At 36.9% G+C, this 72,089-nt stretch overlaps 1 non-coding gene and 1 pseudogene across 1 annotated transcript; both read left to right on the top strand.

The window, feature by feature from the left end:
• Window positions 1–29,954: 29,954 nt before the first annotated feature.
• LOC124898509 lies at window positions 29,955–30,625 on the top strand (annotated as a pseudogene).
• A 6,679-nt stretch (window positions 30,626–37,304) lies between these two features.
• LOC124899004 lies at window positions 37,305–37,411 on the top strand. The gene has a single exon (XR_007056143.1). It is a non-coding gene; the product is annotated as a small nucleolar RNA R71 (small nucleolar RNA).
• The last annotated feature ends 34,678 nt before the right edge of the window (window positions 37,412–72,089 follow it).

The raw sequence follows: 72,089 nt of genomic DNA, 5'->3' as shown, positions 1-72,089 counted from the left end.
GATTGATAAGGCCAAGAATAAAAAGAAGGAAAGAGAGAGCAAGAGAGAAAGAATAAGTAGTTTTAACTTTACTCAGCATAAGTCAGAGGGTGGGAATCATTCTTAGTTCCGCCTGAAATCTTCAGTCCCAACTCCGTCCTCAGCCAGTGCTCTTATGCCAAAATTTAGAGATGGAAACAGGGATAGGGTATTAGGCCCTAAACCTTAGGAAATGCTAGCTGTGCTCGAACCAATCTCCTTTGTCAGAAGTATGGCAGTAACCACCAGGGTATCTATAGAGCAGGCAGCGATGTGTTTTTTGGGTATGGAAAACCAGGCCACATAGTCACAGATTGTCCCTAGTAAGGTTCTCAAGGTTGGTATAACCAGCCCCCAGCTTAGTCTGGTCACCCAAATCAGCAGCGTACCACTTCCAGTGCCACCAGTGGGCAACGGCTAAATAGACTCTATGCTCTTTAGTCCCAACAGGATCAGGAGAGTTCTCCTGATGTGGTCACTGGTATGGTACAAGTTTATTATTTGGATGTTTATGTTTTTCTAGATCCAAGAGCTTCCTTGTCTTTTGTTACTCCTTATATAGCTATCAATTTTGGAGTCAGTCTTGAAATCTTAGTAGATCCTTTCTCAGTCTCTACCCCAGTGGGTAAATCTATTATAGCCAGGTGGGTATATAGGAACTACCCAATTATGATATCTTAGAAAGTCACTTCAACATGTTTAGTTGAATTAGAGATGATTGATTTTGATGTCATTCTTGACATGGATTGGCTTCATTCATGTTATGCCTCAGTTGACTGCACAAATAGAATTGTCCAGTTTTAGTTTTCGAATGAACCCTTCCTAGAGTGGAGGGGTAGTACTTTAGCACTTATGGGTCAGCTTATTTTCTACCTTCGAGAAAGAAAGATAATATCTAACGGATGTGTTTACCATCTCGTTTGAGTCTAGGACTCTAGTTTAGAAACCCCTACTCTTGAATCAGTGCCAGTAGCATGTGAATTCCTAGATGTGTTTCCCTAAGATCTTCCTGGGATTTCTCCTAAAAGGGAAATTCTTAGCCCATATCTATCCCTCCATAAAGAATGTCACCTACAGAACTTAGAGAATTAAAAGAAAAATTAAAGGATCTCCTTGATAAAGGATGCACTAGACCCAGTGTATCCCCTTAGGGCATACTAATTTTATTCATGTGTAAGAATGACGGTTCCCTCAGAATGTGTATTGACTAATATTAGTTAAATAAAGTCACAGTCAAGAACAAGTATCCACTTTATAAAATTGATGACTTGTTTGACCAACTTTAGGGTGCTAGTTACTTCTCTAAGATAAACCTCAGATCAGTCTATCACCAGCTCAGAGTCAGGGTGTGTGACATCCTAAAAATATCTTTTAGAATTTGGTATGGTCACTTTAAAATCTTAGTCATGTCCTTTGGTCTTACTAATGCCCCAGAATCATGTGTTCAAGCAATACTTGGACATGTTCGTCATAGTCTTCATAGATGACATTCTTGTCTACTCCCACAGAGAACACAACCATGTACACTATCTCAGAATAGTATTATAGACTCTTATAAATCATCAGTTATTTACTAAATTCAATAACTGCAAATTTTGGCTAAGGTAAGTAGCTTTCCTCAGCCATATAGTTTTTGGTGATGAAATTAGGGTTGATCCCCAAAAGACTAAAAGCAGTAAGAAACTGGCCCAGACCTATCTCTCATTTAGATATCAGGAGTTTTTTGGGCTTGGCCGGCTATTACTGAAGGTTTGTTGAGGTATTTTCATCTATTGCATCCCCTTTGTCAAGACTGACTTAAAAGAAAGTTAAATTCCACTGGTCAGTTTCTTACTAAAAGAGTTTTCAAGAGTTGAAGACTCAACTCACTGCAGCTCTAATTTTGACCCCACCAGATAATTCAGACGGCTTTGTTGTATATTGTGATGCCTCCAGAGTTGGCTTGGGGTATGTTCGGATATAGAGAGGTAAGGTCATAACCTATGCCTCTATATAGCTTAAACCCCATGAGAAGAATTACCCTACTCTTGATCTTGGGTTAGCAACAATAGTGTTGGCCTTAAAGATTTGGAGGCACTATTTATATGGTGTGCATGTAGATGTCTTCACTGACCAGAAGAGCCTATAGTATGTATTCTCTCAGAAAGACCTAAACCTCTATTAGAGAAGGTGGTTGGAGTTGTTGAAAGGCTATGACATAAGTGTTTTGTATCATAAAAATAAGGCCAATGTAATGGCCGACACTCTATGGGTAGTATTGCTCATGTCGAGGACAGTAAGAAAATGTTATCTTAGGAAGTTCATCAGTTAGCTCGACTAGGTGTCCTCTTAGTCAAATCAGCCAAAGCTAGTGTGTAGGTGCAGAGTAGCTCAGAAACATCCCTAGTTTCCGAAATAAAGGAAAATAAGGATAAGGATCCCAGTCTAGTCAAGTTGAAAGAATCAGTTAGAGATCAGAAGGTAAAAGTTTTCTCCCAAGGGGGAGATGGTGTTTTGGTTTTGTCAAGTTCAACTATATGTGTCAGGAGTAGATGACTTGAGGCAGCGAATCTTTGCAGAAGCGCATGGTGTGCACTACTCTATTCATCCAGTGGCCACTAAGATGTATCGTGATTTGTTTGATATGTATTGGTGGAGTAGGATGAAGAGAGATATTATAGAGTTTGTGGCTAAGTGCTCAACATGCCACCAGATTAAGATTGAGAATAAAAAACCTAGTGGGTCTATGCAGCAGCTCAGCATTCCCACCTGGAAATAGGAAGAAGTTAACATGGACTTTATGATTGGTTTGCCTCACACTCGTCATTAGCATGATTCAATTTTGGTTATTATAGATAGGATGACCAAATCAGCTTATTTCCTACTGGTCCATATCTCTTACTCAGTTGAGGATTCTGACAAAATCTATATCAAAGAGTTGGTCAGATAGCATAGTGTTCCATTAGCCATCATCTCATTTAGAGGTACCTAGTTCACCTTTTATTTCTGGAATGCATTCCAAAAGGTCGTGGTACCCAAATTCACCTCAGTACAACCTTTGACCCTCAGACAGATGCACAAGTAGAATGGACCATTCAGACTTTAAATGATATGCTGTGAGCGTGTGCAATAGACTTTAAAGGTAGTTGGGATGACCGCTTTCCTTTGATTGAGTCCGTACGCTACAACATCTATTATTCCAGTATTCAGATGACTCCGTTTGAGGCACTTTATGGGAGGAGGTGTAGATCTCTAATTAGTTTGTTTAAAGTGGGAAAGGCCGCAGTGGTAGGGCTTGACTTGGTATTTGATACCTTAGAGAAAGTCCAATTGATCAGGGAAAGACTTAAGACAGCTTAAAGCTGACAAAAATTGTATATAGTTGTGTGTAAAAAGAATCTCGAGTTTGATATTGTGACTATGTGTACTTGAAAATATATCCTATTAAAGGAGTAAAATGGTCTGGAAAAAAGGGAAAACTCAGTCCCCGATATGTCGGTCCTTACCAAATTCTCATTCGTTTTTGAAAGGTAGCTTACGAGCTTGTGCTGCCCTCAGATCTATCTTCAATACATCTGGTATTTCATGTCTCCTTGCTAAAAAAATGCAAAGGTGACCCATAGCCGTAGTCCCTATAGAGGGAATAGATGTTCAGAACAGCCTCTCTTATAAGGAGATTTTAGTTTAAATCCTTGATTATCAGATTTGCAGATTAAGGAACAAAGAAGTCCCTCTAGTCAAAGTTCTTTGGCAGAATCAGTCCATTGAGGGTGCTACTTAGGAAGCAGAAGCAGATATGCCGACCAAGTATCCTCACCTCTTCTTCGCAAGCTAAATTTTAGGTTAAGGTAATAGTTATCCTTAAGCTTAATCACTTTTATGCTCATATTTTCCATTATGAACTTGGTATCAGTTACCATTTCATATTCAGTCATATGTTCATGAGTCATTTCAGTCATGTATTCATGGATCAGATATGCATGTTCTGTATGAAATTTAGTATGTCAGTAATGTCAATCAAATAATCATGTTTTAGATGTTCATGTTCACTAAGTAAGTTTAGTCTAACAGTATTCTCTGCTTAGTCAATCTCATTTAAGGACGAATGTTCCCAAGGGAAAGATAATGTAAGACTCTAGAAAATACTTAGCTTAATTTACTTCTTTAAGCATGTTAAGGGGTCCCCGACTTAGAAAGTCTAGCTAAGTATTCATACTTAGTGTTGTTTTAGCCTTCAAAAGTTGGCAATCATATTTCACAATCTTTACGTCCACTAAATGTAGATATTTGAGTTAATTCATGATCATGAATGTCAATAGATGTTCCTAGAAAAGTTTCAAATTTATTGGATTTCGTTTACAGCACCTTTGGAATCAAAAACTAGTAAATTAATGAAATCTTGACACGTCGCATCGATTATCGCATTGATAAATGTTTTCCTCGGCTCCCAGTGTCCAATTCCAATGAATCGATGTGGACTCGACGTGGTGCATTGGCTATCGCATTGATGCCAATGAGGGAGCCCTTTGGCCTACGCGTCGATGGTTCAGTTTATAGTCTTTTAAACAATTGATCCTTGGGTTTAATTAAGTTTTTTTCTCAAGCCCTTCAGCCCCATAACATCAAATTTAGCCCTTTTTTAGCAAGTTATATTCATTCTTTCACAAATTACTCAAGAACAAAAACCCTAGGTGAATTGAATTCAAATTCAAGGCTCAAGATTTCAGCGTTAATTTTCTTGAATTCACCAACTAAGGTATGTGAAGTATTCATCCAAGGGTTCCTTCCACCCTTGGAGTCCAAGAAACTCTTTTAAAGCTCATGTAGAGTGATTTCATGATTTCCATAATTTTAATTAAAGTATATTCATGATTTATTACTAGATTCAAGTTGAGTTAAGTGATATGTGTGCTTTATCACGTGACTTCATGTTGAAACTTTTGGAATTGTGTAATTGGAATTGAATCATTATGCCTACATATTATTTTAGTATTATGTCCATATATTGTGCCCCACAAGTGCTTGATGAATTGTCCATGTGAGTTGAATAGTGAAATTATATCATGTTAGCATGTATGTAAGTGTTTTATTGAATGCCTAAATGAATGAATGATGACTAAGTAGTTAGTGACCATGTCTCAAGATTATGCCATGTCTTTTAAGTTTATGCTATCGAGTCTTGGGGGTATTTAATACCCGGCAATTTAGCTGCTTGTCTAGAGCCATGGTCAATCATAGAGTAGAATTACAGAACTTAGGATAACTCAGTGAACTCATATTCAATCCAGCTCAATTTAGTAAATTCATTTCAGTTCAGTTATGCAGTACGATCAGTAACAGTTTTGTCTTGCCTAGTACCATTTAGAATTCAGTCCAGTGTCTATTCAGTTGGGAGTAGGATTCAACACCGAGTGAACCCAAGAATGGGGACTCACCTTTTAGTAGAGGGTGAAATCCTTAGATGTGGTCCTTGCATTCCATAACAACATAGCCAGCATAGGTTGAGACATTGACCTGCCATTTAAGGGTTTATGAGGTGATCTACCCGCCAATTAAGGGTACCACCATTCTCGTTGAGAGCACCTTCCAGATGAGGGTGACTCAGCACTTGTTTTTACGTATGGCACGGTATTGATACCCTTCCAACTGGGGTTACAAGTTGGACCCCAAATTAGTTAGAAAAAGGGCATGTCGATTAGATGATTACTTCCTACAGGCTCAATTTCAGATTCAGTCATAGTATGGAACTCAGTTTAGTTTCGTGGATTTAGGATTGATAGACATAGTCACTCAGCTCAGTATGGGATTCGGTGTAGTTCTATAGAAGCAAAACTTTTAGATACAGTCCTTCAGTTACTTGTAATTCAGTATCAGTATACTAAGATATTCGTTAATCAGTATTCAGATTCTGTATTTAGTGTTATTACGATCTCATAATAGTTTTAATATTCATTTATGTACTCTCATTAAATCATACTCATGATATTCAGTTAGTATTGTTCATGTCTATGAACCCATGCATATCAGCCTACCTCACTAAGAATACCAGTACATTTAAAGTATTGACACATACCTTTCTTTTGTGCTATGATATCTTATATCATAGGTTTAGACGTACGAGCTCCCAATCACCTTTAGCAGTTCACATTCTCAGCATATAGAGTTAGTGTTTAGTCCTTATAGTTTGAGGATGTGATTATTTATTTTAGTATTTCAGTTCATTTTTAGTAGTCGAACTTAGTTGAGGACTTGTCCCATCAACTCCACAGTTTAGATAGTTTAGAGTCTTTTCTAACAAGAGTATTTTCAAATGGTTGTTCAATTTTTAGTATTGATGTTCAGTTTTTGGTATTGTGATACCATATCCAGTATTATTTACAGTATTGAACCTTATATCCAGTTTTTCACCTACTTTCCACATATTTACCATATTATTATTCAGTTATTATAGAAGGTACCAGTAATGGGTTAGCTTATGGTCCTTGAGGATTATGAGCACCGTGTAGCATCCGGGGTACAGACTCGGGGTTTTACATATTGAGATGAAATAAGATGACTTGGTAAACTTATCAACTTTGAACTAAGTTGAGTCATGCTACTTCAAGGTCTTAGGAAGACCTACAACGAAGTCCATATCTATCATATCCCATTTTCACTTGCAAATAGTCATCTTTCGAAGTAAATCGACAGTCCTTTGAAATTTGTATTTCACCTATTGACATTTCTGGAACTTAGACACATACTCAACTATATCCCTCATCATCCTGGGTCATCAATGAAGCTATCTCAAATCATGGCACATCTTTATTGCACCCGAATGAATAGAGTATTGAGAACCTTGAACTTATGCAAGCAAATTTGGAATCAAATAATCAATCCAAGGCATGCACATGAGTCGCCTCACCATTAAAACCCTATACATATCTAGTGTGACATTAGAAGCTTCACCATACATTTCTTTTTTCTGAATTTTATCCAACTTCTTATCTTGAAATTGTCGAGTCTTGATATGATCAAGAAATGTTGATCTTACTTCAACATTAGCCAACTCTCCTCCCATTTTAGAAACACCAAACTACATATACTTGGATACTATAGCCTGAATATATCTAGCAAGGGTCACCTTAAAACCCTCAAGAAAGATAGACTGCCCATTCTTATTACTTTTTGGCTTAATATTTCTGCCAACATATTGGACTTTCCTGGATGAAGTTGGATGGTCACATCATAATCTTTCAAAAATTTCATCCACCCTCTCTACCGTAAGTTCAGATCCCATTAGTTGAAAATATTTGCAAACTATGGCACTATGTGAACACTTCACACTTTACACCATAGAGGAAGTGTCTCTAAATTTTAAGTGCAAAGATCACTACTGCTAACTCAAAGTCATGGGTTAGATAATTCTTCTCATGATGATTCAATTTTCGTGACCATAGACAATCACATTCCTGTCCTGCATTAACATAACACCTAAACCATAGCATGAAGCATTACAAAATATACTAAATTCCTTACCTTCAACTGACAAGGAATTAATGAGAGTTGTAGTCAAAAGTGTCTTGAGATTTTTGAAGATCTTCTCAAACTTAAATGACCTTAAAATCTCATTTTGGGTCAACCTTGATAAGTAAGTAGAAATAGAGGTAAAACTCTTGACAAACATGCGAGAGTAACTAACAAGGCCCACAAAACTTCTAACTTCAGTAATAGATCTAGCCCAAACTCAACTCTTAACAACCTTAATCTTCCGGGGATACAATATTACCCCAATTTTTGAAACTACATGCTCCTTAAGAGCTACAAATGACAACTAAAATTCACATTTAGAGAACTTAGGATACAACTACTTCTCTTTTAAGATCCCTAAAACAATACGAAGATAACCTGCATGATCCTCCATAATCTTAATGTAAACCAGAATATCATCAATAAAGACAATCAAAAAAGAATCCAAGAAAGACTAAACGACACCATTCATCAAGCTCATGAAAGTTTCCAGCACATTAGTCAACTCAAATGACATCAGTAAGAACTCATAATGCCCATACGAAGTCCTCAAAATTATCTTGGGTATATCCTCAAATTGAATTTTTAACTAGTGATACCGTGACCTTAAGACCATCTTGGAGAAAATAGAAGCACCCTATAACTTATCAAAAAGATCATATATCTGGGGAAAAGGGTATTTAATCATTATGGTAACTTTATTCAACTATCATTAGTCAATACACATTATATTCTCATGCTACCATCTTTTTTCTTGATGAGTAACATAAGAAACCCCAATGAGAAGAACTAAGATGAATAAATCCCTTATAAAGTAACTCCTACAAATGAGTCTTGAGTTTTCTCAACTTAATTGAAACCATTCAATAGGGTGGAATAGAAATAGAGAGAGTGCCTAGCTCTAAATCAATAGAAAAATTAATGTCCCAGTTTGGAGACATATATGCAGATTTGTGGGAAACAATGCCTGAAATTTCAACACTATGGGATAATGTCACCTAAATTACACCTTCTAAAAGTATAAATGGTCACTTTTCAAATATAGAACCCAACAAAGTTTGGGTCAATCCAATAGAGAATAGAGAAGAAGTACAATAGTAAGGTAAGAACAATTGTAATAGTAAAAATTCTTGGACAAGTAGGGTTGTTATCAATATTAGATGATCACAAGTATTATGTTCCCATGACTTTTTAACTCCGTAGACTTATTGTTCTCGTCAAACTATCTTTGTACCTTGCATGCAAACTCTTACAAGTAATTATAACCTAACTGTATCTCGACCTTGGTTTGAGTAAATTTCACTCATCTCCTCTCAGTCTCAGAGTGTCACATTACTAACCTTTGTTCTATACCTTAGATTAACTATCTTTTCTAAGTCTCAAGTTAATTATATGATAGTTGGTAGCTTCAATTACTACTATGTTTCTTTTTCCTAGTCTCTACCTCTTTCTCAATTAAGTATCAAATATAATCAAGTTCCTAATATTTGCAACGATCAAGAAAGCAATCAGTACGAAATAAATCTTAATACATGTTCATAATATTTGCAACCGCCAAGAAAGAAATCTCAATACATCCAAGAACACTAATTTAGAAAGACTTTGCACTTCCTTTTCTTTGTTAATCCATCAGGGTTCCCTCAACTTGAGTTATGAGGTTTAGCTGCTCATGATTGTATGAACACACATAGAATTCATAGATGAAAGTAGACGAATGACCTCACGAATAATAAGAATGAATACCAAAATCTCAAATCAATATCAAACCTTAAAAATCAAGAATAATGATTCCAATATCAATAATGTATCTCAGAACTCAAAACAATGTAAAAAGTATATAAAGTATGTATACTAATAAGGAAATATCCAATGGGTATTTATAGATATATCAAAAAACCTATCCTAAACAAAGTAGGAAATAAGAGTCGGCACCACCCTATGACCCTACTTATAGGTCGTAGGTAGTACCTACGAGGCATAAGTAGGCTCATAGGAATCACAAGAATCTTTAGGATTTAGAACACCTACCTATGAGAGTAACCTGTGAGCTAGAGGTAGTACCTATTTCTCGTAGGTGAGGTCCGTAGGAATAAGAAGACAAAATCAACTTTTCAGAATCAACCTTCGTGTCCAACCTATGGGTCTGTAGGTACTAGCTATGCCCTGTAGGTAGGGCTCATAGGTATCCTTCCTGCTACTCTTCATAACTTTTTTTCTCCTTCTATGCTCTAAACATTGTTTTCATACAAAACCAACACAAAAGCACATCACATCTAACAAAAATACCTAAGTATTTACATGATTTCCTTTTTTTTAAGTATCAAAAGTTCCATGATTCCATGGAACATCAACACCCTCAACTTAGAACATTTTTATGTCCTTAGGTAACTAATATATAAAGAAAAACACGATGCTTAATTAATAGAAACCTATGGCACCTATGGCAGTCAACTCAATTGAGCTCAAATTTCTTACCCACTCTTATTTATAACTTTCAAAACCACTGAGTCGATCCATGTAGCACAACAGTATGACAAAAAGAAATCAAGTGATGGAATTACATTAGCAACAAATAACCAATCATGTATGAAATTAACACTATTCAAACTGACAAGCCATTAGCAATACAACCCATGTACCCTAACAATAAGAAAGACCCAATTCTCATAGTATAATAATGCATGAAAATGCATGGACTATATCAAGAAACTTACACTCTTAAAAGATGTTCCAACAATGTGCATAAAATACCAAAGGCTTGCCCTTATTTTCTATACCTTTATTTTTGGATAGTTGGACTGGGATCACTATAGGACTTTTCTAGGCTTGTAATGTAGGCTTAGGGGCAGGTATGGCACATATGGGAAATAGTGAATCACCCTCCTTGACACTATACTTACATTTTGGCTCCACTACCTAACCATGCTTCCTTTATTTCTCCTTTTTTCTCCTTTATTGCTTATTCAGATTGGGCATAGTTTCCTTCTTTCTTTTCATTTATTCACTTCTATTATTTTTTTTGTCTTTTCTTAGACTTTCTACCACACCCAACACTATATTCTTTTATTTATTCACACCCTTCTTCATATCCATTTTCAATGATGTACCCTTATGATATCCACTTTTAACTTTAGCAATTTTCTTTAGTTGAGGTGCACAATGTCCAAGGAAGGACCAGGGCTAAAATAGGTTCATTGTCATTAAACAAGAAGGTGAAAAGGTTAAGGAAGAAAATAGGTCAACTTAGGCTCAAATTAGGGATCAATGGACACTTATTCACATTCGGCTGTCTTTTAGTCTAAGAATGGACTTATTAAAACACAACCTATGGTCATGTCTAAACCAACTATCCTACAACCTAGGCAAGACTAACCGAGAAAGTTTTGAATTAAATGCACAAAGTGAACTAGGTAAATTCCTCACTGACACATGGTTAGGGTTATATTATAAACTACTACCTATTCAATTCATGCAATGATAAGCTATGGTTATTTTTTCCCATTAATGTCATAACAAGGTTAGAAAATTGCCACACATATATTTACACTCACAATTTGTAAAATTTTTCATAGGGGTATCATATTGTTCAAATATTTAAAACACAAAACAATACATGTCAAATGCATAGAGGTTCCTTATTTTTCCTATACTAAATAAAGGAATCGCCAGAGGGATGACTAGAATATGGCTGTTATCTAAAGAGAAAACCTTAGATCTCAATGTACCCACCTCTTTAGGAATGCTCGATAAGTCAGGAACTTAAGCCCCGCAAAGTAATGCTCCTATTTGGGCCTCTATCAATACACCTGTGTAGATCTCTCATGAACCATTCTATGGTGGGAATTATTTTAGCCTTAACTCTTACTTTATAAGCCTCGAAAGTTGTCCAGACCCATGGCCAGATCAGACAAGATAATATGGCCAACTGGGTTTTGATCTGTGAAAAGCAATTAGCCAACTCCAACTGTTGATCCAACAATTGGAGTAAGAACTCGCGACACACACTTACAAAACCTGAATCTATCAGGTGAAGGGGAAACGTTGAAGTAGAAGCTAGAGCTGAAGTGCCCATAGTCCCATCCCTGCCTGTAGTAGTTGTAGGCTCTACTCGTTGACTGTCTGTACTAATATCACCAATTGTTTTCATCCTATCAACATGATCGACCATAACAAAAGGCTCCTCAAAGATAGCCTCATTTTAAAAAGTAGAAGATTATGCTAGATGTAGCACAATAGGGTTGACATTATCCTTCATAAAACCATCCTCAACCATGCAGGTAACCTGTACTCTATGATGAACCTACAAAATATCTGGTACCTCTATATCATCACATAATCTATGTATCAATCACGAGAAGGGGATAGCAGTGAACTCACATAATACCTCTCATGAATCTCAGACCGGATCCACTCACGAAATCAATATCATAGACATTTATGAGGTTGGCAATCAGTACAACTCAATCCCATATGAGCCATTGTTCTTAGATGTTAAACTCAAATGGTTCCTCCTAATAGTCCACTAAAAATTTCCTATAATACACAACAAAGCCTTATTATACTCTACTTCCCCTTAACCCAAGGGGCATCGGTACTCAACTCAACAATCTACACAGCTACCTATCTAGCCAAGTCTTTCCTCTACTCTCTCTGCTCGGAGTCTCTCATGATATGCCTACTCCTTACAAGCCTCCACCTATTGTATGAATTTTTGGTGTGGACTGCCCCACAAACTCCATCCCAAACAAGAACTAATGAATAGTCTCTTTAAATACATCAACCCAAACCCCTCTGACTAGTGTATGAGTCAGTGGGGGTTGGTCCAACCCTTTCTCCTCATTAGGGTGGTCAAATATATAGAGACAAGATATGAATAATAAAACTGTTGAACAATCTATGAAAGCAAGATTTTATAGGCTAATCTGTCCAACCAAGTTTATATTTGTCAAAAATAGCTTGTAGGTTTGGAGCACCAGCCAAATCGATAAGCTTAATCCAGGTCTTCTCAATAATACTGTATGATGGTCTACCCTGCTCTATAATACTACTATCCTATACTCTGCATGATCTCCAAACACCATCTCAGAATGGCTTGAGCAAGTGGTACTGCAAAGACCTAAGTGTACTCCGGAGTGGCAGAAGATAAAGTTGCACTATCCTGAGTACCGTATGTTGAACTAGAAATATCTTGAGTACCCTGAACAATATTATCATCCTCCTCAGATTGGGATGCATATATCTCTCTTAAGAACCTATATGAGATGCAGACTTAAACCCCTCCTCAGAATAGCGGATGGTTGGTTCCTCCTCACCTGAGCTAGAATCATACTAATTCTTTCCCTCATAAGACTAGGGAATGATCTAATAGTGTGGTAGTGAAGTTATGGAAGACTATATCAGAGGTCCGGTCCTAATAACATGAGGTGGGAAAGCCTGGGGTCGAACTAAGGAACTAATGCTAGTGTGGTCTAAGATCCCGGTTGAATAACATCCCTCGTTGCTTCCTGTCTCTTTGTCTGCCCCCTAGTTTGACGTAGAGCCAAAGGAGAACTGTAAATGGGATATTATTCCATGGATTCACTCTGTTTGGGAGACCCATCTCTCAACTTGGACTGCATTCCCTTTTCAGTTTAGCCTTGGGTGCTATAGAACCTATACACAGAGTTGTTATTGTATTAAAATCACAATACTAGAATAGGTTACAAGAAAAAAGTTAAATTTCCTCCTTATGGTCAACCTAAGACCCCTAACTACAAGCCATAGATAGTACCTATAGGGCCATAGATTGTAACGACCCTAGACTACCCCTTAGTCATAACACGACACTTAGAACCGCAAGTGATCCAAAGCTAACCTATGTACTGGCATGATACTTGAGACAACTTATTTAATATATATACGAATGCTAAATAAAAGAGTGGAAGCATAATCAAAATGAGATAAGCTATTTTAATATATAAAAGATCAAAGTTTTAAAAAATGAAATCTTAAAGAGATGAACTTAAATTACAAATACCATTTCTGACTGACCATCTATAAAGCCTCTACTACACTATCTATAAGATTTCGGGACATTACCCCCAACTATGACACGACCTAAACTAGGGCCTTGTTGTAATGGGCAATCCCAAGGCCAACCAGTATCGAGTACTACCCCCATTTTCCAACCAAACCACTAAATGCATACCTTGAGTCAGCTAAAGTCCACACATATAAGAAAATATCATATCCAACCATGTGGTGACTTTGGGATAAGTTTATATCAGAGACCAACCCTACTATGTCCAACCACCTAATAACCTACCGAACCAATGCGGAAATTATAAAAAAATACCAAAATAATAAGCCAATGTATGTATGTACATATAACAAAACAATCCATACCATACCCAAGTCCATAATTGTCCATACAAAGCCTCTAGACCAACCAAAGAGTACCTAGTTGACATGCCCCCAACCATAGCCAAAAACCAAAGTCTATGAATGAAGATAAATATGCAAAGTAAACCATGACATGAAATGAATGCCTTTTAAAATATGGAGGCTCACCACTTCAATCCAATATTGACTATCCCCGAATCCGATCACTAAGTAGTAAAAGTAAAAAGGTCGATTCCTGTATAACATAGGTATATAGCCGCCAGTAGATGGGTTAGTGGGTGAACACTAGCATGCACTCAAGATGACGATATCATAATGCCATTTGTAAAACAAAGTAAAACCATACACAATGCATACAACCATACATATATACATAAACATGCTTGAAAAGGGAACCAGGTTTAGTGTGCCTTTAAAACCTTTACCTAGGTTGTGTATCTCTTCCATCCTAAACCACCCACGGTCTATATGGGTTTAACTCCCCCTACTAAAAGGGCCCCTTTGCGTGTAGCCGCATGAGTAGGGAAGAAACCCTTGGGGTGACTAGTACATCCCCCAAATATAGTGTTACATCATGCACATGGTCACCAAAACCAACCTCATATGGTCCTCCTGGGACCTCCACATTCCATGGCTTTGCTATATATCTCACCTTTATTGCTGAATTAAAACCAATTTCCCAATAACCAAACCATTTTCCATTAATTAACCATAGCCATTAATATTGATATTGTCATATCAACCCAGACTTGCAAGTATCCTTCATAGCCATTCATATCTAGGTTTAAGGGGACTTTTAAGTGCCCTTTAGTTTACCATATTAAATCACTTAAGGGAGTTCTATGTTCCCCAAAAGCATAACCATGTAGCCTATTACCTTTCCAAACTATTTAAACTAATTCTATTAATGCATTCACTTGAGGGATTTCCATGTATCCCGCAAGGTTTTCAAAATAGACCTACTATGGCCAACAAAACATTTACCCTTTAAACCATTCCAAACCATTTTTACCATTCCAAGCATTTAAAGCATTCATATAATTTAAACTATGTAAAACCAACTAAAACCATTTAGAGTTCCATTACCAAACCAAACCATGCAAGATTCCCAATGAATGTTCAAGAACAGAGTAAAAACATTCTTTGAGGAATTTCATCAAACATGTTGAGGGCATACCTTTCCCAAGAAAACAACCAATGTGTAAACCACCATAATTTAAGTTACTCAAGACCCATTTGTTAAACCATAACCGACTAATAACCATATATGAAAACCATTTCAAAATACTGTAAAACATAGTTTAAAGCAATACCAAACCACATGCATTAAGACCCTCAACACAAATTTTGAAAACTACCATTCAAGATTCATTAGTCAATGTTTAAAAAAAAATACACATGCCTTTAGTTTGAAATAACAATGAAGGAAAGAGTACATGACTTACACAAGAAGATTCATAAAAAAAAATCTCGACCTTTAAGCCATTTGAAGAACACATAAAGAAACCCTAGTGTGCAATCTTCAAAAGAGTGTTTGAGATAGTGTTTGAAGTGTTTTAATACTCTAACAAGTTTTATGGAAGGCCACCAAAGGTTATATAACATGAGGACATAAAGTTTTAGGAGTAAGAAATGTCTAAACTACCCTTTTCTTAAAAATTAAAAAAAGTCACGTTTAGGGATATGACTCTCCCTTAATACCCGTACCCTAGGGTACAAGTAGTACCCTAACTCATACCCAAACCTTGCCAAGACCTTACCTACTGGCTTCTATATGAATCCACCTCTCTAAATTATACCTAAGTGCATGAGTGATACCCTCAATCGTATCCAACAGTCGTACGTAGGGCAGAATGTACAAGACTAAGACAGTCATACACCGTATGACTTATCCTACACCACCCGTATGCTCTTATATGACTCGTACATAGTGAGTCATATCATTGGAGGTAGACAAGAAAATTATGCTGCCTAGGGTATGATTGAACCATTAAGCCACCCCACAAGTCGTATTCAAGGGTACGAGTGGTGCCCTTGAGTCGTAACAGGTCAAAAGGTCCAAAACATGAGAAATTTTACAAGGGTCAAAATCCTCGGCTGTTACAGTCTCCCCTACTAGGATTATTCATCCTCAAATGATGAGGAAGGGTAAAGTAAGCACAAGATAACCTATTAAACTTTACCTCAACCAAGATAGGAACTACAACTAACTTAAGTCCTCAAAATAAGAGAACTCATCACTTGTTGGCTAAATGTTGTAAACTATCTGACTCTAGTGTGTGGGATACATCTGGTACCTATATTATAAAGGAATGTAGCCATAGATACATATATGTGGTCAGTACATTAGAATGTACTGAGAATATATGACATGCACTAAATCATATAATTACTTGGTTTATGCTTTAAAACTGAGGACATAATCTATTTGCTAAAATTAAATCATGGCTATATGTAAAAGCTGGAAAACATAGTGAAATTTCTAATTCATATACTAAAAATATTTTGTAAGCTGGGAAGCGGTAGAAACATAAATATCATATGTAAATCTCTAGTTAAAGATAAATATGATGTAAAAACCATATTGCAGATCATGTATGAATACTAAGTGTGAACGCATGAACATGTAAAATGAATACAAGACCAAGTAAATCATGTACAGAAATAATCTGTAAAACTAAATAATTAAATGACTGATAAAATGAATATGTGGTCATGTAAACCTAGGCTGATGTGGTCTTAATACTGAACTGATACCATGGGAGATAACTACAATCGACATACACCATTATAAGCAAAATCGGGGTCCAACTAGTAACCCCAGTTGGATGGATGTTAATGATTTTCCACAGGTACTAACACTGACGGCGTAGATCCACAAAGATGATATCCCAAAAGAACTGGGTTTCAAGCCTAATTCATGGGTGACCCTTGAGAGGTTGTCCAGCCTAAACTGTCAGGTGACCCCTTACTATGCTGGCTCTATAGTTCTAGAATATAGGGATTGCTACTAATGACTCTCCCTAACTGACAGGAGAGCTGACATCCCTATATTTACCCGTTGTTAAGTTCTACTCCCAACTGAACTGACACAAAAACATAAACTAGGCATTCACTTATAACTGATATGCTCAACTATGGTATTTTAAAAGAAACAATGCATACATACTCTAAGATATCATGAACATATTAACTGAGGTATTTAGGATAATGTAATACTAGTCAGTGCTCAATATAAAGATGTTGTAAATTTCATGGTTTAAATATGATATGAATAACTTGAAGTACTAAAAGTTGTAGCATGCATGATTATCTAGTGTCATGACCCGAGGCTACTCCCTAATCGCAAAAATGGTGCTTATGATCATAATTGACCACAACCTACCCCATGAACTGGTAGCTATTATGAGTACTAAGTAATACAATAATATATTACACGAGCGGAAGATGCACTAATAAGGTACTGTAAAATTGAACACTAGAATTCGAAGACAAGAATATATGAATATCTAATAAAATATTGGAAACCAAACTATCTATTTTAAACAACTGTTAATACTAAAATAACTGACTGACTATCTAACTGATTATTTGAATGCCTCTAAATATCATGAGGAGTTGATGGGTCAAAATCCCAACTAACTTCAACTAACTAAACATAAAGAAGTACTAAAATAACTGAGATAAACATATCATATCCTCGGTTGATGAAAACTCACTACTACTACTGCTGAGTAACAGTGAGTTGTATATGAATAGTTGGGAAACTGAGAAGCTAAACCTATGTTACAAGACAACATAGTGCAAAGAAAAGTATACGGTCAATACTTTGAATATGCTGGTATATGAGATGAGGACTGGCTAAAATTCTTAAAATAACTGAGCATAAATGGAAAAACATGTAATGTATGAGAATGGAAGACCAAGCATAAACATATTACAAAAATATTCTGAAATCTGAAAGACTGAAATCTGTATAACTGAATGACTAAAAAATATTCACTTGGTTAAGCAAACCTGAACTAGGATATACTGTAATACTGACTGAAACTTTAGGAGGTATCATGTAACCGACATGCACCAATCTAAGCTAATTGGGGTCCAACCTATAACCTTAGTTAAAAGGATGTCAGTACCAAGCCATACGTACTAACACATGGCTAATGATGTGTATCCACAAGGCTGATGTCCCAAAGGATTAGGGAGTCACCCTCTACTGGCAGGTGCTCTCACGAGGTATGTGGCAACCCTCAACTAGCATAAAGACATCTCAAACCTATGGTGGCTATGTAGTTCTAGAATGTAGGGACTACTAATAAAGATCACAATCTCTACTTGCAGGTGAGCCCCTATTCTTGGGTTCGCTCATGTAATACCCTGTACTTCTACCTAGCTTGAAATCATCCTAAGAATGTTAGAAACTTACCTTGAAATATAAATCCATTTGTGTACACATTGAATTTTTTAATATTTTTACTTTTTATCATGTGAGAAATTGAATTAGCTTTCCAATGGTATCAATTTTGTCCAAATATGGTATCAAAGTAAAAGGTTATGGACGTTTTACTCAGAGCTATTAGAATTGCCCAGGTGAAACGGCCAGGTTGATGTAACATTGATCTAGCAATGGATCGTTACCTAGACCGTCGTAGCCAAGGCAGTGAGTCAACCTTCTGGATAAGGTGCGATAGACAGGTTGATGAACCATCAATGTTGCGATAGACCATCGCCCAATCCATCTCTATAGGGTAGTGAGTCTTTTTTTGGGTCCACGTACGACTGTCGAAACGGACCATCGATCCAGTGATTTGGATTTTATAAATTTCATGTTGGGTTTGCTTTTGTTCATGTTGATAATGACAAATTGAATTCTAATCCATGTTTAGTGATAACTCTTAAGTAGAATTAATTAATATAGGTGTAGCTTCATGTGAATCCATGATTAAACCCTTGAATGGTGAAATTAGAATTGAATTATGATGTTTACTTGTTGTGTAATGTTGACTACATATACTATGCTGACCATGTGTTTGATCAAATACCTATGTGAAGAAACAGTGCCCTACTAGTATGATAATTTGAAATCACCATTCATGTACAAGTTCATACATGTCAAGTGTTTGATGAAATAGCTTAGTGAATGAATTGTGGATATATGTGTCGCCTTTGTGGTGCTTTAGAACTTGCTCTTTATGAATTCTCCAACTTATTATATTATGGACTGTTGATGTAATCATGTATTCAAGAAAGTCATGCTTTGTCAGTTTCCTTCCATCGAGTCCTGCAGGTACCTGTACCTAAAAATATAGCTGTGTGCCTAGAATCAGTGTCATGTTGTCATGATATCTTCAGACAAGCCATGATCCATCGTATATAGTTAGTCTTATGACTCAGTTAAACTCCTTAATCCCAGTAATCTCAATCTGGTATTAGATCTCAGTAATATTTCATCAGTCAATGGAACTTAGTTAATTCAGTTAATTCAGTTCAGTGATCCATGTTTAGTATCTATTCAGATGGGAGTCGGAATTAGCATCAAGTGAACCCAAGGATGGGAACTCACCTATTATATGAGGGTGTGATTCTTGGAAGTACTTCTTGCATTTTAGAACTATGTAGCTAGTGTAGGTTGAGACATCATAGCCTGTTATACGAAGGTAGATAAGATGGCTTAATATTTTATATAAGGGTTCCCACCGTTCTTACTAGAGTTACCTGTTATATAAGGGTTACTCACAGATTATCCTTACCAGTGGGGCAGTATTGACACCCTTCCAATTAGGGTCATAGATTGGACCCCAACTCAGCCATAATAGCATATTAGGGGTATGTCAGTTAGATGACTACTTCCCATAGTTTCAGTTACAAAATCAGGATTGTTAGATACAGTCAATCAAACTCAGCAATAGAACTTAGATAATTCTACAGAATTTAGGACTACCAGATAAAATCAACTCAAAATAGTATGGAACTCAGCTAGTTCTATCATATTTAGGACTATCAGATACAGTCACTCATGTTATCATTTACATCAGTCATCCAAACATAGTTATCAGTCATGTTAGTTATAAGTAAATTTATGTTGTCACGATCTCAGCTATAATTACTATGCATTTATGTATGTATTCTCACATTCATATTTGTCAGTTAGCTAGTATTATTCATGCATATGAACCCCATGCATTCATCCTACCTCATTTGCATCCAGTATATTCAAACTACAAACACATTTACGCTATAGTGTTTTATACCATAGGTTCAGAGACACGAGATCCAGAGCATAAATAAATTCTAGATATCAATAGTCAATTAGCAGTGAGTCCTCATCCTTTGAGGACATGATCATTTCTTTATTATCTAATTAATTAATTTATTAGTTGGAGTTAGTTAGGGACAAGTCCCATTAACTCCTTATTCAGACAGTTCTGCTAGTTAGAGGCTATTTAGACTATCATGTTTCGTTAGTTATTTTAGTTTTTCTTATTATTATTTAAGACCCTACTAGATGTTATTTTATCAGATATTATGTTATATTTTTTGACCTTATGGCCTTTAAGTTCATGTTTCTACAATTATACAATATAACATGCAGTATACAGGTACAGATATCAGTTATGGGTTAGCTTGTGGTCCTTCGGGGTCATAAGCACTGTGTAGCATTCTGGGTACCAGATTCGGGGAATTACAAACTAGGTATTAGAGCATAAGGTTCAATAGAGTCCTAGGAAGTCTAAAAGCCGCATCTAGTAGAGTCTTATGCATGGGTGTGTTGCACGCCACATTTATGTGCAGGAGGCTATAAGATGTTTTAGGAAAAGTTTCCCTTCTTTCAGTATTTATGAGGTGCCAGTTAGCATAATCTTAAGTCAATTTCTCAGTCTAATCCATTTCTTCCTTTTTTCTACAGAACATGCCTCCTAAAAGAAGAAACGAGAATCATCCAGCCCCTCAGCCCAAAGATCCTTTGGGTGAACATGTTTCTCATGTAGAGTTCAGAGTTGTATTAAGTAATCTTGATTATTTAGTTTTTGCTTAGAATGAATGACCAGCTATCTTTCCGTCCAACCCAATGGCCAATTCAGCTGCATCCAGATTTGGGACTTCACCCGAATGAATTGTCCATCCTCTTTCGAGTCTAATTCAAACGAAGACCCTTAGGAATTTCTTGATAAAGTTCAAAAGGTTACGGACATCTGGGGTTTACTTCTAGTGAGATGTAGAGCTACTTGCATATCAGTTGTAGGATATTGATCACACTTGGTTCAAATAGTGGAATTCAGAGAGGGTTATAGATGCAGGGCCTATTGAGTTGGAGGATTTTGCTACTACATTCTTAGATAGATTCTTTTCCCTAGAGTTGAGAGAAGCTAAAGTGTTAGAATTTATCAATCTCAGGCAAGGAAACATGATGGTGAAAGAGTGTTCTCTTAAGTTTACTCAATTAGCCAGACGTGCTCCTCATGTGGTTAAAGATAGCAGGGCTAAGATGAGTAAGTTTGTCTCTAGGGTGAATGATAGTATGGTCAATAAGTGAAGGTCCGCGATGTTGAATAGTGACATGAACATAGCTAGGCTTATAACCCATGCTCAGCAGATAGAATAACAAAATATTAAGATGAGGGAGAAGTAGATTAAGAGAGCAAGGAAATGTAGTTTTAACTTTGGTCAACCCAAATAAGAAGGAGGAAACCGTTCTCTATCTCATCCTAAGTCAGCAGTTCCAGCTCCTTCTTCATCTAGTGCTCTAACTCCTAAGTTCAGGGATGCTAACAAATATATAGTGCCAGGCTCTAAGTCTCAGGGAAGTGTTAGCAGTGCCCGTACCTATCCTTTTTGCCATACTTATGGAAAGCACCATTAGGGTATTTACAGATCTGGTAGTGGTATTTTTTTTAGATATGGCAAGCCAGGCCATAGAGTTAGAGACTATCTTCAAAAAGGTCCTCAAAGTCATCAGAATTATTCCTCAACTTAGTCCAGTAGCCCAAACTAGCAGGATGCCACTGCTAGTGCTACTAGTGGGCAACACACAAATTGAATTTATGCTCTTCCATCCCAGCAAGATTAAGAAAATTCTCCTGATATTGTTACTGGTACATTATAGATCTTACATGTGTATGTTTATGCTTTGCTAGATCCATGAGCTTCTTTTTCTTTTGTTACACTCTATATAATAGTTGATTTCAGAGTCAGTCCCAAAATTCTATTAAATCCCTTTTCAGTCTCTACCCAATGGGTAAAACTATCATAGCCTGATAGGTATACAGGAACTATCCGGTTATGGTATCTCAAAAAGTCACTTCAAAATACTTAGTATAATTAGCGATGAATGATTTTGATGTCACTCTCAGCATGGATTGTCTTTATTCCTACTATGCCATAGTCGACTGCAAAAATAGAGTTGTCCAGTTTTAGTTTCCGAATAAACCTATCCTAGAGTGAAGGGGTAGTACTTCAGCTTTTGGAGGTCAGTTTATTTCCTACCTTTGGGCAAGAAAAATAATATCTAAGTGATATGTCTATCATCTTGTTTGAGTTAAGGATATTAGTTCCAAAACTCCCAGTCTTGATTCAGTCCCATCCATGAATGAATATTCAGATGTCTTTCCCAAAGATCTTCTAGGTATTCCTCCTGAAAGGGAAATAGACTTTGGTATTGATCTTTTTCCAAATACTCTGCCTAAATCTATTTTTCCATATAGAATGGTACCAGAAAAACTCAGAGAATTGAAGAAGCATCAGAAGGATCTCTTAGATAAGGGATTTATCAGACCTAGCATTTCCTCGTGGGGTGCACCAGTTTTATTCGTGTACAAGATAGATGGTTCTCTTAGAATGTGTATTGATTATCGTCAGCTCAATAAAGTCACGGTCAAGAATAAGTATTCTCTTCCCTGAATCGATGACTTGTTTGACCAACTTTAAGGTGCCAACTATTTCTCTAAGATAGACCTTAGATCTGGCTATCATCAGCTAATAGTCAGGGATTATGATATTTCAAAAATATCCTTGCATACTCGGTATGGTCACATTGAATTCCTAGGCATGTCCTTTGGTCTAACCAATGCCCCAGCAACTTTTATGGACTTGATGAACCGTATGTTAAACCAGTACTTGGACATGCTCATCATAGTCTTTATATATGATATTCTCGTCTATTCCTACAGTAAGCATGATCATGCAGACCATCTCAAAATTGTACTTTATATTTTTAGAGATCATCAGTTGTTCGCCAAATTTAGTAAGTGTGAATTTTGGCTATGCTCAGTAGCATTCCTTAGATAAATAATTTTTGGTGTTGGCATTAGAGTAGATCCTCAAAAGACTGAAGAAGTAAGAAACTGGCCTCGCTCTGTCTCTCCATCAGATATCAGAAGTTTCTTTGGTTTGGATGGATAATATAGATGGTTTGTTGAGCGATTTTCTTCTATTGAATCCTCTATGTCCAGATTGGCTCAGAAGAAAGTCAATTTTCAGTTGTTAGATCCTTGTGAGAAGAGTTTTCAAGAGTTGAAGAAACAACTTACCTCAACCCTAGTCTTAGCTCTTCCAGATGGTTCAAATGGGCTTGTGTTGTATTGTGATGCATCTAGAGTAGATTTAGGTTGTGTCCTTATACAGCATGGTAAGGTCAAACCCTACGCCTCTAGATAGCTTAAACCCCATGAGAAGAATTACCTACTCGTGATGTTGAGTTAGCAGCCATAATTTTTGTCTAAAATATTTAGAGGCATTATCTATATAATGTTCATGTAGATATGTTAACATATTATAAAACCTTTCAGTATGTCTTTTCTTAAAAAGATCTCAATCTTCATCAGAGAAGGTGATTAGAACTCTTGAAAGATTATGATATAAGTGTCCTTTATCATCCTGGCAAGGCCAATATCATGGATGATGCTCTTACTAGACTGTGTATGGGTAGTGTTGCTCATGCTGACGATAGTAAGAAAAATTTAGCTCAAAAAATCCATCAAATTGCCAAACTAGGTGTTTGCTTAGTCGATTCAGAGGAGGGTGACATATGGGTTCATAGTAGTTCAGAATCATCTCTAGTTTTCGAGGTAAAAGAAAAGCAAGATTGAGATCTCAGTCTTGTCAAGTTAAAAAGAGTCAATCAAGGATCAGAAAGTAGAGATTTTCTCCCAAGAGGGAGAGAGTGTTTTTAGTTGTTAGGGTTGTCTGTGTGTTCCAAGTGTAGATTAATTAAGGTAGAAAATTCTTGCAGAAGTGCATTATGCATGCTACTCTATTCATCCAAGGGACACAAAAATGTACCGAAACTTGAGGGAAATCTATTAGTGGAGTGGAAAGAAGAGAGATGTTTTAGATTTATGGCTAAGTGCTCTATATGTCAGCAAGTTAAGATAGAGCATCAGAAGCCTAGTGGGTCTATGTAGTAGTTTAGTATTCATACTTGGAAGTAGGAAAAAGTGAACATGTACTTCGTGATAGGTTTACCTCGTACTCATGGGCAGCATGATTCAGTTTGGGTCATTATAGACAGAATGAAAAAATCAGCTCATTTCCTTCAAGTCCATACCTCTTATTCAGCCGAGGATTATTCCAAACTCTATATCAGAGAGTTGGTCAAATTTCACAGTGTTCCATTATCTATTATCTCATACAGAGGTACCCAATTCACCCTTTATTTCAGGAAAGTGTTCTAAAAGGGTCTTGGTACCCAAGCTCATCTTAGTATAACCTTTCATCCTTGACAGATGGTCAAGTAGAATGGACGATTTAGACTTTAAAAGATATGCAAAGGGCGCGTGAAATTGATTTCAAGGGTAGTTGGGATGACAACTTGCCTTTGATTGAGTTTGCATACAATAATAGCTATCATTCCAGTATTCAGATGGTTAGATTTAAAGCTTTCTATGGTAGGAGATACAAATCTCCAATCGGTTGGTTCAAAGTTTGTGAGGCCTTAGTTATAGGGCCTAACTTAGCGTTCGATGCTTTAGAGAAAGTCCAGTTGATCAAAGAAAGACTTTGGGCTACTCAGAGCCAACAGAAGTCTTATATAGATGTACGCAGAAAGGATCTCATGTTTGAGATTGGTGATTATGTCTATATAAAGATCTCTCCCTTGAAGAGAGTGAAGAGATCGGCAAGAAGGGAAAGCTTAGTCCCCGATATGTCTATCCCTTCAAAATTCTCAGTTGTTTAGGCAAGTTAGATTATAAGCTCGAATTACCTTCAGGTCTATACTCAGTTCATCCAGTCTTCCATGTCTCTTTGCTCAAGAAGTGCATAGGTGACCCAGCAATTGTAGTCCCTATTCAGAGCATAAATGTTTAGAGCAACTTCTTATGAAGAGATTCCAGTCGAAATTCTTGACTATGAGACTCATAGACAGAGGAACAAAAAAGTCTCTCTAGTCAAAATTCTTTGGCAAAATTGGTCCATTAAGGGAGCTTCTTGGGAAGTAGATACAGACATGCATACCAAGTATCCTCACCTCTTCTCCGCCAAATCAGATCAAGCTCAAGGTAAGAGTTCTCCTTAACCTTTTCAGTTTCATGTTCAAATTTCAGTTACAAGCTTAGTATTCAGTTCATGTTTAGAATTCCATTATAAACTTGGTATTAAGTACTATTACATAGTCATTCATGCATTCATGTATCAATTTAGATATATAATAATGCATCAAACACGCATTCTCATTGTGAGAACTTTGGTTTATCAGAACACTCAGTCATGCAGTCTTGAATTAGTTATACATGCATCATATATGCATGATCAATATGATATATTCAGTTATTAGTCATGTCAGTCGTGAGATTATGTTCCAATTGTTCATATTCAGTATGTACGTCAGTCTATATTCTCCCCTCTTACTTAGTCTCATTCGAGGATGAATGTTCTCAAGGGGGATATATTGTAATACCCTGTACTTCTACCTAGCTTGAAATCATCCCAAGAATGTTAGAAACTTACCTTGAAATATAAATTAATTTGTGTACATGTGGAATTTTTTAAGATTTTCACTTTGTATCATGTGGAAAATTGAATTATCTTTCCAATAATACCAATTTTATCCAAATCCAGTATCGGAGTAAAATGTTATGGATGTTTTACTCAGAGTTGTCATAATCACCTAGGTGCGACGGTAGATGGCCAGGTTGACGACCGTCAATCTAGCGATGGACCGTCGAACTTGAGACGGACCAACGCCCAAGCTGTTGCTATAAGGCAATGAGTCTTTTTTTGGGTCCATATTCAATGGTCAAAACGACGGACCATCAAGCCAGCAACAGACCATCGCACAAGCCTTCGTAGGTCCTGTTCGATAAATTTTAAGTCATCTTAAAAGGGTATTTGGGTCTTTTTCAACCCGATTTAATGCCTAATTACACCCGCCCATAACTCTTAATTTTATTATTCTTCTACAACAACAAATTAGGGTTTCTCTCAAGGATCAATCCCAAGAACAAGAAACCCTAGGTGCTTGATTCCAAGTCAAGAATTCAAGTTTTCCTTCACAGATCTTCAATAAATCACTCACCCAGGTATGCATAGTGTTCATTCATGGACTCCTTTCGTCCATGAAGCCCAAGAATCTCTTTTCAAAGTTCAAGTATATTACTTTTATAAATTTCACATTGGGTTTGCTTTTGTATATGTTGATAATGACCATTTGAATTCTAATCCATGTTTATGATAAATCTTAAGTGGAATTAATTATTATAGGTGTAGCTTCATGTGAATCCATGATTAAACCCTTGAATGGTGAAATTAGAATTGAATAATGATGTTTACTTATTGTGTAATGTTGTCTACTATAGCTGAATTGAAGAGTCAACAATTACTCATGAGAAATCTGGAGTTGTAGTTAGGTAAAATTGCAGGATCGCAGAATACAAGGCCACAAGAAGCATTGCCTAGTGAAACTGAGGCTAATCCTAAATAAGTGAATGCGGTGACAACGAGGAGTGGGATGCAAATGAAGGAGATGGTTTAGGAGCAGGATAATCCCGAGATCACTGATGATAGATTGCAAGAGAAGGTAGAAGTGGAAGTAAAAGAAAAAGAGGCTACTAAAGAGATCCGTGTAGAGAAGAAGACTCTCCCTTTGCCCTTTCCTCAAGTGAACCTTCCTCTTGTTGAAATTCTACAGAGTGTGCTAAAATATGCAAAATACTTAAAAGATAAGAATTATTTGACTGAATATGCTATAGTTTCACTTACTTAGGAGTGCACTTCTAAAATTAAAAATAAATTGCCCACAAAATTGAAGGATCCGGGGAGTTTCACATTCCAGATTACCCTCGATCAAACTATTTATGCATGTGGATTATGTGACTTGGGGGATAGAATAAATCTCATGCCCACATCATGGTACTAGAAAATGGGTCTTGGAAGCCCCAAACCCACGACTATTGTGTTATAATTGGCAGACAGGTCACTAGCTAGACCAGATGGTGTTACTGAAGATGTACTTGTGCAAGTGGGATCTTTGATCTTTCCTGTGGATTTTGTGATTCTTGACTTTTAGGTGGATCCAGTTGTTCCATTTATTTTAGGATGACCATTTTTAGCAACAGGGCAGTCACTAATTGATGTGGCAGCTGAAAAAATAACAATGCGAGCACACGATAAAGTAGAGGTGTTTTGATGTGTACAGAGCGCTGAAATTGTCAGCCATATATGAGGAGTTTTCATCAATTTCTATTTTTGATCTTATTTTGGATTGGCAGTTTCTCTTATCTGATGATCCATTAGAGCGATCTTTAATGGATTATGATCTTCTTGGGGACTCGAAAGCATTGGAATTTTTCCAGATTATGAATTTGGTGGTAATCAAGACAAATAAAGTATTGATCAAGCCTTTGAAAAGACCAATTGGTCCACCACCCAGGCCTTCGGTTGAAGAAGAACCTAACTTGGAGCTTAAGGTTCTTCCTTCTTACTTATAATATGTTTTTCTTGGTGATCAAGATACCTTGCCTGTTATTTTGTCTGTAGGATTATCCGATGTATAGGTAAAGAAAATTGTTGCAATTCTTAAAAGGAGAAGGAAAGCAATTGGCTGGCAGATGTCTGACATTTTAGGAATCAACCCAGTGTACTGTATGTATAACATTTACATAAAAGAGAGGTACAGACCTAGAGTGTAGCAACAAAGGAGGTTGAATCCTGTTATAAAGGAGGTGGTGCAGAAAGAGATGATCAAGTAGTTAGACAGTCGCATTGTCTACCCAATTTTTGATAGCAAATGGGTAAGTCCGGTGCACTGTGTACCAAAGACGGGAGTCATGACAATAGTGACAAATGATGATAATGATTTGGTTCCCACACGTATAGTTACCGGATCAAGAATATGTATAGATTATTGGATATTGAATGAAGCAACTCAAAAAGATCGTTATCCAATTGCCTTCATTGACCAAATACTAGATAGATTGGCAGGGCAATAGTATTATTGTTTTCTTTATGGGTACTCTGGCTACAATCAGATAAGCATAGCACCGGAAGACTAAGAGAAGACCACATTCACTTGTCCATATGGTATGTATGCTTTCAGAAACATGCCCTTCGAATTATGCAATGATCCTGCTATATTTCAAAGGTGTATGATGAAGATATTCTTTGACATGGTGGAGGAATTTGTGGAGGTATTCATGGATAATTTCTCATTATATGGGAGTTCATTTGAGAAATGTTTGCAAAATCTCGATAGAGTTCTAGCTCGGTGTAAAGAAACAAACTTGGTGTTAAATTGGGAAATATGGAATTTTATTGTTAAGGAAGGAATTGTCTTAGGCAATCAAGTGTCATGCAAAGGGATGGAAGTTGATAAGGCAAACGTTGAAGTAATTGAAAAGTTGCCTCATCCAGTGACAGTCAAAGGTGTGCGAAGTTTTTTAGGACATGCTGGGTTCTATAGACATTTCATTCAAGATTTCTCAAAGGTCTCAAGTCCCATATGCAAATTGTTAGAGAAAGAAGCCAAGTTTGAGTTTGGAGCTAATTTCCATGAAGCTTTTAAAATGCTCAAGAAGAAGTTAACAGAAGCACTTATTTTGATTGCACCAGATTGGGAGTTACCTTTTGAGCTAATGTGTGATGCTAGTGATATTGCAGTTAGAGAAGTGTTAGGTCAAAGAAAATAGAAGGTATTTTGATCAATTTATTATGCTAGCAAGGTATTGAATGACGCTCAAGTCAACTAAACAGTGATAGAGAAAGAGATGTTGGCATGGTATATGCATTTGATAAGTTTCAATATTACTTAATTGGTTCCAAGGTCATTGTTCATACAGACCATGCTGCCATTAAGTATCTTGTGAACAAACAGGATGCGAAGCCATGATAAAATAGGTGGATTCTGCTATTTCAAGAATTTGATCTTGAGGTGCATGATAGAAAAGAAGAAGAAAATTAGGTTGTCGATCACTTGTCACAGCTGGAATATAGAGACCATATTGTGGATGACTTTCAAAGTATCAAGGAAGACTTTGCTGATGAGAAGTTGTTATTAGAAGTAGTCGAGTTTCTGTGGTATGCTAACATTGTAAACCTGATAGTTTGTAGGGTGTATCATCCCTAAATCACCTCACAACAATGGATGAAATTATTCCATGATTCTTGTGCTTATATTTGGGATGAACTGTACCTTTTCAAGCAGGGGCCAAATGGAGTGATTCGTAGGTGTATCACAGAGGCTGAATTTGTTAAGGTATTACAAGATTGCTACTCATCTCTATATGGTAGACATCATGGTGGTGAGAGGACTGGAAGGAAAGTGTTACAACTGGGTTTTTTTTTGGCTGACTTTGTTTAGAGATGCAGTGGTGTTTGTAAAGAGTTGTGATCAATTCCAAAGGTTGGATACTACAACCAGGCGTCATGAGATGTCCCAGAATAATATTTTAGAAATAGAAGTATTTGATGTTTGGGGGATTGATTTCATTGGCCCCTTCCCACCTTCGAAAGGTAATTTGTACATTCTTGTTGCAGTGGAATATGTCTCTATATGGTTGGAAGCTATGGTGAGTCGGACTAATGATGCAAGAGTGGTGCTGAAGTTTGTGAAGAAGAACATATTTTCCAGATTTGGTATGCCAAGAGCAATAATTAGAGATGGAGGTACGCACTTTATCAACACTTAGTTCAAGAATCTTCTTGCTAAATATGGTGTTCAGCATAAGGTGGCCACTGCATACCATCCTCAAATAAGAAGACAAGTGGAGGTATCAAATCGGGAGATTAAGCAAATACTTCAAAAGATCGTGAATGGGTAGAGAAAAGATTGGGCGGAGAAGCTGGATGATGCACTGTGGGCATATCGAACAGCGTACAAAACGCCCATTGGGACATCTCCATATCGCTTAGTGTATGGTAAGGCTTGTCATCTGCCTGTAGAGTTGGAACACCAAGCATATTGGGCTGTGAAAAAGCTGAATTTTGAGATGACTGCTGCAGGAGAAAGAAGGTTATTACAACTGAATGAGCTTGATGAGTTTAGACTCCACACATATGAAAATGCCCAGATTTACAAGGAGAAGACCAAACGATGGCATGAAAAGCACATTCAGTTAGGAAATTTGAACTCGGACAACTTGTATTGTTGTTTAATTCAAGACTTAAGTTGTTTTTCGGTAAACTATGATTGAAATGGTTTGGACCTTTTAAAGTGGTGCGCATGACACCCCATGGAGCTGTGGAGTTGTGGAATAAAGAGAAGACAAAGAAGTTCTTTGTGAATGGATAGCGTGTAAAGCATTATTAGGCAGATCATCCGGACAAGGACAAGGAATCTATCACTTTCGCTGAGGAGTAATTATGAGCTGAGTCATGCCACGACGTAAACTAAGGCACTATGTGGGAGGAAACCCACACATGTATTGTAATAAGTAGTATAATTATTAGCTTTTGAAATAAAAAAGAAAAGAAAAATACAAAAAATTAGGTCATTCCACGACCAAAACTAAGACGCTATGTGGGAGGCAACCTATTTTTACTTATAATTTTTGTTGCTTTTGTTTGATATTGTAGGGAATTTCAAAGGAAATAAGGAGATTACCATAAATGAGGAAAGCAATCAGGTTTGCAAAATGATTTGTGTAAGTGGGTATTGACTTATGTAAGAAAAAAGGTAACAATTACATAAAGAATCTGAGTTTGATGCACAGTGCGACGCGGAACTGGTGATTTTGACAATTGTCGAATTCCAGTAAGGGTGCGTGAATTCCACCGCGATGTGAAGAAGGGTAATTTGCAAATTGTCAATTTCCAGTGTGTGGATGCAAATTATAGCGTGTTGCGGAAGGAAGGTAAATAGCAATGGGCCTTATCCAGTAGGTATCCGCGATTGTTCCGCATCGCGGAGAGGGATTAAATCGGGCATAAAATTTCATTAACCTAACCCGACCCGTCCCTCTATAAATATAACCTCCTAAACCCTCAACCCTTGTTGACCCTATACGCCGCCTTTTCAATCCCTCTTACTTAAAACTTCAAGAATTCTTCACTTTCTCTCATTCTTCTCTAAATTGGTGAGGTAAGTTTATATGTATTTATTTATTTATTACCTTTCTTGTTACAATTCGTGAGTACTGATAGTGTTTATTGATAATTTTATTTTCCCTCTTCTACTAGTTATAAATATTAGCATTACTTCTGATATTTAATTCAATTTGTGACATTAGCCTACTTCTAATTACTTTGAATCACTGAGATGCATACTTGAATGATATTTATAGTTCAAATTAGGGGTTAAATAATTTTCCATACTACTTGAGAGGATGGGGAGTGAACGGTATTATAGCTAGAGGTGTAAGAATAGAATCTTTAAGGAAGTTATGGAAAATTTTGTTCCATTATGAAGAAACACTTATTTTTTGATGTTGACTGATTGATTAGAATTACAGAATATATGATGCTACAGTCCCTTTTGATAGTCTTGCATTGTCTGATTAGCTGGGTGTCGATTATATGATATTTTATGCTGTAAAAATAATTAGGGATGATGTATCCTAAAGAGGAATATGATGTATGTGAATATGATATTTAGGCCTATTCAAAGGGAAGTTTGAGTACCTTTGTTGTTAATGTAGGTGTATGGCTAACAAACTAAGAGTGGGGTGTGAAGGCACACGTAATGCAAGTTTCGTTCGGCTAGTACTAAGTTTAATCTTTTTGCATGGTTTGTTGTATTTTCTTAATTGCAGGCATAATGGAAGAACAATCGAGCAAGGGAAAGACAAAGGCAGGGCTTTCTGCCCCTGCAAGGAAGACAAGCCGATCGGCTGTAGGGCAATTAACTAAAATTCCTAGGGCCCCTCCACTGTAGAAAGGGAAAGTTTGAAAATTTGGTTTCAAGGTCGTAAGGAAGGTTGGAAAGCAGTGGTATACTAAGCATACTGATGCTAAATATATTCCGGAGGTCTATATCGATCGAGCCAGCTTGATGAGAGAGTATCCTTTTATGGTTCGGCGAATTGAGGCACTTAATATGATTTCATTTTTCATCAGCCAACAGAGTGCAACCTGTATCTTGTCAGAGAATTTTATGCAAACTGGGACCCTAGCCACCCTGAACATTTATTGAAGGTTCGAGGGAAGGTGATTCAATTCACCGCTGCTAATATTAAGGAGTTGCTGGGTATCCTCGAGACAAACCCAAATTTCTTGTGACATTTTATTATTTCTCCTCTTTATTCACACATCAGGCATTTGTTGTGTGGCCAGTGTTCTTCAGCTCATTGGACAAGGCATAGAGTTACAGGTTTGCATTCTACTTTCCCCTACTCTCAAATGAATAAGGAAGTACAAATACGGGGTAGAATAGTGTATTCATGCTTGATACAAGGCAAACATATGACTGATATGACTCGGGATAGGGTGTGTTTGATTTATGCCCTCATGTGTGCTGATGTTGAAATTAATGTGGGAAGTGTCATTGTTTTTGCGATGAAGAAAGCACGTACTGAGGTGGGTCATAGCTTTGGTTTTGGTGGTTTGGTAACTAGATTTTTAATAAGGCTTAGGGTGGATTAAGAGGAGCTTGATTATGAACCTGAGGTGATCACTCGTCCTTTAGATATCACTACTCCTTGAAGCACAGCTGGGGCATCTGGTCCAGTTTTGACAATTATGGAGCGACAGACATGGACTGATGAGGTGCTAGGTAGGTTTTACGGCCTCATGATGATGATGATGTCGTGGAATGGAGGTAGGCTTGCTACACTAGAGGAGCTCCATGCTGTAGAGGTTGATTATCCACTTGGTCATCATGCTAGGACAATGTTGAAGATTGGCCTAGATTTTGTGGAGCTTGTTGATGATGATGTACCCATAGATGAAGAACACAGGTATATGGATTCCGACAAGGAGTCCGATGAGAAGGAGCAATCTGATGATGATAAAGCTGGCGATGATGGAGATGATGGGGATGTGGTTGTTGAGGACATGTCTGCTATCATCCCTTTTGATTGATCAAGAAGTATACTACCACCCTGCCATAAGCTTAATTAGAAGCACTGGGACAGTGCTTTATTTTAAGTGTGGGATGGTGGATTCGTATTCTCTTGCATTTTTTTGTTATTTGACTGAACAATGTTATTTTTCTATTTTATTTTTTTGTTTTACTGTGTTGGTTTGAAGTATTAGCTATTCGAAACATTGGTTTGTAATAGTTGGTAACTTTTATTTTGTGGATTGTAATTTTTCCTCTGTGGCATTTATCGCATATCATTTCAATTGAAAGTATTATGTTATTGTTATTTTTGCCCTTATTGGCAAGATTCAGTTTCAAGTAGTTATGTTTGCTTTTGCCCTCTTTAGTAATTACGAATAAACAGTCATAGTTAGTTGCCATCCCTTATGATAGATGGATGATGACCATCTTAAGGGGATTGGTCATACGAAGTAAAGAAATTTAAGAGAACTTAATCACTATCTTAGAGGAGTGTGTGAAAGAAGTCACCTTTGCAATAACTGAAACTAATTCTAGCAATAGAGTTTTTATTTTAAGTACTGAGGATTCCATCTCGATAAATAAAATTTGGTATGTTGGATTAATTTTGAATTCAATAAAGAACATGATTGGGAACCTGGTTGATTCCGTACATGCAACATGAGTGTGAGGATTAGTATATATTCTACATGAATAAAAATGACTAGAACTTGCCCGGTTAGCTTACAAAGAGAAATAAAGGGTGTTGGGTGCGGAAAGTGATGTAGCCAATTCTTTGACAGCCTTGTTTTTAACTTTAATAGACCTCCCTTGGTGCATAATCTTAGTCAGCCCCTTTGAGCCTTAAACCTATTTCTTCGGTAGCCTGTTATAAAACATTACCCCTTCTTTGCTGAATCGTAATTTGACCCAAATAAGCTCCTGAGCATTTTTAATATAAGACTAAGAGAATATTAAGAGCAAAAATAAGAAAGGAAGGTAATCAGTGATGCCTTAAAGTAGTTTTTATTGATGTTTGATGATGTTGAGTTAAGTGGGAGTTAGCAAATAGAAATGTTACAATGAACCTATTTTGGCCCTAGTCTGGATGGATAATGTGCACCTTAATGAAGGCCTATAAGCTTAAGTTAAGGGTGGCTATAATAGGGATGTATAACAAGAATATGGAAGAGATGACAAATACTTCTAACCTAGTGTGAGAAAATAAAGCTAATTGAAAAAGGTATTGACAAATGAAAATATGGGGAGAAATAGAAGGATAAATTGGTGTTGGAAAACAGAGTAAATTGATAATTTTTGTATTTAAATGCTTAGGAGCAATAGTCACTATTCCTATAAATAGTACCTACCTATCCCTAAGCCTTTATTACAACCTGGAAAAGACCAAGTTGATCCTTCACCTAAACATCTGACTATTAGTGGAGCAGAACACTAAGGGAAAGCTTATGGTTCATTCACTATCATGTATGAATTCTTCGTTGAGAGTGAGCTATTTGATTTGATACTCCCCTCTGGTTGCATAGTTACTACTATTAGTGAATATGGGGAAGTTTCCTTTAGTGAGGATGCAGGTGGATGAAAGCCAAATTACTTATTCTGTTTCTTTAATTGAGTTTTCCAACATGTTAGAAATTTATTATTGAAGAGAGAAAAATTTGTACTAATATATTTTGAAAAATTGATGTAAGAATTCGTTATTGTAAAGTGTAAGTGCTCATGGCCACATAACTTTGAGATTGTGATGAAAACAAGAAGGAATTATGTTTTTGAATTCATGTGTTTGAGGACGTACAATGTTTTAAGTGTGGAGTAGTGATATTGGGCATATTTATATGCTCAAAGCACCAATATACACCAAGATTTGAACTTAGTTTAAGAACTTTTGTATGAATTCTTAAGTATAATTCAACTTTTATTTCATCTTGTGCCTAATAGATATGATTAGTATTTTTAGGTGCAAAATCCTTAAGAATTGTGCATAATTGGATGCAACAAGGATATAGAAGTAGTGAAGGAATGCAAGGGACTAAAATTAAGCTGAAAAAGGGAAGTTGAGAAGAAGAAATCTTTATTTGAAGACACTCCACATCGTGATGAGCAAGAAAATAGCAATAGTCGAATTCTAGTGAAGGTTCACAAAACCCCCGCGTCGCGGAGAAGTTTTGTTTATTAGATTTCGTGACCTAAAGGTTTAGCGCATCGCGGAGGATGATTATTTCACAAGTGTCCCAATTCAGTGGCTCACCACGATAATGGCGCGTTGCGGAGAGGGTGCATTTCACAATTGTTGGGGAATACTTGAGCTCCGCGATTTCCCAGATTTTAATGGAAAAATAGCAATCTTATTCATGGTGCAACGCTCCGGGTAGACAAATTGGGAATATTTTAAGTATTTTTGTCCCAACGATAAAAGGAAAAATCCAAGATAATATGATGGACTTTTGTCAAAGATAGAAGCGGTGGAAAAATAGAAATCTCTCTCTTTTAGGGCTCATAAATATTCCTTTTAATTTCTTTATTTTAAGGATTGATTTGGGTATGATTTGTTACTTATTTTGGATGGTTAATTCAAACATGAGTAGCTAAATACCCCCTTTCTAGGGTTGAGGCTAAGAATATAAGTACAATTTAATATTCTCATTCACAGTTTCTTTTTGGATTATCATATGGGCTGTTCTTAGTTTCTTGAGCTTACTATTTTGATAATTTGCCATCATTAGAATAAATTTATATTTTTATGTGAATTCGGGAGGAGAATCATAGGATAGAACGAAGAAATTAGGGAGGAAGGTTCTTATTCTTTTAAAAAATAAGGGATTTGAATTAGCATCTAGGATAGGGATATACCTAGAAGCCTTGCTTGGTTAACTTGCAGGAAGACAACATCATGAATATAGAAGATTTATTGTAACTCTGCGGGAGTTGTAGTTACAATATTCAATAGATAGAAGATCTGAGGTCGGGAGACTAAGATCGTGGCATAAACCTTGCAAACCATCAACCCGATAACCAATTATACTGTGAAAATAATAGAAAATTGTATGATTGTTCACTATACCTCAACCCTGGAATCGTCCTCATTATTTATTACAACTGTTGCTTACTTTGCTTTAGTCATCATAAATTATTTCTCGTTTAGTAATTTAAATTTTATTTACAAAAGCATATTAATCTTGATACAATCAAACACTTAATACTCAATTGTCTTGAACTAAAGATTGAATAAATTTCTAGTTTATTGATCCTCGAGGAAACAATATCTAACTAAGTCATTATATTACTTGCACCATCACGTACACTTACGTGTGCGTAGAGACGCATCAGATTTTACCTGTTGGACCTTCATGTCCACTAAAAACTGTACATGTTGAGCCATCAACTTCTTAAGAATTTGCTCCATATTACTATTCAAGGAAGTCATAGGATTATTCTGAACCGGCTGTGAATTTGGTTGCATTGGTCCCTTATACTGATTTGTATTCTATGCCTGATTTCCACCCCATGAGAAATTAGGGTGGTTCCTCCAATTTGGATTATATATATTGCCAAAATTCTGTTGACCCTGAGGATTTGCATTCCCCACGTAGTTGACTGAATCTAGATTAAGAAAACATGCCTCTGCTCTATGCTCACTACTTCCACAAACTTCACACCATGCATATACCTGTTGAACTATATTTGTTGTGGCTGCTGGTTGTGTTGTACCCAACATTAAGTTGTTAAACTGAGTAGTCATATGGTTCTGTATTTCTGAAATTTGTGCTTGTAATGCAGTGAATTGATCAACCTCTAAAAATCTTGCAACTTTCTTGGGAGCATTCCTTCAGTCTGCATGCCAATCCTGATTTCCTTGTGCAATCCAATTCAACAAAGTATACAATTCTTCATCTGTTTTTTCTCCAAATCTTGACCCCCTACTGCTGAATCAGAGAGAATCTTTGTATTAGATTCAAGGCCTTCTATAAACGTATGCACCAAAACATCATTCGATTGATGGTGATGAGGACAACTCCTGTGCATGCCCTTGAATCTCTCCCAATCTTTGTAGAGATTTTCTCCATCTTTCTGTCTGAAACTCAATATCTCACTCCTCAATCGAGCAGTTTTTTTAGATGGAAAAAATCAAATAAGAAACCTTCGAGCACATTCTTCCCAATTAGTTATGGATTGGTGTGGTTCAGTAAGTAGCCATCTCTTTGCTTCCCCCAGTAGAGAAAAGGGGAAGAGTGTCAATCTGACATAATCCACACTCATATCTGCAGGAATATATGTCTCGCTTATCTCCAAGAAGGTTTGTAAGTGTTGCTGTGGATCCTCATGTGAAAGTCCCTAAAATTCTCCTGCAGATTTCAACAAGTGAACTATATTTTGTTTCAATTCCTATCGACCTCCTTGTTCAAGCTTCAGGATACTATTGGTCACAAGGTGCGTAAGCAGGATTGCCACTTCTCGGACAGGTCTTGTGATTGGTTGAATAGGAACAGCTGGAGCTGGAATATTTCCAATATTTGGATCAACAACTATAGGATCGCGTATTTCTTCCATTGATCCCTATTAAGTGTAGTATTGATCTGTTCTTCTCTGATGAAAAATTACATCTGGTTCTACAAAGGGCTCTACTAACTCTTTGTCTCTAGACAGTCCAATGTTCAGCTAAACCTGCAAAAATTCAGCCACTAAGATCAAGTTGTTAACACCTTATCTTATGATCAAAAACCAAAAATTAAAATAATTACTAATTCTATTTGGTCCCCGGCAACGGTGCCAAAAACTTTTTGCGTCTCTACACACACACAAGTGTACGTGATCGTGCAAGTAATATAATGAATTAGAAAGTCAGATATCATTCCCTCGAGGATCAATAAACTAGAAATTTATTCAATCTTTAGTTCAAGACAATTGAGTATTAAGTGTTTGATTGTATCAAGATTAATATGCTTTTGTAAAAAAAAATTAAATTACTAAACGAGAAATAATTTATGATGACTAAAGCAAAGTAAGCAATAGTTGTAATCAATAATGAAGAAGATTCCAGGGTTGAGGTATAGTGAACAATCATACAATTCTCTATTCTTTTCACAGTCTAATTGGTTATAGGGTTGATGGTTCGCAAGGTTTATTCTACGATCTTAGTCTACCAACCTCAGATCTTTTATCTATTGAATGTTATAACTACAACTCCCGCAGAGTTACAACAAATCTTCTAGATTCATGAAGTTGTCTTCCTACAAGTGAACAAGCAAGGCTTCTAGGTATATCCCTATCCTAGATGCTAATTCAAATCCCTTATTTTATAAAAGAATAAGAATGTTACTCCCTAATTTCTTCATTCTATCCTATGATTCTCCTCCCAGATTAACATAGAAATATAAATTTATTCTAATGATGGCCAATCATTAAAATAGTAAGCTCAAGAAATTAAGAACAACCTATATGATAATCCAAAAAGAAACTGTGAATAAGAATATTAAATAGTACTCATGTTCTTAGCCTTAACCCCAAAAAGGGGGTATTTATGTACTCATGTTTGAATTAACCATCCAAAATAAGTAACAAATCATACCCAAATCAATCCTTGAAATAAAGAAATTCAAAGGAATATTTATGACCCCTAAATGAGAGAGATTTCTGTTTTTCCGCCGCTGCTCTCTTTGACAAAAGTCCATCACATTATCTTGGATTTTTCCTTTTATAATTAGGACAAAAATACTTAAAATATTCTCGATTTGTTCACCCGGCGCGTCGCGCCATGACTAAGATTGCTATTTTTTTCATTAAAATCTGGGAAATCATGGAGCTCAAGTATTCCCCAACAATTGAAATACACCCTCTCTGCGATGTGCCATTATCGCGGTGAGTCACTGGATTGGGATACATGAGAAATGATCATCCTCTACGACACGCTAAAACTACAGGTCACCAAATCTGATAAATAAAACTTCTCCACAATGTGGGGGTTTTGTGAACCTTTACTGGAATTTGACTGTTGCTATTTTGTTGCTCATCATGATGCGGAGTATCTTCAAATGAGGATTTCTTCTTGTCAACTTCCCTTTTTCAGCTTAATTTCAGTCCCTTGCATTCCTTCACTACTTCCATATCCTTGTTGCATCCAATTGTGTGCAATTCTTCATGATTTTGCTCTTGAAAATACTAATCATATGCATTGGGCACAATACAGAATAAAAGTTAAATTATACTTAAGAATTCATACAAAAGTTGTTAAACTAAGTTCAAATCTGGGTGCATATTAGTGCTTTGAGCATATAAATATGCCCAAGATCATCTACATATACTATGCTTACCATGTGTTTTATTGAATACCTATGTGAAGAAACTGTTCCCTACTAGTATGATAATATGAAATCCCCATTTATGTAAAAGTTCATGAATGTCAAATGTTTGATGAAATGTCTTAGTCAGTGAATTATGGATATATGTGTGGCCTTTGTAGACTGTTGATGTGATCATGTATTCAATAAAGTCATGCTTTGTCATATTCCTTCCATCGAGTCCTGGGGGTACTTGTACCCAAAAAATATAGTAGTGTGCCTAGAATCAGTGTCCTATTTACACGATATCATCAGCCAAGCCATGATTCATAATATACATTCAGTCTCATGAATCAGGAAAACTTAGTAATCTTAGCAATCTCAGTCCGTTATCCAATCTCAATAATATTATGTCAGTCAATGAAACTTAGTTAATTCTGCTAATGCAGTTCAGTGATCCATGTTCAGTGCTTATTTAGATGGGAGTAGGAATTAGTACCGAGTGAACCGAAGGATAGGAACTCACCTGTTATATGAGGGTGTGATTCTTGGAAGCAATCCTTACATTCCAAAGCTACGTAGTCAACCTAGGTTGAGACATCATAACCTATTATGCAAGGGTAGATGAGGTGGCTTAACCTACTATATGAGGGTTCCCACCATTCTCACAAGAGCTACCTTTTAAATGAGGGCTACTCACAGATTGTCCTTACTAGTGGTACGATATTCACACTCTTCTAATTGGGGTTATAGATTGGACCCTAACTCAGCCATAATGCATATTAGGGGCATTTCGGTTAGATGACTACTTCCCATAGGTTTAGTTACAAAATCAGGACTGTCAGATACAGTCATTCAGTCTCATTAGTACAATTCAGGTAGTTCTACGGACTCAATTATCAGTCATGTTAGTTATTAGTAAATTTATGTTACCACGATCTCAGCTATAGTTTCTATGCATTCATGTATGTATTCTTACAATCATATTTATCAGTTAGCCAGTATTATTCATGCATATGAACCCCATGCATTCATCCTACCTTACATGAATACCAGTACTTTTAAAGTACTGGCGCATTTGCGCTATGGTGTTTTATACTATAGGTTTAAAGACACGAGCTCCAGAGCATCAGTAGATTTTAGATATCAACAATCAGTTAGCAGTGAGTCCTCATTCTTTGAGGACATGATCATTTCTTTATTATCTCATTAATAAATTTATTAGTTGGAGTTAGTTGGCGATATGTCCCATCAACTTCTTATTTAGACAGTTCAGTTAGTTAAAGGCTTTTTAGACTACGATATTCAGTTAGTTATTTTAGTTGTTCATTTTGGTATTTCATACCCCACCCAGATGTTATATATTATCAGATATTATGTTATAGTTTTGGACCTTATGGCCTTTTAGTTCATGTTTTCGTAATTATACAGTATAACATGCAGTATACCGGTACAGATATTAGTCCTGAGTTACCTTGTGGTCCTTCAGGGTCATGAGCACTATTTAGCATTTAGGGTACAAGATTTGGGATGTTACAAACTTGGTATTAGAACCTATGGCTCAATAGAGTCCTAGGAAGTCTGAAAGTCGTATCTAGTAGAGTCGTGTACATGGATCTGTTGCGCGCCACATTCATATGCAGGAGGACATAAAATGGCTTAGGATCATTTTTCCTTCTTTCAGTATTCATGTGGTGCAAGTGAGCATAATCTCAAGTCAATCTCTCAGACTAATCCATTTCTCTCTTTCTTCTATAGAATATTCCTCCTAATAGAAGAAACGGGAATCAGCCAGCCCCTCAGCCTGAAGATCCTTTGGGAAAACTTGTTTTCTTATGCAGATTTCAAAGCTGCATTCACTACTCTTGCTTAATCAGCTGCTGCTCAGAATGAACAACTAGCTATCATTTTGGCCATCCCAGTGGCTAATGCAGCTGCAACCAAGATTTGGGACTTCTCCTGAATAAATCCTGCACTCTTTTTTGGGTCTAAGTTAGACGAGGACCCTCAGGAATTTATTGATCAAGTTTAGAAGGCTACAAATATCATGGGGGTTACTTCCAGTAAGAGTTCAGAGCTAGCTGCATATTAGTTGTAGGATGTTGCTCACACTTGGTTCAAACAGTGGAAGTCAGAGATGGTTGTAGATGCAGGTCTTATTGAGTAGGAGGAGTTAGCTACTGCATTCTTAGATAGATTCTTTCCCCTAGAGCTGAGAAAATCTAATGTTTTATAATTTATCAACCTCTAGAAAGGTAACATGATGGTGTAAGAGTATTCTCTTAAATTTACTCAATTAGCTAGATACTCTCCTCTGTGGTTGCAGATAACAGGGGTAAGATAAGTAAGCTTGTTTCTGGGGTAAATGATAGTGTGGTCAATGAGTGCAGGTCTGTGATATTGAATAGTGACATGAACATAGCCAGGCTTATGACCCATGCTCAGCAGATAGAAGAACAAAAGATTAAGATGAGTGAGAAGCAGAATAAGAGTGCAAGGACAGGTAGTTTCAACTTTGCTCAGCCCAAATCAAAAGGAGGAAATAGTTCTCAATCTCATTCTAAATTAGTGGTTCCAGTTCCTTGTCAGCTAGTGCTCCAACTCCTAAGTTTAGGGATGGTAATAAAGATAGAGCGCCAAGCTCTAAGTCTAGGGCAGTGTTAGCAGTGCCCGCACCTATCCTCTTTGCTAGACTTATGGTAAGCTCCATCAGGGTATTTAAAGAGCTGGTATGATATTTGTTTCCCATGTGGCAAGCCAGGCCACAAATTCAGAGACTGTCCTCAGCTCAGTCCAGTACCAAAAACTAGTAGGGTGCTCCCTCCAGCACTACTAGTGGGTAATGCCCAAATTAACTTTATGGTCTCCATTCCTAGCAATATCAGGAAAATTCTCCTAATGTGGTTACTAGTACATTATAGATATTTCATATGTATGTTTACGCTTTACTAGATCTAGGAGCTTCTTTGTCTTTTGTTACTTCCTATATAGTAGTTGATTTCAGAGTCAATCCCAAAATTCTAGTAGAGCCTTTTATAGTCGCTACCCCAGTGGTAAAATCATCATAGCCCGACGGGATATAGGAACTGTCCGGTTATGGTATCTCAGAAAGTTACTTCAGTATACTTAGTCAAATTAGAGATGATTGATTTTGATGTCATTTTTGGCATATATTGGCTTTATTCCTGCTATGCCGCAGTTGACTACAGAAACAGAGTTGTCCAGTTGAAATTTTAGAATAAACCTGTCCTAGAGTGGAGGGGTAGTACTTTAGCTTTCTGAGGTTAGCTTGTTTCCTACCTTGCGGAAAAGAAAATGATATCTAAGGGATGTGTCTATCATCTTGTTCGAGTTAAGGACACTAGTTCCAAAACTCTCAATCTTTATTCAATCTATCCATGAATGAATATTCAGATGTCTTTCCCAAAGATCTTCCAGGAATTCCTCTTGAAAGGGAAACAGACTTTGGTATTGATCATCCTCTAAATACTTAGCCTATATCTATTCTGCCATACAGAATGGCATGAGCAGAACTCAGAGAATTAAAGTATCAGCTAAAGGATCTCTTAGATAAGGGATCCATCAAACCCTATGTTTCCATGTAGGGTACACCAGTTTTATTCGTGTGCTAGAAAGATGGTTCTCTTAGAATATGTATTGATTACCGTCAGCTTAATAAAGTCACTGTCAAGAATTAGTATCTTTTTCCCCAAATCGATGACTTGTTTGACCAACTTGATGGTGCCAGCTATTTCTCTAAGATAGACCTCAGAATCGACTATCATCAGCTCAGAGTTAGAGAATGTGACATTCCAAAAATAGCCTTCTGTACTCGGTATGTTCACTTTGAATTCCTAGTTATATCCTTTGGTCTTACCAATGCCCCAACAACTTTCGTAGACTTAATGAATCGTCGTTCAACCAGTACTTGGACATTTTCATCAGTCTTCATAGATGATATTCTGGTCTATTCCTGCAGTAAGCATGATTATGAAGACCATCTTAGAATCAAACTTTAGACTCTTAGAGATCATCAGCTGTTTGCAAAATTTAGTAAAAGCAAATTTTGGCTAAGGTCAATAGCATTCCAAGGCCATATCATTTTCGGAGATCTAATTAGAGTAGATCCACAAAAGATCGAAGCAGTAAGAAACTAGCCTCGCTCTGTCTCTCCATTAGATATCAGGAGTTTCTTTTGTTTGGCTAGCTAATACAGATAGTTTGTTGAGGGATTATCTTCTATTGCATCCCCTATGTCCAAATTGACTCAGAAAAAAGTCAAATTTCAGTGGTGAAATCCTTGTAAGAAGAGTCTTCAAGAGTTGAAGACTTGACTCACCTCAACCCCAGTCTTAGATCTTTAAGATAGTTCAGATGGGTTCGTGGTGTATTTTGATGCATCCAGAGTAGGGTTGGGTTGTGTCCTTATACAGCATGGTAAGGTTATAGCCTACCCCTCCAGAAAGCTTAAACCCCATGAGAAGAATTATCCTACTCGTGATCTTGAGTTAGTAGCCGTATTTTTTGCCTAAAAGATCTGGAGGCATTATCTATATGGTGTTCATGTAGATGTGTTCACAGATCATAAGAGCCTTCCGTATGTCTTTTCTTAGAAAGATCTCAATCTTCGTCAGAGAAGGTGATTAGAAATCTTGTAAGATTATGAAATAAGTGTCCTTTATCATCCGGGCAAGGCCAATATTATGGATGATGCTCTTAGTAGACTGTGTATGGGTAGTGTTGCTCATGTTGAGGACAGTAAGAAAAAGTTAGCTCAAGCAATCCATCAGCTTGCTAGCCTAGGTTTTCACTTGGTCGATTCAAAGAAAGGTGACATATGGGTTGAAAGTAGTTGAGAATCATCTCTAATTTCTGAGGTGAAAGAAAAGCTAGATAGAGATCCCAATCTTGTCAAGTTAAAAGATTCAGTCAAGGATCAGAAAATAGATGTTTTCTCCCAAGGGGGAAATAGTGTTTTGTGTTGTTACGGTAGTTTTTGTTATCCAGGTGTAGATGACTTCAGGAAGCGAATTCTTGTAGAAGCGCATTGTGCGCGCTACTATATTCATCCAAGGGCCACAAAGATGTACCGCGACTTGCAGGAAATCTATTGGTGGAGTGGGATAAAAAGTGATGTTGCAGAATGGGTGGCTAAGTTCTCTACATGTCGCTGGTTAAGATAGAGCATCAGAAGACTAGTAGGTCCATGCAATAGTTTAGTATTCCTACTTATAAGTGGGAAGAAGTGATCATGGAATTCATGATGGGTTTGCCTCGTACTCATCACTATCATGATTCAGTTTGGGTCATTTTAGAGAAAATGACTATATCATCTTATTTCCTTCTAGTATATACCTCTTATTAAGCCAAGGATTATGCCAAACTCTACCTCAGAGAGTTGGTTAGATTATATGGTGTTCTATTATCTATCATCACAGACAGAGGTACCCAGTTCACCTCTTATTTCTAGAAAGTGTTCTAAAAGGGTCTTGGTACCCAAGTTCATCTCAGTACAACCTTTCATCCTCAGATAGATGGTCAATTAGAAAAGACCATTCAGAATTTAGAAGATATGCTAAGGGCGTGTGCAATTGATTACAAGGGTTGTTGGGATGACCACTTGCCTTTGATCGAGTTTACATATAACAACAACTATTATTCCAGTATTCGGATGGCTCTATTTAAAGCTCTCTATGGTAGGAGATGTAAATCTCCAATCGGTTGGTTTGAAGTTAGTGAGGCCTTAGTTATAGGGCCTGACTTAGTGTTTGACGCTTTAGAGAAAGTCCAGTTGATCAAAGAAAGACTTTAGGCTACTCAGAGCCGATAGAAGCCTTATGCAGATGTACGCAGAGAGGATCTTGAGTTTGAGATTGCTAATTATGTCTATCTAAAGAGCTCTCCCATAAAGGGAATGAAAACATTTGGCAAGAAGGGAAAGCTCAGTCCCCGATATGTCATTCCCTTCAAAATTCTTAGTCATTTAGGTAAATTAGCTTATGAGCTAGAATTGCCTTCAAATCTAGACTCAGTTCATCCATTCTTCCATGTCTCTTTGCTCAAGAAGTGTACAGGTAACCCAGAAGTTGTAGTCCCTATTCAGATTATAAATATTTAGAACTGCCTCTCTTATGAAAAGTTTCTAGTCGAAATTCTTGACTACTACTCATAGACTAAGGAACAAAGAAGTTCCTCTAGTCAATGTTCTTTAGTGAAATTAGTCTATTGAGGGAGCTACTTGGGAAGAAAAAATAGACATGCATATCACGTATCCTCACCTCTTCTCCGCCAACTTATATCAAGCTCAAGGTAAAAGTTCTCCTTAAGCTTTCAAGTTTCATGTTCAGCTTTCTGTTACAAGCTTAGTATTTAGTTCATGTTCAGAATTCCATTATACACTTGGTATTAAGTACCATTTCATAGTCAGTCATGCATTCATGTGTCAGTTCAAGTATATAATCATGCATCAGATATGCACTCTAATTGTGAGAACCTTGGTTCATCAGAACACTCAGTCGTGCAGTCATAAATTAGTTATACATGCATCACATATGCATGATCTGTATAATTTATTCAGTTATCAGTCATGTCAATCATGAGATTATGTTCCAATTGTTCATGTTCATTTTATATTCTCCCCTCTCACTTAGTCTCATTCGAGGATAAATGTTCTCAAGGGGGACATATTGTAATACCCCGTACTTCTACTTAGCTTGAAATCATTCCAAGAAGGATAGAAACATGCCTTGAAACATAAATCCATTTGTGTACCCATCGAATTTTTTAAGATCTTCACTTTTTATCATTTGGGAGATTAAATTAGCTTCCAATATTACAAATTTCGTCGAAATCAGGTATCAGAGTAAAATGTTGTGAACGTTTTACTCTGAGTTGTCAGAATCGCCCAGGTGCGATAGCCAGGTTGACGGACCGTCAATCTAGCGATGGACCGTCCCCTAGACCATCGTAGCTAAGGAAGTATGTCAACCTTCTAGATAAGGTGCGACGGACATGTAGAGGGATCGTCGAACTTGCGACGGACCATCTCCCAATCCGTTACAAAAAGGCAGTGAGTCTTTTTTTATCAACGTACGACGATCAAAACAATGGACCATCGAGCCAGCAATGGACCATTTTACGAGCCATCGCAGGTCCCATTCAGCAAATTTTAAGTCATTTTAAAAGGGTATTTGGGTCTATTTCAACCTGATTTAACCCCAAATTACACCCGACCATAGCTCATAATTTCATTATTCATCTACAACAATAAATTAGGGTTTCTCTCAAGGGTCAACCCCAAAGAACAAGAAACCCTGGGTGCTTGATTCCAAGCTAACAATTCAAGTTTTTCTCTACATATCTTCAAGAAATCACTCACCCAGGTATGCATAGTGTTCATTCATGGACACCTTTCATCCATGAAGCCCAAGAATCACTTTACAAAGTTCAAGAATATGGATTTTATAAATTTCATGTTAGGTTTGCTTTTGTTCATGTTGATAATGACCAAGTGAACTCTAATTTATGTTTAGTGATAAATCTTACATGGAATTAATTATTATAGGTTTAGCTTTATGTTAATCCGTGATTAAACCCTTGAATGGTGAAATTAGAATTGAATCATGATGATAACTTGTGGTGTAATGTTATCTACATATACTATGCTCACCATGTCTTTGATTAAGTACCTATGTGAAGAAAAATTGCCCTACTAGTATGATAATATGAAATCCCCATTCATGTACAAGTTCATGTATGTCAAGTGTTTGATGAAATGTCTTAGAAAATGAATTATGGATATATGGGTGGCCTTTGTGGTGCTTTACAACTTGTACTTTATGAATTCTCCAACTTATTATATTATGGACTATTGATGTGATCATGTATTCAAGAAAGTCTTCCTTTGTCAGTTTCCTTCTATCGAGTCCTGGGGTTACTTGTACCTAAAAAATATAGCTTTGTGCCAAGAATCAATGTCATATTTTCACAATATCCTCATCTAAGCCATTATTCATAGTATACAATCAGTCTCATGACTCTGGAAAACTCAATAATCACAGCAATCTCAGTCCGTTATCAGATTTCAGTAATATTCCGTCAGTCAACAGAACTTAGTTAATTAAGTTAATTCAGTTTAGTGATCCATGTTCAGTGTCTATTCATATGGCAGTAGGAATTAGCACCGAGAGAACCCAAGGATAGGAACTTAACTATTATATGAGGCTGTGATTCTTGGAAGTAGTCCTTGCATTCTAGAACTACATAGCTAGCATAGGTCTAGACATCATAGCCTATTATACGAGGGTAAAAGAGGTGGTTTAACCTATTATATAAGGGTTCCCATATTTCTCACTTGAGTTACCTGTTATATGAGGGTTACTCATAGATTGTCCTTACTAGTGGCATGGTATTGACACCTATCCAATTAGGGTTACATATTAGACCCCAACTCAGTGATAATGGCATATTAAGGGCATGTTGGTTAGATGACTACTTCCTTTAGTTTTAGTTACAAAATTAGGACTATCAGATATAGTCATTTGGTCTCAATAATAGAACTCAGATAGTTCTACAAAATTCAGGACTATCAAATATAGTCAACTCAGAATAGTACAGAACTCAGCTAGTTCCATTAGATTCAGGACTGTCAGATACAGTCACTCATGTTATCAGTTACATCAGTCATCCGAACACAGTTATCAGTCATGTTAGTTATTAATAAATTTAAGTTGTCACGATCTCAGCTATAGTTACTGTGCATTCATGTATGTATTATCACGTTCATATTAGTCAGTTAGCCAGTATTATTTATGCATATGAACCACATTTATTCAACCTACCTCACATGCATAATAGTATATTCAAAGTACTGACGTATCTGCACTATGGTGTTTTATACCATAGGTTCAGAGACACGACCTCCAGAGCATCAGTAGATTCCAAATATCAGTAGTCAGTTAGTAGTGACTCCTCATCCTTTGAGGACATAATCATTTCTTTATTATCTCATTAATTAATTTATTAGTTGGAGCTAGTTGGGGACATGTCCCATCAATGCCTTATTCAGACAGTTCAGTCAGTTAGAGGATTTTCAGACTATCATGTTCAGTTAGTTATTTCAGTTGTTTTTTTGGGTTTTTAAAACCCCACCCACATGTTATATTTTATCATAATTATGTTACAGTTTTGGTCCTTATGCACTTTCAGTTCATGTTTCCGTAATTATACAGTATAATATACAGTATACAAGTACATATATCAGTTATGGGTTACGTTATGGTGCTTTGGCATTATAAGCATCATGTAGCATTTTGGGTACCACATTCAGGGCATTACAAACTTGGTATCAGAGCCTAAGGATTAATAAAGTCCTAGAAAGTTTGAAAGTCGCATCTAGTAGAGTCTCGTACATGGGTGTGTTACGCGCAAGGCTATAAGATGTTTTAGGAATAGTTTCCCTTCTTTCAGTATTCATGTGTTGCCAGTGAGTATAATCTCAAGTCAATCTCTTAGTCTAATCCATTCTCCCTTTCTTCTACAGAACATGCCTCCTAAAAGAAAAAATGGGAATTAGCCAGGCCCTCAGCCTGAAGATCCTTTGGGCAAACATGTTTCTCATGTACAGTTCAGAGCTACATTCATTACTCTTTCTCAGTCAGTTGATTCTTAGAATGAACGACCAACTATCATTCCAGCCAACCCAGTGGCCAATTCAGCTGTAGCCAAGATTTGGGACTTCACCTGAATGAATCCTCCATCCTTTTTGGGGGCTAAGTCAGATGAGAAACCTCAGGAATTACTTGATCAAGTTTAGAAGGTTATGGATATCTTGGGTTTTACTTTTAGTGAGAGTGTGGAGCTAGCTGAATATCAGTTGCAAGATGTTGCTTACACTTTGTTCAAACAGTGGAAGTCAGAGAAGTATGTAGATACAGGGCCTATTGAGTGGGACGAGTTTGCTACAAAATTCTTAGATAGATTCTTTCTCCTAGAGTAGAGAGAAGCTAATGTATTAGAATTTATAAACCTCTGGCAAGGCAATAAGATAGTGAAAGAGTATTCTCTTAAGTTTACTCAATTAGCCAGATATGCTCCTTATATGGTTGCAGATAGCAGGGCAAAGATAAGTAAATTTGTCTTTGGGGTGAATGATAGTGTTGTCAATGAGTAAAGGTCCGCGATGTTGATTAGTGACATAAACATTGCCAGTCTTATGATCCATGCTCAACAGATAGAAGATCAAAAGATTAAGATGATGGAGAAGTAGAAAAAGAGAGCAAGGACAGGAAGTTTCAACTTTACTCAGCCCAAATCAAAAAGAGAAAACCATTCTCAGTCTCGTCCAATGTCAGCGGTTCCAGCTCCTTCTTTAGCTAGTGCTCCAACTTCTAAGTTTAGGGATGGTAATAAATATATAGTGCCAGGCTCTAAGTCTCAGGGCAGTTTTAGCAGTGCCCGCACCTACCCTCTTTGCTAGACTTGTGGCAAGCACCATCAAGGTATTTAAAAAGTTGGTAGTAGTATTTGTTTCAGATGTGGAAAGCCAGGCCACAGAGTCAGAGACTATCCTCAGTCGGGTCCTCAAAATTAGTAGAACTATTCCTCAGCTCAGTTTGGTCACCCATACCAGCAAGGTGCCACCTCCAACGCTACTAGTGGGAAACGCCTAAATCAACTTTATGCTCACCAGTCCCGGTAAGATCAGGAAAATTCTCCTAATATGTTTACTTGTAGATTACAGATCTTTCATGTGCATGTTTACTCTTTTCTAGATCTAGGAGCTTCTTTATTTTTTATTACTCCCTATATAGCAGTCGATTTTGGAGTAAGTCCCAAAAAACTCGCAGATCCCTTTTCTATCTCTACCGATGTGGGTAAAACCATCATAGCTCGATGGGAATACAGGAATTGTCCAATTATGGTATTTCAAAAAGTTACTTCAGCAGACTTAGTCAAATTAGAGATGTCTAATTTTGATGTCATTCTCAACATGGATTGGCTTCATTCCTTCTATGCCATAGTCGACTGCAGAAACAGAGTTGTCCAATTTCAATTTCTTAATGAACCTATCCTAGAGTGGATGGGTAGTACTTCAGCTTTTAGAGGTAGTCTTGTTTCTTACCTTTGGAAAATAAAAATTATATCTAAGGGACGTATCTATCATCTTGTTCGAGTTAAGGACACTAGTTCTGAAACTCCCAGTCTTGATTCAATCCCAGTTGTGAATGAATATTCAGATGTCTTTCCCAAAGATCTTCCAGGAATTCCTCTAGAAAGGGAAATAGACTTCGGTATTGATCTTTTTCCAGATACTCAGCCTATATCTATTCCGTCATATAGTATGGCACCAGTAAAACTTAGAGAATTGAAGGAGCAGCTGAAGGATCTCTTAGATAAGGGTTTTAATCAGACCTAGTGTTTCCCGTGGGGTGCACCAGTTTTATTCGTGCACAAGAAAGATGGTTTTTCCAAAATATGTATTGATTACCGTCATCTCAATAAATTCACGGTTATGAATAAGTATCCTCTTCCTAGAATCGATGATTTGTTAGACCAACTTCAGGGTGCCAGCTATTTCTCTAAGATAGACCTCAGATACAGCTATCATCAGCTAAGATTTAGAGAATGTGACATTCCAAAACTAGCCTTCTGTACTCGGTATGGTCACTTTGATTTCCTAGTCATGTCCTTTGGTCTTACCAATTCTCCAGCATTTTTCATGGACTTGATGAACCGTATGTTCAACAAATAATTGGATATGTTTGTCAGAGTCTTCATAGATGATATTCTGGTCTATTTTTGTAGTGAGCATGATTAGGCAGATCATCTCAGAATCGTACTTTAGACTCTTAGAGATCATCAATTGTACACCAAATTAAGTAAGTGTGAATTTAGGCTAATGTCAGTAGCATTCATTGGCTATATCGTTTCTGGTGATGGCATTAAACTAGATCCTCAAAAAACTAAAGCAGTAAGAAACTGGCCTCACCATGTCTCTCCATCACATATCAGGAGTTTCTTTAGTTTGGCTGGCTATTACAGATAGTTTATTGAGGGATTTTCTTCTATTGCATCCCCTATATCCAGAACAACTCAGAAGAAAGTCAAGTTTCAGTGGTCAGATCCTTGCGAGAAGAGTTTAAGACTCGACTCACCTCAACCCAAGTCTTAGCTCTTCCAGATGGTTTAGATTGGTTCGTAGTGTATTGTGATACATCCAGAGTAGTTTTGGGTTGTGTCCTCATGCAGCATGGTAAGGTCATAGCTTATGCCTCCAGACAGCTTGAACCCCATGAGAAAAATTTTCCTACTCATGATCTTAAGTTAGCAGCCGTAGTTTTTTAATAAAAGATTTGGTGGCATTATCTATACGATGTTCATGTAGATGTGTTCACATATCATAAAATCCTTTAGTAAGTATTTTCTCAAAAAGATATCAATCTTCGTCAGAGAAGGTGGTTAGAACTCTTGAAAGATTATGACATGAGTTTCCTTTATCATCCGAGCAAGGCCAACATTGTGGTTGATGCTCTCAGTAGACTTTCTATGGGTAGTGTTGTTCATGTAGACGGCAGTAAGAAGAAGTTAGTTCAGGAAATCCATTAGCTTACATTCTAGGTGTTCGCTTAGTAGATTTGGAGGAGGGGTGATATATGGGTTCAAATTAGTTCAGAATCATCTCTAGTTTCTGAGATGGAAGAAAAGCAAGACAGAGATCCCAACCTTATCAAGTTAAAAGAGTCAGTCAAGGATCAGAAAGTAGATATTTTCTCCCAAGGGGGAGATGGTGTTTTTCCTTATCAGGGTTATCTATGTGTTCTATGTGAGACAACTTAAGGCAGCGAATTCATGCAGAAGCGCATGGTTTGCACTACTTTATTCATCCAGGGTCCACAAAGATGTACCGCGACTTACAAGTAATCAATTGGTGGAGTGGGATGAAGTAAGATGTTGCAGAGTTTGTGGCTAAGTACTCTATATATCAGTAGGTCAAGATAGATCATCAGAAGCCTAGTGGGTTCATGCAGGAGTTCAGTATTTCTACTTGGAAGTGGGAAAAAGTAAACATGGACTTCGTGACGGGTTTAACTCATACTCATCACCAGTATGTTTTAGTTTGGGTTATTGTAGATAGAATAACCAAATCAACTCATTTCCTTCCAGTCTATGCCTCTTATTCAGCTGAGGATTACATCAAACTCTACATACGAGAGTTGGTCAGATTTCCAGATGTTCCATGATCCATTATCTTAGACAGAAGTACCTAGTACACCTCCTATTTCTTAAAATCACTCCAAAAGGATCTTGGTACCCAAGTTCATCTCATTACAGCATTTCATCCTCAGATAGATAGTCAGGCAGAAAGGGCCATTCAAATTTTAGAAAATATACTAAGGGCGTGCGCAATTGATTTCAAGGGTAGTTGGGATGACCACTGGACTTTTATTGAGTTTGCATACAACAATAGCTATCATTCCAGTATTTGGATGGCTCCATTGAAAGCTCTCTATGGTAGGAGATGAAGATCTCCAATTAGTTGGTTCGAAGCTAGTGAGACCTCAGTTATAGGGCCTGACTTAGTGTTTGATACTTCAGAGAAAGGCCAGTTGATCAGTGAATGACTCTGGGCTGCTCAGAGCTGATAGATGTGTTATGCAGATATACATAGAAAGGATCTCAATTTTGAGATTGGTGATTATGTATATCTAAAAATCTCTCCTATGAAGGAAGTGAGGAGATTCGGCAAGAAGGAAAGCTCAATCCCCGGTATGTCGGTCCCTTTAAAATTCTCAGTCATTTAGGCAAGGTAGCTTATGATCTCAAATTGCCTTCATATCTAGCCTCAGTTCATCAAGTCTTCCATATCTCTTTGCTCAAGAAGTGCATAGGTGATCCAAAAGTTGTAGTCCCTATTTAGAGCATAAATGTTCAGAACAACCTCTCTTATGTTGAGATTCCAATCAAAATTATTGACTACCAAACATGTAGACTAAGGAACAAAGAAGTCCCTCAAGTAAAAGTTCTTAGTAGAAATCAGTCCATTGAGGGAGCTACTTGGGAAGTAGAAATAGAAATGCGTACCAAGTATCCTTACCTCTTCTCCTCCAATTCAGATCTAGCTCACTGTAATAGTTCTTCTTTAGCTTTTCAAGTTCATGGTCAGTTTTTAGTTATAAACTTAGTATTCAGTTCATGTTCAAAATTCCATTATAAACTTGGTATTAAGTACCATTGCATAGTTAGTAATGCATTCATGTATCAATTCAATTATATGATCATGCATCAGACATGCATTCTTACAGTGAGAACATTGGTTCATCAGAACACTCAATCATATAGTCATGAATCAGTTATACATGCATCAGATATGCATGATTAGTATGATATATTCAGTTATCAGTCATGTCAGTCATGAGATGATGTTCAAATTGTTCATGTTCATGATGTACGTTATTTTGTATTCTTCTTTCTCACTTAGTCTCATTCGAGGACGAATGTTATCAAGAGGGAGATATTGTAATACCCTGTAATTCTACCTAGCTGGAAATTGTCCCCAAAATGTTAGAAACTTGCCTTCAAAGATAAATACATTTATGTACCCATGGAATTTGTTAATATTTTCAGTTTTAATCATGTGGGAAATTTAATTAGCTTTCTAATGATACCAATTTCGTCCAAATCTGATATCGGAGAAAAATGTTATGGATGTTTAACTCAGAGCTGTCAGAATTGCCCAGTTGTGATGGACAGGTTGATGGACCGTTGATATAGCGATGGATCATCACCTAGACCATCGCAGCCAAGGCAGTGAGTCAACCTTCTGGATAAGGTGCGACGTATAGGTTGAGGGACCGTCAAACTTGTGACGGACCATCGCCCAAGCTGTCGCTATAAGGCTGTGAGTCTTTTTGGGTCCACGTTTGACGATCGAAATGACGAACCGTTGAGCTAGCGATGGACCATCGTACAAGCCATTTCACGTCCCGTTTAGCAAATTTTATGTCATTTTAAAAGGGTATTTGGGTCTTTTTCCACCCGATTTAACCCCTAATTACACTCGATAATAGCTCATAATTTCATTATTCTTCTACAATAACAAATTAGGGTTTCTCTAAAGGATCAATCCCCAAGAACAAGAAACCCTAGGTGCTTGATTTCAAGCCAAGAATTCAAGTTTTCCTCCACAGATCTTCAAGAAATCACTCACCCAGGTATGCATAGTATTCATTCATTGACTCATTTCATCCATGAAGCCCCAAAATCTCTTTTTAAAGTTCAAGTACATGGATTTTAAAATTTTCATATTGGGTTTGCTTTTTTTCTTATTGATAATAACCAATTGATTTTTAATCTATGTTTAGTGATAAATCTTTAGTGGAATTAATTATTATAGGTGTAGCTTCGTATGAATCCATGATTAAACCCTTGAATGGTGAAATTATAATTGTATCATGATGTTTACTTATTGTGTAATGTTGTCTACATATACTATGATCACCATGTGTTTGATTAAATACCTATGTGAAGAAAAGGTGCCCTACTAGTATGATAATATGAAATCCCTATTCATGTACAAGTTCATGCATATCAAGTGTTTGATGAAATGTCTTAGTCAATGAATTATGGATATATGTTTGGCCATTGTGGTGCTTTAGAACTTGCGCTTTATGAATTCTCTGACTGATTATATTATGGACTATTGATGTGATCATGTATTCAAGAATGTCATTCTTTATCAGTTTTCTTCCATCGAGTCCTGGGGGTACTTGTACCTAAAAAATATAGTTGTATGCCTAGAATCAGCGTCCTATTTTCACTATATCCTCAGCCAAGCCATGATCCATAGTATACAGTTAGTCTCATGACTTAGGAAAACTCAGTAATCTCAGTCCGTTATCAAATCTCAGTAATATTCCATCAGTCAACGGGACTTAGTTAATTTGGTTAATTCAGTTTATTGATCCATGTTCAGTGTCTATTCAGATGGGAATAAGAATTATCATTAAGTGAACCCAAGGATAGGAACTCACCTGTTATATGAGGGTGTGATTCTTGGAATCAGTCCTTGCATTCCAGAACTACGTAGCCAGCGTAGGTTGAGACATCATAACCTGTTATATGAGGGTAGATAAGGTGGCTTAACCTGTTATATGAAGGTTTCCACTATTCTCCCTAGAGTTACCTGTTATATGAGGGTTACTCACAGATTGTCCTTACCAGTGGTGTGGTATTGAAACCCTTCTAATTGGGGTTATAGATTGGACCCCAACTCAGCCATAATGGTGTATTAGCGGAAAGGCATTTAGATGACTACTTCCCACAATTTCAGTTACAAAATCAAGACTGTCAGATACAGTTATTCAGTCTCAGTAATAGAACTCAGATCGTTCTACAGAATTCAAAACTGCTAGATACAGTCAACTCAGAACAGTATGTAACTAAGCTAGTTCCATCAGATTCAGACTTGTCAGATATAGTCACTCATATTATCAATTACATCAGTCATCCAAACTCAGTTATCAATCATGTTAGTTATCAGTAAATTTATGTTATCACAAAATCAGTTGTAGTTACTATACATTCATGTATGTATTCTCACGTTCATATTAGTCAGTTAGCCAGTATTATTCATATATGAATCACATGCATTCATCCTACCTCACATGCATACCAGTACATTCAAATTACTGACGTATTTACGCCATGGTCTTTTATACCATAGGTTCAGAGACACGAGCTCCAGAGCATCAGTAGATTCCATGTATCAACAGTCTGTTAGTAGTGAGTCCTTATCATTTTAGGATATGATCATTTCTTTATTATATTATTAATTAATTTATTAGTTGGAGTTAGTTGGGGACATGTCCTATCAACTCCTTATTCAGACAGGTCAGTCGTTAGAGGCTTTTCAGACTATCAAGTTCAGTTAGTTATTTTAGTTGTTGTTTTTTTGGGTATTTCATACCCTACCCAGATGTTATATTTTATCAAATATTGTGTTATAGTTTTGGACCTTATGGCCTTTTAGTTTTGTTTACGCAATTATATAGTATAACATGCAGTATACAGGTATAGATATCAGTCATGGGTTAGCTTGTGGTCCTTCATGGTCATGAGCACCGTGTAGCATTCTGGGTACTAGATTTAGGGCGTTACAGCTCAGTGCTAAGTTCTACTCTCAACTAAACTGGCACTTATACTAGAGTGAACTAAATTCAACTGAACATAACAACTGACACTGCTCATCATGATCAAAACAACTTTGTAAATGGTAATATACATAGTTTAATTAAAATATTTACTTGAAGGATCTCAAATCATGTAAAACACGTAGGTATCAGGTTTTCATAACCTGCCAGCACTGAGTGATCATAACATACAACATTAAGGCTTAAAATTGTAGTATGAAATCTTGTTTCAAAGTCAAAATATAGATATTTCATCAAACATATGAGAGTCGTAAACTTAAACATGAGAATGGGTTAAGTATGAGTAAAACCACATAATTACATGGTTAAATTTATAATTCAATATCATAACATGAAATTCACTTGGATACTGATATGAGAAATTGGAATTTGAAGGATCAGATGAATTTTCATGGAACCATACATAGACAAGTATTGAGTTCAATTACTAGGGAAAGACATGAAATAAGTCCATCTTGAACATACAAAAACTCCATAGTTAGAAAAAATCCATAATTTTGTTGAAAAGAAAGTTTTTGGGATCTATGGGTGAAAGGGACCCATGGATGAACACCCCACTTAGCTTAAGCTTATTGATTTGTAAAACAAACCCTATTTTTGATGCTTTCTTGAAGATTCTTGAACTTGGAAAAACTAAATGACTCTTGAACTTAAAAACTTGGATTCTTGATTTCTTGGGGAAAAGGATTTGAATTGGTTCTTGGGGAAGGAGGGGGTTTCTTGAGAGTGATTTTGAGCAGAAGGGACAAATAATGCCCCTATGGATGCGCCAAGTGGTGTTATGGAAAATTTGGGTTGAGGGGAAAAGACCCAATTGCCCCTTGATTATTTAAAAAAAAATTAGACCTAATAACATTATCGTGATGCGGACTTATCACGGTTGAAGGAATCCTTTACTGTATCGCGGACAACATCAGATTGGGACTAGTACCACGACATAGGTTTATCATGGGACTGACCATTTTTTTGATCCCAACATGCCCTAAATCTTGTCCAAAAATTTGGAAACTCCCCCGAGAAATACTTTTAATCTCCCTAAATATGAATCAACTTAAAACCCAATATTTTGGGGATGGGAAGGCCAAACTAAAAATCTGTTAAGTTTAGGGGTCTTGACAATGACTAAGTCTCCAACACTAGGTGAACTTTTAAAGCCTTGGACCCCTTAATCATCCAACTAAGAGTTGAATCGGGCTTGGAATTTTATAGGGTATTACAATATCTCTCCCTTGGGAACATTCTTCATCAAATAAGACTGGTTAAACTAAGATAACTGAGATTGTTTACTAAACATGAATGACTAGGAACATGATTAACTAACAGAGTTTGAAGCACGATACTTGACCTAAACTGATTTCAAGAATGCATGCAATGATATGAGAATGGTTACATAGCTGAACTGAGAACGAAAAAGAGTCAATCTAAGGAAAATCATTAACTCAAGATAAATCTATGTTTGCGGTAAAAATATGAGGGCATATGGTTCGCATATCTACTTTTGCTTCCCGAGTACCTCCCTCAACAGACTGATTCTACCATAGAACTTTGACCAAGGGAACTTTTTGGTTCCTTATTCTACGAATCTGAAGATCAAGAATCTTAACTAGGATTTCTTCAAAGAAAAGGCTATCCTGAATGTCCATACTTTCTAAAGGAACAACAACCGCTGAATTACTAATACATTTCCTTAACAAAGAAACATAGAACACCAGATGTATTGATGCCAAGTCTGCAGGTAACTCAAGCTCATAAGCTACCTTTCTAGAATGGCTCAAGATTCTATAAGGGCCAACATAGCGGGGACTGATTTTCCCCTTCTTGCCAAATCTCTTCATTCCCTTCTTAGGCAAAATCTTGAAATAAACCAAATCACTAACCTCAAACTTAAGATTTCTTCTCCTTACATCTGCATAAGATTTCTAACAGAAAAGCCTTCCAAAAGAGAGAGGTAAACTGAGTATCTCTGGCTGAAATGATAGACAACATAATCTCAAGCAACTTCACTAAATCCCTAAGATAAATATTGGCATAATCATCACTTATGTATGAAGTATGAATTGGCAAGAAATGACTTGATAAGGTCATTCTATCCATAATGACCCATATCAAATCATACTAACAACGTATACGAGGCAACCCTATCACAAAATCAAAGTTTACTACATCCTACTTCCAAGTAGGGATGCTAAAATCCTGCAATATACCACTAGGCCTTTGGTGCTCAACTTTAACCTTCTAAAAAGTTGGACACTTAGCTACAAACTCTACAATATCCTTCTTCATACCACTCCACCAATAGATTTCCCACAAATCACGGTACATCTTTATGGCTCCTTGGTGAATAGAATATCGCGTACTATGTGCTTATGCAACTATTGATTGTCTCAAATGATCAACACACAGAACACATAACCTGCCCTGACAAAGAATCACACCATCACCCTTTTAGGAGAAAACCTCTACTTTGCTATCTCTAACTACCTCCTTCAACTTAACCAAACTAAGATCCCTATCTTGATTTTCCTTTACTTTGACAATTAATGATGACTCCAAACTATTCTGAACGCATACACTACTTTCAGTTGAATCAACTAATCAAACCCCTAATCAAGTATGTTGATGAACCTCACTGAGTATCCTTTTTTTATCTCTCTCAACATGAGCAATACTACCCATAGAAAATATACTAAGGGTATTTGCCTTGCTCGGATGATACAACACACTCATATTATAATCCTTTAACAACTCAAGTTACTTTCTCTAATGAAGATTCAGATCTTTCTACGTGAACGCATATTGTAAGATCTTATGGTTAGTGAACACATCAACATAAACCCCATAAAGATAGTGCATCCAAATTTTCAAAGAAAAAACAACCGTAGCCAAATCCATTGGAACCATCTAGTAAAGTTAAGACTGGGGCAAAAGTGAGTCTAAGTCTTTAACTCTTGAAAACTCTTCTCGTAAAAATCTAACCATTGAAATTTGACCATCTTCTGAGTCAATCAAGACATGGGGATGTAATATAAGAAAACCCCTCAACAAACCATCTATAATATCCAGCCAAATACAATAAACTCTTAATATCTAATGGAGATATAGATCTAGGATAATTTCTCACTATTTTGATCTTTTAGGGTTCAACTTAGATGCCATAAACTTAAACAATATGGCCAAGGAAAGCTATTGATCTTAGCCAAAATTTGCACTTGCCAAATTTAGCAAACAATTATTGAGCTCTAAGGGTCTATAACATAATTCTCAGATGGTCTACATAATCATTCTCACTACAAGAATAGACAAGGATATCATCAATGAAGACTATGATAAATAGGTCCAAGTACTTCTTGAACACTCTGTTCATCAAGTCCATGAAAGTTATAGGGCCATTTGTTATTTTTAATTACATAACTAGGAATTCAAAATGACCATATCAAGTCCTGAAAGCTATTTTTCGAATATCACATTCTCTGACTCTAAGCTGATGATAGTCGGATCTAAGGACTATTTTAGAGAAATAACTGGAACCCTAAAGTTGGTCGAATAAGTCATCAATTTTAGGAAGTGAGTAATTAATCTTGATTGTGACTTTGTTCAAATGATGGTAGTCGATGCATATTCTGAAAGGACCATCTTTCTTTTGCGTGAAAAAACTATACTGCCCTATGAAGGAACATTGGGTCTAAGCAAACCCTTATCTAAGAGATCTTTCAAATGCTTCTTCAATTCTTAAAGCTTAGTTAGATCCATTCTATAGTGTGGAATAGAGGTAGGATAGGTATCTAGAAGGAGATCTACTCTAAAATCTATTTCCGTTTCAGGAGAAACTCTAGGAAAATCTTAAGGAAACACATCTGGAGATTTTCTTACTACTAAAACTGACTTAAGACTAGGAGCCTCAGAATTTGACTCCTTAACTCTGACAATATGGTAAGAACACCCTTTAGATATCATCTTTTTGGCTTTATGATATGAAATAATCTGACCCTTAAGAACTAAAGAACTACCTCTCCATTCCATGACTGGCTTATTGGGAAACTAAAATTGAACGACTCTATTTCTACAATAAACTAAGGAATATCATGAGTGGAGCCAATCCATGCTAATAATGACATTGAAATCAGTCATATCTAACTCCTGCAGATCAATTGAGGTGATTTTTTAAGATACTAAGATCGAGAAATTTATGTATACCAGTCTGGATATAATAAATTTACTTACTAGGTAGACACTAAGAAAGACTCTTCTAACATTTTGGGATTGACACCAAAATTAATGGCTATGTAAGGGATCACAAAAGAAAGTAAATCTCTAGGTTTGATAAAATATAAATGTAAAGATGGAAAACTTGTAACATCCCCATAACCACATCAACAGAACTTTTTCGATCATTCCGAGTCTAGAGTGCATGCAATCTATTATGGCGCTACCTATTGTTTGCACTATAAATAGCACCCTACTAAGTTGAACGATTGGCTGGAGCTAAAGGATAATTGGACTGACCCTGCAGACCAGTCCCTGGGAAATCCTGGACCTTATGGCTGGTTTTCCATATTCAAAACACATGTCACTTCCAGCCCTACACTTACCTTGATAATTCCTACCACATCTCTGGAAAAGTGTATTGGATAAACCACCATTCACGCTACCATCCTGGTGCTTTATCCCGACTATATTGCCTGAACTTAGGAATTAGCACTCTAGCTGGAGAAAGAGATAGGCCTAAAAAATTTTATGGAACTAAGAATGGTTACCACCTTTTGATCTTGGCTGAGAAAAGTTAAAACTACCTATTTTGGCCCTCTTATTCTCTCACTCTCTCCGTAGAATTTTCCTCCTTAATCTTCTAAGCATAAACCATAATTCTATATAGGTCCATCTCCTTAATCAACATGGCGGTCTTATACTTCTTAACCACACTATCAACTACACTAGATACAAACTTACTCATTCTAAACATATTATCCGCTACCATAGTAGGAGCATACTTTGTCAACTAGGTGAACTTAAGCGAGTACTCATTCACGCTCATACTACCCTACTTTAAATTGATGAACTCTTGAACCTTATATTCCCTTAACTCTAAGGGAAAGAATATGTCTAAGAATGTTATGGCTCTTCCTATTCTACAGGCCCTGCATCAACCCCTCAGTCTTCTTTCCACTACTTATACTAGGTGTAAGATATATCCTGCAACTGATATATAGCCAACTCTACACTCTCACTTAATGTGAGACCCATCATATTTATCACTTTCTATACCATGTCTAGAAACTCCTTCGTATCCTCCTCAAACTTGGATCCAGAAGACAGAGGGGAATTCATATACGTAAATCTCGAATCTTGATGGCAACTTTACTTTCCACTATTATTCTGAGCATTTATGGAGTAGGCTAAGGTAGTGAAATCCACCCTAAATACAACATGGGAGACATATTCTATCACGTCCCGAGATAACCCCTTGTCATAAGACGATGCTTAGAGCCAAAAGTGATTTCAAGCTAACCTATGAACTACCATACTACTTGAGAAACTAATTTAAAATATATAAAATATCTAAGTTTACTGTGCGGAAATATAATCATGACATAATCTAGATAAATAATACTAATAAATTTACAACCTGATAAAACTAAAGAAAGAACTAGAATTTATATTTGATGACTCTGACTGACTATCTATGAAGCCTCTACTTGGAATATCTTGGGTTTTGACCCTTATAAAATTTCTTGGAATTCAATTCTTTGATCCCAATATGACTCATAGGAATGAGTCATATGATAGGGTATGAGTGATATGGTCCTATCATATGCTAACCAATGTTAGTTGGTGGGATGGCTTTGGTTACTAGAATAGGTACAACTTAGGGGTATGACTCATAGGGATTTGTACGAGTCGTATTAGGGACTCGTATGGTACGCAGTATTTAATCTTCCTTGTATTTCATTCTGCTAGGGATACAGGTTATGGGTACAGATCGTATTATGTGGTTATGACTTGGTTGATAAGTCATATACTAGATAATGTTTCATCAATGGGTCGATACTTGGATACGAGTAGTGGGTACCAATCGTATAGAAAGGTATGACTCATATGGGTCAATCATATCCCTCTAATGGGTTTTTAAGGGATTTAAGTAGGGTTATTTTGGATATTTTCCTAATTACCCTAATTAGGACCCATGAATTCTAATACACTTTGGAGGTTATTTATCCTAGTATTTTATTCGTTAACAATTAGAAACTATTTCAAAATACTTCATAATTTTCTCAAGATATTTTATGGCAAGAAGGCTAGGGTTTTATCTTCTGAATTGCTTTAGGGCTTCTCTTGGTAATTTTGTTCCATCAATTCTTTGGTATAAGGCATGATTCTCTTCCCTCATTGTAATTTCAACTAAAGGTATGGCTTATATAATTGATTCAATGGTTTTACTATTTCATGATTATAGTTTTCAACTATTATTTAGGATTTTTGATATTGAATTCTTGGTTATGGTTTTGTATGGTCTTACTTATGCTTTTATATGCATCAATGGTGAATTTGGACAATTGAATTGCATGGTAATGGCTTAATGGTCTTTGGAATTGGTTTTGGTTATATTATGCCCCTAATATGTTTGATAGAATACTTATAAAGATATGTTCATTGCATTAACTTCTTGTAATGGAACTTTTTCATGTTTTAAACTTCATAAATGACCAAAGTGGATTTAATATGGTTATTGGAAGGGCACCTAAGGTCCCTTAACCTAAATGGCATAGCTATAGATATTACTTATAGATAAGGAATGGTATGATGATACCACTAATATTGTCCTTGGTTAATAAATGGATAATGGTTTGGTTATTTGGAAATTAGTTTTAGTTTGGCATTAATGGTAGGATGTGTAGCTAAGCTGTGGAAGGTGGCGATCTCAAGGGGACTAAAATTGGAAACTCATAGTTGCTGATATAAGGGGTCTTAATGATTGTGTGCATGTGTCACATTTTATATTAGGGGATGTACTAGTCATCCCATGGGATATTTCCTAGTCGTGTAGCTACACACACTAGGACCCTTTCAACAGGAGAAGGTAAACCCGTATGGCCCATGGGTGGTTAGGATGACAAAGTTACATAGCCCAGGTATAAAGGTTTTAAAGGCATTCTAAACCTGGTTCCTTTTCTTGACACTTATATATGTATGAATGTCTGCATTATGGATGGTTTTACTTGGTTTTATAACTGGAATCATTTTATCCTTATCCTTTGATTCATGCTAGCGGTCACTCGCTAACCCTATCTATAGGAAATTGTATACCCATGCTATGTAGGATTAACCATTCTAATCCTCTTATTTAGTCTGCAAATTCGGTTTCAACATTTGGACTAAAGTGGTGAGCTTCCATCCTTTTAGGAGGCGTCATTTCATGTTATGGATTTACTTAGATACTTTTATTTTTCTTTGGATATTGGTTTTGTCCATGGTTAGGGGTATGTCCTAATCGAATTAGTTTACTTTTTGGATAGAGGTTGTGTGGTACTTCTAGGGGTTGGTATGGGCGGGATTGGCATTGATATCGGACTTAGAATTGGAATAAGCTGGGTGGCTGGCATCAACAGACACAATTTCTTATTTTTGCATCAAATTAAATTTTGGGATAAATTATCATATTGTGTTTTGGTATACTCTTTGGTTATGGCTGGTTTTATGGCTTATGGTTTGGTTTGGTATGGTTGGGTGGTTGGTTTGGTACTATTATACTCGATTAGCTCAACTATGGTTTTGACCCCATCCTAGAGTCTTAATGAGAACAATAATGCTATCATGTTATATAATCAAAATTCATCCTACTTAAGGCTAGGTATAGGTGATTGGGTTGGGTAACAAGGGATGGTCCCCAGTCTTTGACAGACTTAGGATGCCCATTATAACAATACCCGAGGTCAAGTTGTGTCAAGTTGGTATCAGAGCCTAGGTTCATGGTCAACTGGGAAGTCCACCAAGCCATCTCTAGTAGAGTCTCTTTTAGGGGTGTGAAGTGTGCCACACTCATAAGAGAGAGGCTGCAAGACATTTAGGAATGTTTAACTTTCTTGGTATTCTATCTTTAAGATTAAGTTCTTAATCCTAGAATCTCCTCTAATCCTTATTGGTTGTCTTTCAAATCATACCTCCTAGATCTGGAACATGAGAAAATTCTTTCATCCCATTTGGTGATAATGCTAAAGGGGTACATCCTACATCTGAAGTACATCTTTGATCTCATGGTCCTATTTCTGATGGTGCTAGAGTTCCTCTTATTTAGACTATTTCTCCTCAGGTCCCTAGAGCAATATGAAAAATACAAAATTTCATCAGTACATCCATATTATTGCCCAATTAGTTATTGTTCAGGCTGAGCGGGCTACGGATGGTGCTTTGTCTACTGAGGACACAAGGGTTGGTCAATTTATGAAGATGGGTCCTCTAACTTTTATTGGGGTGAAGGTGGAGGCGGATCCACAGGGCTTCTTAGATGAGATGAAAAAAGATCTTTTGGGTGATATAGGATACTTATATTGAGGGGTTAACTTTGTTGCTTATCAACTCAAGGATGTTGCTTATCAGTGGTATGAGGAGTGGATAGGAATTGAGGTGATATGGAAGAGGAAGGGTTATGGGAGGCCTTTCCTAATGCCATCTCTGATCGGTTCTTTCCTTAAGAGTTGAGGAAAGCTAAGATAGAGGAGTTTGTGAACCTCATGTAGGGGAGGATGTTAGTAAAGGAATACACTTTGAAGTTTCATAAGCTATCAAGGTATGCTCCTGATTTGGTGGTTGATATGAGGTCGAGAATGAGAAAGTTCACTACTGGGTTTAATATAGATTTGATTATGGAGAACAAGATTTCCTTGCTGATTAAAGATGTGGACATCTCAAGGTTGACTATGCATATGCACTAGGTTGAGGATAATAAAAGAAAGTACATGGAGTTTGGGGATATCCATGGAAAGAGGAGTAGGTTATCTGATCAGGGAGGTGCTTACTCTTAAGGTGGAAGAGATAATGGCAAGTGGCAAAAAAAGAAGTGGGGGAGTTCTGGCTCTTTTCCTACTAGTACTCCTAACCAGTCGGGAGACTGGCATCATTAAGGTGGTGATAATTCTCAAGCACAGGTTGCCCAATCTCAGCGAGCGAAGGTCAGTCAGTTTTTGTGTGTCCTCCTTTTTGATTCTATAGTCATTCTCATCGAGTCTATTGTGAGGAAGGAAAAGATATATATTTTAACTGCGAACAAGATTCCTATCTATCCATCATCTGTTCCTATACCTGGCGAGGTGGCATTCTTCTCTTTTACTGCTCCTGGTTCTAGTATAGGTAGGAACAGGTTATATCCTTTGGCTTCCCAACAGGAATCTAAGGCATCATATAATGTCGTTACTGGTATGTTATAGCTTTTCTCTTGTGACTTATATTATTTGCTTGATTGTGGTCCACTCTTTGGTATATGACTCTATTTGTGGCTATGTCTTTTGGTTTCAATCTAGAAGTTATCTCAGATACTTTTTTTTTCTATACTGGTAGTTGACTCAGTTATTGCTATGAGAGTCTATATGGGGTGTGTGGTATCTATTGGTAGAAAGCAGACCTTGGTGGATTTGTTTGAGTTAGATATGATAGATTTTGGAGTAATTCTGGGTATGAATTGCTTACATTCTTGTTATGCGTCTGTAGATTGTCATATCCATAGGGTTTTCTTTAAGTTCCCTGGTGAACCGATTATAAAATGTGAAGGTAGTTCCTTAAATCCTAGGGTGAGTTTTATTTCTTATCTTAGAGCTCGTAAGTTAATCTCTAAGGGTTATCTTTATCACTTGGTCTAGGTTAAAGATTCTAAATCGGATGGTCGTTTTTTGTCTTTGGTCTTAGTGGTTAATGAGTTTCCCAAGGTCTTTTCGGATGATCTTCCTGTTGTTCCTCTAGTTAGAGAAATACAGTTTGGTATTGATATGCTTCAAAAAAACTCATCTAATACCTATTCCTCCATATAAAATAGCGTTGGTTGAGTTGAGCAAACTCAAGGATCTTTTGGATTAGGGGTTTATTCATCCTAGTGTTTCTCCATAGGGTGCACCAGTGTTGTTTGTCTACAAAAAGGATGGTTCCCTTTGGATGTGCATTGACTATAGGTAGTTGAACAAGGTGACGGTCAAGAACAAGTATTCTCTCCCATCTTCTGTTTAATTACTTACAAGGTGCCAAGTTCCTTTCTAAGATAGATCTTTTGTTTGGGTACCATTATCTTAAGATTAGGAAGGTGGATATCCCTAAGATAGCTTTTCAAACACCGTATATGCATTTTGAGTTCTTGGTGATGTCATTTTGATTGACTAACACTCTAGAACCATTTATGGACTTTATACATAGGGTGTTCAGGCAGTATTTGGATCTCTTCATCATTGTATTTATTGATGACATTCTGGTTTATTTAAAGAGTGAGGTGGATAATGCTAATCACCTTCATGTGGTGTTGCGGACCTTAAAGGAACTACAGTTATATGCCAAGTTCTTTAAGTGTAAGTTTTGGTTGAACGTTATGACTTTCTTGGGTCATATTATTCCTAGTGAAGAGATCATAATGGATCTGTAGATTGTTTTTGTAGTGAAGAGGTTGCCTAGGCCCACGACTCAGATCATAATGGATCATAATGGTTTAGCCATGTATTATAGGTGGTTTATGGAAAGCTTTTCTTAGATAGTTGCTCCTTTGAATAAGTTGACTCAGAAAAAGGTTAATTTTTCTTTGTTGGATACTTGCAAAGGATATTTTGAGAAATTAAAGGATAAGTAGACTTCGGCGCCAATCTTGACTTTATTGGAAGGCAGTGATGGGTTTGTGTCTTATTATGATGCATCTCGGGTAGGGCTTGGTTGTGTTTTGATGAAGCATGGAAAGGTGATTACCTATGCTTCCAGGCATTTGAAGGTACATGAGAGGAATTATCCTACTCATGATTTGGAGTTGATATCGGTTGTGTTTGCTTTGAAAATATGGTGGCATTATTTGTATGGTGTTCATGTGGATATCTTTTTGAACCACAAGAGTCTTCAATACATATTCACTCAAAAAGAGCTTACTCTCAGGCAAAGAAGATGGCTTGACATTCTCAAGGATTATGATATGGGTCTTCACTACCACCCAGGTAACGCTAATGTGGTTGTTGATGCTCTTATCAGGTTATCCATGGGAAGTTTGGCTCATGTGGAGGAAGGCAAGCAGGAATTTATGAAGGATAGTCACCGCTTTGCTAATCTTGATGTTCGTATCTTAGACTCTAAGGATGGTAGTGTGATAGTGCAAGATATGGTTTGATTTAGATGTGATGATGGTATTTTTATGGTACCAAGGGAGGTTGTGTGTTCCTGATGTTGTTGGGTTGCAACAAAGGGTTTTGTATGAGTTCCATAAGTCATGCTATGCTATTCATCTCGGCTTGACTAAGATGTACTAGTGGAATGGCATGAATAGAGATGTGGCTGATTTTGTGGCCAAGTGTATGGTGTGTCAATAGGTTAAGGTTGAGCACATGATGCTAGGAGGGTTGTATCAATAAATTAATTTGCCCAAATGGAAGTGGAAAGTGATCAATATGGACTTCACCACTAGTCTTCCTCGGTCTTGGAATCAGTATGATTCGATATGAGTCATTGTGGATAAGATGGCCAAGTCTGCTCATTTCTTGCCAGTGCGGACTACCTTTTCTGCGGAGAATTATGCGAAGCTATATCTTTAGGAGATTTTGAAGCTGCATGGGGTACCTAACTTAATTATCTTGGAGAGTGGTACGCATTTAACATCTCATTTTTGGCAGTCTTTCTAGCAAGGGTTGGGGACTAAGGTTAATCTGAGTACTATTTTTTACCCATAGTCGAATAGGCAAGCGGAGAGAACAATTTAGACATTGGAGGATATGCTTCGGGCCTATGTGATTTACAATAGTAGCAATTGGGTTGAGCATCTACCTTTGGTGGATTTTACTTACAATAATAGCTATTATTCGAGTATTGGTATGGCTTATTTTGAGGAATTATATGGTAGAAGGTGTAGATACACTATTAGTTAGTTTAAGCTTTGGGAGGCGAGCATATTTGGTTTAGATTTGGTCTATCAGGAGATAGAGAAGGTCAAGGTTATTTGGGATAAGCTTAAATCTGCCCAAGGTCGCCAAAAGTCCTATGAAGATGTTAGGCATAGAGACTTAGAGTTTGACGTTAGGGATAGGGTGTTCCTCAAGGTGTCTCCCATAAAGGGAGGGGTGCGGTTTGGGAAAAAGGGGATACTCAGTCCTCGGTTCATTGGTCCTTATGTGATTTTTTGGAAAGTTGGCAATGTTTCTAATGAGTTGAAGTTTCCATCTGGCTTAAGTTTGGTTTCTCCGATCTTACATGTTTCTATGCTGAGGAAGTATCTTGGTGATCCTCCTTCGGTTGCTCTATTGGAAGAATATGGTATTTTGAATTCTCTATCTTATGAAGAGGTCTTAATTGACATACTAGATAGGCAAGTTCGTAGGTTGCGTACCAAGGATAAAGCTTAGGTTAAGGTTCTACGAAGAAACCATAAGGTGCAAGAAGCTACTTGAGAAGTAGAAGAGGACATAGAGTCCAAGTATCCGCATTTGTTTTCTGCTCTTGGGATTCGTGCGGAAGGTATATGTTCTTGAACACCTCTTTATTTTCTGAGTTTGTTAAAGGAAAGATCTACATCTTTGCATCTTTATTTTCAAACTTTGTTAAAAGGATATTTGATAATGCAAATGACTCTATGTGTGGTTACCCCGACCTTATCCATCATTCAGGGATGAATGTTCCTAGTGAGGGAGAATGAAAAATCATAGGTTTTGACCCTTAGAAAATTTCCTGGAATTTCGTTCTCCGAACCCAATATTACTCATAGGTATGAGTCGTATGCTGGGGTATGAGTGGTATGGTCCTGTCGTATGCTAACCAGTGCTAGTGGGTTGGTTTGGTCACTGGAATGAGTATAACTTAGGGGTATGAGTCGTAGGGATTGGTCCGAGTCCTATGAAGGACTCATATTGTAATGTCCTAAGTCTGTACCTCGGATGCTGCACGGTGCTCATAATCTTGAGGGACCACAAGCTAACCCATGACTGGTACCTGCTGCAATAACAAAATAATAATATTGTATTATACGTAAATTAGGCGAAAACTTGCCATAAGGTTCAAAACTATAAATAAATACTGAGTACTGAAAACTAAATACTGATACATCTGCCTGAAATACTCTAGTCTAAAAAGCCTCTACTGTCTGAACAAAGAGTTGATGGGATAAGACCGCAACTAACTCCGACTACTGAAATACTAGAAAAATAAATCTATCATCGAACAATGAGGACTCACCATTAGTCTATAGCTGATGGATCAGGTAGCTAAGTATGATTGGGAGCTCGTGTATCTGAAACTATGATATAAGACATCATAGAGCAAAAGCAAGGTATGTGTCAGTACTTTGAATGTACTGGTATGCTAAGTAAGGTAGGCTGAGATGCATGGGTCCATTTGCATGAACAATACTGACTGAATAACATGAGTATAACTGAATGAGAGTACATGCATGAATATGTAAACTATAAATCTGGTCGTGATAACACTGGATACTGAGTCCTAAATTACTGATTTACTGATATCTGAGTATACTAATACTATATAACTGATAGCTGAATGACTATATTTGACATTCCTAATTCTATGGAACTATACTGAGTTCCATACTGAACTGAGTGACTGTGTCAGACAGTCCTGATTTCTATAGAATTAATTGAGTTATATTCTGAAGACTAAAACTAAGACTGTAGGAGGTAATCATCTAACTGACATGCCCCTCTTTGAATATATTGGGGTCCAACCTGTAACCCCAAATGGAAGGGTGCTAGTACCGTGCCACGGGTAAAGACAACTGTGAGTTAACCCTTTCTGACAGAAAGTTCTTTCGTCAACCTACATTGGCAGGAAAAATCGTATGAAATGTATCAACCCTAGTTTGCCAGGAAAATATCTCAACCTACGCTGGCTACATAATTCAGTAATGCAAGGATTGCTACTAAGGGTCAAACCCTCTGCTGGCAAGAATACCCCCATCCCTGGGTTCATTCAGTGCTTAATCCTACTCCCAACTCAATAGACACTGAACTGATTCCTAGTTTATATTAGGCTTAACTGAACTGTTACCATTTATACTGTCTAAGTGAACTGAACTGAGTTCACTAAGTTTTGTTGACTGACGGAATACTACTAAATTTTTTAAATGACTAAATTTACTGAGGTCTGAACTGGATATGGAACTTACTAGATTGATACTGTGTCTACTGAGTTATTCCTGAGTCCTATAACTAACTAAGAGTACTACGGATCGTGACATGACAGATTATTCTATAGCTGAAACTGGCTTTAGGTAAGTAGCTAAATTATCGGGTATTAAATAACCCCAGGACTAGATACCATGAAAAGTAAATCATTACATGACTTTAGTAGCATCATGTTACTAGCTTACTAATAATACATTTACTTAGACATCTTTGGTCAAACACTTGTTATACATGAGCTTGTTATGCTTGGACTATTCTAATCACATATGCATTTTGACTAACACTTGGGGAGCATAGGTATTTTACATATCAATAAATATGTTGTAATATCATGGATTCTACATTGAACTTGCAATTCAAGAGTTTGACATGTAGTTCACAAAATTCAATTCACGATTAAACTAGTTTGCATGAAAGTTGGGACAAATGAAGGAATTAGATCATCATTAACATCATAATCATTAATACATTCAAGATCCAACATGAAATCCATGAAATCAATTAACTTGTATTTAGAAAGAGTTTCTTGAACTCCAAGGGTGAAAGGAAACCCTTGGATGAACACTTCACATACCTTGGTTGCAAAATTCTTGAAGAATGATAGTGAAATATTAAGCCTTGAGTTTTAAATTTGATCTCCTAGGGTTTTTGTTCTTGAGTAAATTCTAAATAGCGATTGAATTTTGCCTCTAAATGGGCTTAATTTCATGTTTTGAGGGCTGACATAAGATGGGAAAAGACCCAATTACCCCTGAGGACGCGACTTTTTTAATGACCGAAAATTAATTTAGCGATGCACAGATCAATGCACCATATTATTAGCATCGACGCAATGGACAATGTGCCGCATCGAGTCTGCATCGGTTCACTAGAATTAGCACTGGGGAGCTAGGGAAAATACTCATGACACGATGGGCGACGCGCTGCACTTCCCATTGCA

The sequence above is a fragment of the Capsicum annuum genome, chromosome 5 (genome assembly GCF_002878395.1).
Source record: "Capsicum annuum cultivar UCD-10X-F1 chromosome 5, UCD10Xv1.1, whole genome shotgun sequence".
Classification (NCBI taxonomy): Eukaryota; Viridiplantae; Streptophyta; class Magnoliopsida; order Solanales; family Solanaceae; genus Capsicum; species Capsicum annuum.
This window is presented reverse-complemented; position numbering and strand designations above follow the sequence as displayed.